Source organism: Coffea arabica, chromosome 11c, assembly GCF_036785885.1.
Source record: "Coffea arabica cultivar ET-39 chromosome 11c, Coffea Arabica ET-39 HiFi, whole genome shotgun sequence".
Classification (NCBI taxonomy): domain Eukaryota; kingdom Viridiplantae; phylum Streptophyta; class Magnoliopsida; order Gentianales; family Rubiaceae; genus Coffea; species Coffea arabica.
The window spans coordinates 33,793,403-33,863,436 of record NC_092330.1 but is presented as its reverse complement, the minus strand read 5'-3'; the positions used below and the strand labels follow the sequence as shown (position 1 = coordinate 33,863,436).

Genomic DNA, 70,034 nt, shown 5'->3' with positions numbered 1-70,034 from the left:
TTCATATTATGGTGTATTAAACAACTAATAATTTTTGTTATAAGTACATCCCAACGAATTAAAGTATTTCCAAAAAGGATGAAATTCCAAACTATAATAGAGCTATCAGAAAAAAGGTTATTCACTGTTAATACATCTTATCTTCAAAAAAAAAAAAATTTTGCCTAAGTTTTCGTCTTATCATGATATATCGAATTAATGATTGTGTACACCTTGGAGTTTATATAACAAGAATTGAAGTTTATATAAGTAGCAGTGTAACTTCTCTTGCGTATGTCCGCAGAAGCAATTAAAATGTAAAAACAAGAGGCCGACCACAAAGTTATGCAACCCATATGATAAGATGGATTGCTTGTTTTTCTTGATCTCTTGCTTTCTTGACTGGGAAGTTCTTGGGGCTTTGAATGGATGCGAGGGAAGAAAATTTCTGTCGATACAGTGCTGGATTCTTGCATAATAAATATTATGCTATTGGCAAAATACGAAAAAGTGTCCTCAATCTAGTCAGTGATTTGACTCAACTTTTTCTTTTTAAATTTTTTATTTTTTTATAATAGAGAAAATGTGAGATTTAAGAAACAGATAGAGTGAAAGCGGGAATGAAGACAATTTAACCTTGTTGTCAAATGATAATGGCGATCATACATAATAATGCAAGCAGTGAGATTACAATGTAGAGAACTTGTTCAATCTGTGTCGAAATCAGTAATTTTATATCAACAAATTACCTTCTATTTTCTTTTTGGTTTTCATTGTGGTGTATATGTTTCTTTTTTTTTTTTTTTCCTGAGTTATTGCTTCTAGATCTCTCATCTCCAAAATCAGTTTGAAGTTCAATTCTAGGGTTTTGCTTCAGTGAGGCATTGTGTTCGTTGGCTCACAATCGACGCGTCAATTGAAGATAAATCAGAACGTACTCAAAATTCATTCCGACCATTTCCAATTAAAACATTCAATTCTCACGTTGTTGTAGTTGTTCAATGCTCGGGTTGTTCAATGGTTATCCCTATTATATCTACAACCATTATAATCACAATTTATTTTCTCCGCTTGGTTAAGTAATGTCATGAATATTTTTGTAAACTAAAACTTAATTGATGAATTTAGTTCTAAGGGAAATAGTATCAAAGCGTGGTTTGAGCAATTAAAGATTTGCATGGATTAAGTATTTCGCTTGTTACAATTTAACTAGATTATAACTACTAAGCCGACTTTCTTATTAATTGGTTCTCAAAGGATTTCATGAGTAAGAACTCAAGAGAATACCAAAGATCAACTTTCTTTATAAAAGAAGAGGAAGCTAAAGATCAAGAATGAATTACACCAAAAATGAATGAATCCAATGATCACTTACTATCTCCTCTCAATTATAGAGGTCACTGATCGACCTTCACTGGCAGAACACTGAGCAGCAATTAAATGGAAGAACTTGGTTGTAGAGTGCAGAACGAAAACAGAAAATAATCACAAAGAAAAACCAGAAAAAAGTTGCATATGTTTGTAATCAGTAATCACCAGGGAAGCTTAATTTCTTCGCAGCAGTAAACTACTATTTCTGCATTCTGCAAAAGATATAATAGGAATAAAAACAAAAAATGTAAAGGTAGTCAAACAAAAAATGGCCAAAAACTGAGAGGAAGATGAGATAACGACGAGGTTAATTAAGAGGAAAGCTTTGTTTAGTCAATACTAGGAATATTTAATATTTTTACAGCACACAGCATTATTAGTGTCATCATAGGAGGCATAAAAGCCACGGAAGCAAAACTTACAGCAAATTTATTCTTTTATGTATCACAGAATAATAGCAAACTCTTGAATATATGGTACTAGTTTAGTTTGGAGAACCAGGAGCTGCTTGCTTATTATTCTTCAAGATTGGTTCTCCAAAGCTAACGTGATCTGGGTTCAAGATAATTGCTGAATTTAATCGGTGCAGCAACGGTACATGAAGAAACTCTCCATGGGACGGCCGCATTCAGCACAAGACACCTTCTCAGGAATGTGCCCACTACTTTCGGGCAATATCAGGCGGTTGCAGTGATGAGGTGTATGGAGCTCACGAAGTTTCTCGTCCAGAGCAATCACAAAGCCGTCGGGGTAAACAACTTTGTCCTTCCACTCGTTAAACTTGCTCAGGCACTGGTAAACTTCTTTGTCTATTCCTTTAGCCATCTCATGCCAGCCTCTGGCAATGAGAGCCCATCCCTCGCCATCTTTGTCATAGCAAATTATTTTCCCAACATGCTGTATTAAATCACTCTTCACGAACATGCCGTGTTGACCCCAGGACTTAAGCATGATCTCCAGCCTCATCCAGAAAATTTGGATCTTAATCAGGTCAGGCAAAATGTGGCTTAGGTTTTCAGCCTGGATGATGGAATTGTTTTTCCTCACGCTTTCCTTCGGGTTTTTTCCCCCCACATAGAGCATCTCCAGAGGGATACGTGCAGTATTTGCAACAGACCGCATAATAGTTGTTAATCTCCTGATCCCTTCAATGTCCGCTCCACCATACAAGCATATGTATCTGTTTTGATCAGCCTGTGTAACATGAAATATGTTCAATACTATTATATATACTTGGTACCAAGAAGCAATGTAAAACCACTCGGCAGAATTTCAAGTTTGGCTTATTTTACTATTTCTTGACCCAAATTAGCGAGTTTATTGGTGTCCGAGATGAGAAAGATGTCAATACCCAAAGTAAGAGGTTTTGATGAATGGAGTCGGCTAACAATTCTATCAAGGTTGCTTCCGTCCATAGTTCTTTTTCTCTTTCTTCAGTGAAAGGGAAAGCTAAATTACCCCAAACCCACATCATGTCCCGAGCATTGTGACCTGGTAAGATTCCCCGTGGATGCAAGACCAGAAGTTGTGGTGTCTTGTCAAAGCTCTTGACGTCCTTGATGAATCTGATGAAAGCAGGCTCAAGCATGATAGGGTGAACCGAGTACCATGGCATTGAGTTTTGGACAAGCTCAAACTGCTCATCAGTTGCATTTGAGAATGTGTCAACAACTGGAAGCCAAACAACCTCGTACTGTTTATCTAGCTTAGTTGGCTGTTGCCTTGATTCGGTGTAAAACTGATGGAGGATAGAGGGCTCTTCTTGGGGTATGTGAAGTTCTGAAATAAGCAGCAAAACATGTTTCTTTCTCAATATGTCAATGCTAGCCTGTCATCATCCAAAAGATAGAAAGACGTCACATACATGATACTATGATAGACAACATGCAAAAGGAGGGAAGATGAGTTCTGGTGAAGAGCAGTGACAAACTCTTTTCTTGTTAGTTCCATCATACAGGGGCAGCTGGTCCTCCTTGACATTTATCACAGCACTAAGAATCTTCGTGTTGTCAGTGTTGGGTGTCTTAAACAGTTCAACAAGTGCATTATATGCATCATCCTGTCTCTTGTCCTCTGTAACATGGGAAGACCCGTTCATTAATTGCTGAACTAGTTTACACAATTCTGATTTACCTATTTTATGATAGTATGTGTACCACATAGTATTCTGAACAGTTCAATATGCAGGTAATTTACCTATTTTCTGCTTTATACTATTCATTTGCTCTTTCAGGTCCTCTTTAATTTTGGCAAGCTTATGAGCCACACCATTCAAGTCCCACGCCTCCGCAGCTGAGTCGACATACCTGTTAAAAAAAAATTACAAGTAAGCAATCACAATGTTATAACAGATGCAGCGGAAATGGAAGAACAAACAAGAACAGACAAGAACAACTTGGGGAAAATCAGATTGTATTAGGGTTGTAATCAGAATAGTTTTACAGACTAAAATAAGGTGTATATATATACAACCAAACGGACTGGACCCAGAAATAGGCCCAAAACAAGACCCGAAATAAAACAGACACGGTAACTAATATATACCGTAAGCGAGACCTCCGTACAGGTCAGCGGGAGTTGAAGATCTAATTCAAGGCATCTCAACACACAATAATAAGTTTGCAAATGTTGGTCTAACTGCTTAGTCATGCTTCATTGCATTAATGAAAATAGCAAATAGCTAGGCAAGCATAAATTTCTAGGGAGTACTGCTGAAAACATTGTAAGAAATAGTGCAGAAGGTATCTTCTTGTTGTACATGCCAGCACGTTCAGCTACTAGGACATTTTCTATCATCAGACCAAATAGTCAGAGAAACCAAGAATATAGCTTGGCCAGAAGGGAAAACTGGAAACATACTCAGGTCCAAGGGCAGTAAGGTTCAGTATAAAAGAACAAGCAGCAATGCTACGAACAGTCCAGTAAACTGCTGTGGGGACATGAGCAGTAAGAAACACCCATTCATTTGATTGACCAATGTCCTCTATGGGCAGCTCCTTGAGGTTAATAATACAAGAAGTCACATTCAGCATTGCCTTACTGAGGTTACTAACTGCCTCAAACTTTCGCTTCAAGGCTTCAGTATGCTCGATTATTTCTGGGAGTTCCCTAATAACTGCAAGTGACTTGGCTAGTGGATTCGTAGTGCGAAGCTGAGCAACCAGCCAGAACTTACCATAACTCACAGCAAAAGCAGCAAGAGCTATTGCCACCTTGTCCTCCCACGCATATCTTGATAGTGACCGGCAGAGTGCTATAGCAACAAAATGTTCATCTCCTCCCGAACTGCAGTTGCAGATTATCTGCCATACATTACGTTTACAACATTGAGTAACAATGTCAGTAAAGTACAAATGCACAATATATTTTTTTAGTCTGAGATCTGTTTATGCAATGTCCTCTTTTTGTGTGCGCGCGTGTTAGTGAAATATCATTTTCTATTTCGAACATGGTTGAATTCGCCGAAATTGTGTCTAGTGCTTCGTGAAAGTCCTATGTCCACTGGAGCTCTGATATGTGCATATACAGAACGCATACCTCATTAATTGTTTTGTTGATAGCATATGTTAATTCTGGCATGTCAGTGTAACCGCTGCGAATAGCAGTATCCTCCCATGTATCAGCATAATCTTGATCTTGTGCCCCCTAAAATGCACAACAGAGATACAATTTCATGTCAGAACAGGTGATAGACTGAACAACACATTCATGGACAAGGACATATATATACACTCCATTATGTACATATCGTGAAACGAGGACAATAAATAAGTAACAATAACATACACCACCAAGAAATGTAGCACGTTTCATGATATCCTCAACGATGGGGACGAGAGGTTTTACATCAAAATCACGGCCATCTGGTACATGTGTATCTAGAACTTCCTTCACCCTGTCCATCTCCATTGCTTTATTGGTTGCTTGAGACAGTGGATGGCCCCTGGTTATGGGTACAATTTCACTCGTTGGGCGGGGCACAGCTCTTTCAACTGCTGAATTGGGTGCAGTTGCTGGCCCCTTGTAGTTGGCAAAGTTTTACTAGCTATTGCGGGAAGCTGTTGAGGTCTTTGATGAGAGATGTGGTGGCGCAAAGATTGGCTTGGGGGCCTTATTTATCATGTTCTAATGGAATAAAGGTAGAATGGCTCAACCCAAAAAATAAAATAAAATGAAAGGAATAAAGCCAAAGGTTGAATGAATCATGTTCCTTGCTTTGAATATGGTTTTATCCAGTGAAGTTTGTGAGAGGTTGGAAATTTCAAGTGATCTGCAGGTAAGCTTGTTAGGCTTGCAAATCTCACTGAAGTGAGATGTAGCCAAAACTTTCGGTTAGGGGGGCGAGAAATCAAGTGCATGGCAATATAAGAAAAATGAAGTAGAGAAAGTATGATAAATTTAAATTATAAATTCAAAATATTATAACTAGCATTCTAATGCTTTAGACAAAATCGTCAAAAGTCATAAACAATTTCATATGTATTTTTAGGATGACAACTTGACTTTTTTATGTTGAATATATTTTTCTTTTGTAATCTACTTATATTTCAAGTGATATTTTAATTTAAAGTTAGGAAATTAAATATTCATAATTAAATTGGCATCTTATCTTAGCTCGGCAAGTAGGTGTTAGTATATTATAGGAAAGTTATAAAGCGAAGGAGTGTTAACTGATAATTACTTTTTGGGGGGCAAATAGGCGGAATTTTACTCAGTTTTTTCAATAGATAAATCAAAAGTCAGTTAAATATGTGTATTTGATCTGAATCTGTTTGGATTATGTATATGGTCTAAATAAGTTAGCAAACTATTATCAATTTCTGACTGATTAATGACATTTATGCCAAAAATTTCTAGTTATTATTTTTATTTTCCTTTGCTCCTTTTCCCAGCTTGGCATGAGCAGAGGTGAATGTAGGGCATTCCTGTTTAAGAATCGTAGGTAGTTCCAACGTGAGAAATGACAACGAATTAGTTAAACCGTATGACTTTACTCCTTTAGCAATGGGGGGTGCTTTTCCTTTTCTTTACTTGATACTTGGTTTAATTATAACACAAGAAGCCAAAAAGGAAGACCAGGAAAAACAAGAAAGCACATCAATAGAATAGAGCTTGGCTTTAAGTTTCTGTAATTCTGTCACTGTAAAGCTTGCTCACTCTGACACAGAATCTTAATTTGTCTGATAATTTGTAGTAATACGAGAATGACCCTTTTGCTGTAATAAGTTCTATAACTAAGTTAAAAGAGATAGATAGACAATGTAATTTGTTGTCAACAATAACAGTTATAACCTGGTTGGTTGCTAAATGTAGATTCTATCATGTTAGCCAAAGGCAGGTAAGAATTTTGAATGCAAATCGTAACGTTAATTGATAGAAGTTATCCTATCTAATCTGCTAATTCTTTTGGCAAAAAGAGGAAGTGTAAGAGGATCCATAATTTGCTAAAAGGCCTATAAGTCGATTGATTCCCTCCTCTATCAGCAGGCTTGAATGTGAACCATGCTTCTCCAATCTTTTATATGATGCGTTGAACTTTTGTACCAAGAGTCCTTGGAGTATTGCTCACGTGATTCCTAAGTCATAACGACACACAGGGCTTTAGAATCGAGTGACAAGCGCAATTCAACGTCCTCCATGAAAAGTGTCAAATAATATGGAAGTTACATGATCGTTCTCTTACAATATTCTTAAATTGATTTGAAGTACAACTACATCTAACTCGTCAGAGATTGTTAACCATCCTGGCTTGATTGCACAAGGACTTATAATCGCCGTGCAGAAGCAACTGATCAGGAAATAGACGATGCAAGAAGTTAATCGAAAAGTTCTTGGACTTGAACTTGCCATTGGCTTTGAGAAAGAAAATGTATGAACTAGGTTGATGATTCCTTAAACAAAGTAAATTTACATAAATGATTGAATGAAATTCAACAAAGCTCCTCATTCTAATTACTGGAAATGAGATGGAAGTTGGTGCCCACTTTTAAGCCTTAGAAAGCTAGAAGAGAATCTTTAAAGGGATAATTGGGGAGGTTTCTGTCAATTGCACTCACCTCCCCTAAGGTTTGAAAAATAGCACTAATCTCTCTTGAACTTAAGATTTTGATAGCAAGTTCAGCCCATACTAGAGAAAGTGCCATTAAAAAAGTCTTTTAAGAAGTGAGATAATTTTGTTCCGTTTGTACCCTTTTTGCCTCTTGTGATGTTGTATTAGTAAAAGAATGAAAAACATTAAGAGATAGAAATAATTAGTCAAACTTAGAGGATATATGTGCAAAGAGAACAAGATCAGTAGTAAAATCTACAAAAAGCAACAAACATATGTTCAGAAATCTGAGATTTAAAACATATAAAGAGACTGTTGATCAAGTAAAAAAAAAAATTCACCTTTGATCAGTACAAGAAAGTTTCTTATTGTTATACATTATAGTATACCGATCTCACACTATTTATCATATTTCGTACACAACTATGTTCTCTCATGATCGACACAACAATTTCATCATTCTATAACTAACACTACAACTTTGTGTATTAAGTTGAAATGATAAAGAATTTCTTACATATCATCTTCTGATTGCCACATATTTTTAACAAAAAAAATCCTCAGATTTTGCCTTGATTTCTGCTTTCTTTCTCCTTTTATTTCATGAATGCATATTATGAAATAAGTTCAACCAAAACCACTGAAACTTATTCTTTTATGAAGCCTTGTCTGGAGGTTTATTTTTCCTACATTTTTCTTGCTTTTGCTGCTTTTCTATGTAGAAAATATATGATTTTCATTGTCCTCTCAAGTATTGTCAATCACAAAATGACACCATATTAGAGCATCAATTGGCGCCATTTTGTAAGTGCACTTACAGTGCCTAATAAAGCAAAAAATAACCGTTAATCTTGTTTAATTAACTATTTTAGACTTGTTTATTGCCCTAATTTTTTTGCCCCAAATTTGTTTACTAATAACCTTAAACTCTTAGAGTATAGAAGTAAATTATCCTATTTTATGTCAACTATAGGTCCCCAATTCATGTTAGGGGAGGTTAGTGCTATTTTCCAAACCTTAGGGGAAATGAGTGCAACAGTTAGAAACCTCAACGGAGGTTTCTGCAATTATCCCTTCTTTAAATTGTCATTTTTCTATTTTTGAGAGTTGTGTCTTTCTTTGCCTTCTGCCCCAGCATTAATTGTTGAGAATCTCTTGAAGTGGTATCTACCAGCTGATTGTAACTGCTTCTTGTTGATTCTCCTATGTTCTACTAATTGTTACTTTTCCACTTGTCAAAAACCCTACACCAATTTGTTCATTAACCTTTAGAAAGTATCTTCAGAGATCCTCTAATCGGTGGACTTCGTTCAGCATGTCAACCATCTTTTGAGAGATGAACACTTGGTGATTGAGATGATTTTTCCTTCTAACATGCATTCCAAATCAGACACTTTGACAATGTCCCACTGACTCTGCCATTTCTATTCATCCCAATTTTTGCAGATGGCAAACTAAACTGAATTCATTGCTGAGCATGCCGTTGTTGAAAGAAAAATAACCAAGTTGATTGAAAACTAAAAAGAGCTGCGGATTGAAAACGTAAGAGAACTGATTGAAAGTGCACCCACATCTAACTCATCAAAGATTGCTGCATATCCTGCCTTGAACGAGTCAAGGACTTAAAATTATTGTACAGAAGTAACTGATAAACAAATGGATGATAGTTGATTGAAAGGTTCTTGGAATTGAACTTGTCATTGAATTTGAGAAAAATAAAATAAACTAGGCTGATGATTGCTTAAGCAAAGTAGATTTACACTAACGATTGAATAAAATTCAACAGAACTCTTAATTCTAATTGAGGCCTAATTCTAATTCCTAGAAAAGCTAGAGAGATATTCTTCAAATTTTCATTTTCTGTTTTTGAGAGTTTTGTCTTTTCTTTGCCTTCCGCATTAGTTGAGAATCTCTTCAAATAGTATCTGCCAGCTGATTGTAACAGCTTCTAGATGTTGATTCTCCTATTATCTACCACCTTCTAGGTATCACCACTCCGCTAGATCAACTACTGCTTCATCAGGTCAACCACTAGTTATTAGAAAATTGGATTAATTTCTTTTAGACAGGCTTTTTATTTTGTGTGAAAATAACTAGTTTTCTAATTAATTTCAGTTACTTGAAATTTCCTATTTTGTTTAGGATTTAGAATTTATTTCCTATTCTATATAAGTATAGGAATTAGCATTGGTTTCCTGTTATTATTTGATTTTTGACCAAATAATATTTTCTATAAATAGGTGGGTTAGCATATTACAAAAAGACATACATAAAGGTATGCAAGAGGCGACATGTAACCTTATACATAGGTAGTGAGAGAGGGTTCTTGGGAGATGAAAGATGGTATACAAGAGTTGGGTTTGAATTCAAGTTATATTTTTGTATAGAATTTTCCTCTCATAATAAAGAACGAATTTCTCTTCGTAGACATATGCTTATGGCTTGGTTCTCATTAAATTGTTGTATATTTGATATCTTAATAGTTATTTGTTTTGCGCTTGGATCCTAACAAACTGGTATCAGAGCGGGTTCATGGTAAAATCCTAATTGACTATTGAGATCAAGTAGGTTGGTGACTATTACCAATTGAACAATTTAAAGGGTTATAACTTTGTTTCAATAATTTGGTAAGAAGCATTGATGGTGAGAGATGGAAAACTGGAAAGTATAAAGATACTTGACGGTGAATCCATGCAGGTGATTCAAGAGTCAAGGAAAAGATGGAGTTCAATATTGATTTTGGACATGAATCGGTGGCGACTTTTTCACAACTCCAACTGTTGATATTTCATCCTGGATAGTTTTTAGATTCGGATTATATTCTTTAGGTGGTGTGACATCTGTTCTAAAGAAATAAAGAGATCTAATTTCTAAGTGCCTGAAGACTTGACAGTTACAAGTTTTTTTGTTTTAGGTCGAGTCTCGAAAACCACACATGGCAAAACAGTCTTGAGAATGGGAAGAGATATGGTAACTCTACCATGGCTAGAAATAAAGCTCACAAAAGGAGATCCCAAATTGCGAGTGGTGGTGAGAAGAAATTCTGGAAAGAGAGATGGTGGATTGAGACATCTTTTCACGAGTTAACAAGAGGTTAAACTCGGAGTAACTATACATGTCCATTTGCCAATTGAACTAATTGGATATCAGAACTGTTTTGATTCGGATGTGTAATTCGACACCATATTTTTTTGTAGTTGAAGGCAAATAATTGCTAAAAGAAATATTTGTCAAGGTGAAAATTTGTTACGAAATTGGTTTAATTTCTTTTAGGCAGGTTTTTTATTTTTTGTGAAAGTAACTAGTTTTCTAATTGGTTTTAATTACTTGAAATAGTAGTCAAGAAATTCCCTATTTTGTTTAGAATTTAAAAGTTATTTTCTATTCTGTACAAGTTTAGAAATTAACATTGGTTTCCTGCTATTATTTGATTTTGTCCAAACAAAATGTTTTCTATAAATAAATGGGTTAGCATACTACAAAAAAGCACTTATAATGGCACACAAGATGCGATATGTAACCTTATACATGGGTGGTGAGAGAGGGTTCTTGAGCTAAGGTATGCCATCACTTGCTATCAAGTTGATGTTTATACGGGATCATGCGTCTCCTATCTTACTGGAGAAAAGACTGAGCCAGGAAAAACATATTGCAATGAGGTGAGGAGCTTAATAGGGGCCGTGAAGACACCAGCAGACAGAAGTGATGCATGCAGGTGCGTTAAAGATACAGGAAATCACTTCCCTCATCACAAGGATGGTATCCAGTTGGTGTTGACGCAATCTTCTGGACTATCTCTGGCTCATTTATTATTTCAGCTCTTGGATTAGCCTGATTCACTTGAAATGACACTCTTGGTGTCTCAAAGGCTGGATTCACATAGGTCCTGAGGCCTTCATCTCAGGCGTCTGCACCTCATTAGCCCTGACCACTAGCTACCCTTTGTCTTTGGACTTCTGGGATGGTTGAAAACGCAGAGGTGAGAGGCAAAAGAATGGTGAAAGATGACTTCCATTCTTTAATTGAATGAATGAAAAATCAAGCAACGAAATATACAGATAATAAGCTATAACAAGTGAGGTGGCACAATATGGTTAGCCGTCAGTGTAAACAGGTTTCTACCGATAGTGTATAAAAGATTTACTCCTTGAGGATAAAAATACTTCTTTTGTTCTGCACTGCATTTCATAACTTTTACTAAAGAAGGCTACTATTCTGCTGCATTTAGTTCTTCTGTTCAAGAAACTCACCAGAGCTGACCAAACAGCAAATTGATTTTAACGTTTGGCTATGCTTTCAAGGTTGATTCGTTTAGCTTACAGGGCTTCCAGAGCTCAAAACGCAACATGAGCTTTTGGACAAGTCAGTTAATTATTTCTACTTATCTATATAACGAAACATACATCTGATAATCTTGACAACTACAGTTGCAACAAACTTCGCTACAAATTGTTTCGCCATAGTGCAAGGGGAAACAACGGAATTTATTATCGAAGCATGACCAGGTGGTAGTATGTAATTTCCTTTCTAACAGTAGTGCCATTGTGCCAAAAAGGAGGTTCAGGAGCTCATGTTCAAAAACATTTCCAAACAGCCAAGGAATTGTCAGATTGTATGGAATGCGACAATCGATTTACATGTAATGTTTGCAGAACAGGCATTGCAACTATACTCCACTTTCTTCCTACTCATTTTTCTGCCTAATCCATCCCAAACAAAAAAATATGTTGTAAATGAACCCCAAATTTCAGAAGATAATAGGGGACTTGCAGTTTCCAATTGGTGGGGCTGTCTTTTGCTTATCAGCAATGAATAGCTTCAGCAACTAGCCAGAAACATTAGCATTGCTGTTGGTACAAGTTATGGTGTCGGATACTTTGAACTAGCTTAAAAGATAAAGATTCCAGACCTGAAACATCAAATTAGCTAGTGAAACAATGCTTGGCTCTAGAGTCTGGATATCGAAATTCTCTATTTATTTATGTTAATTTTCCCAAAACAACACAGCTCATCTTTCTTCTGATGCTTGTTCTTACAAAGGAATAAAATATGTCCAGTACAGAACATTTATCGATCTATTTTTCAGAATTCGCAACATCAATTTAATGTGATATCAACTCAGTATTAGACTTCTGCATCCAACTCCAGCACAAGGTCATGGGGACCTAAAACAGAGGCCAGGGTGACACCTTTTCGTTGTGGGATTTGGCTAATTTTTTCCAACTCTTCCCCAGACAATGACCAATCAAAGATTTGGAGGTTCTGCTTCATTCTTTCCTTGTTGTAACTCTTTGTCACCAAACTCACCCCTTGTTCATACACCCACCTTAGTGCAACCTGCATTGCGTTTTTCCAACATATATTACAATTGGGATCACCAATATATAAAACAAGGACTCCATAGATCAAATCTAAATCATGCTATGTTCTAGAGGCGCAAATAATTAAGGTCAAAAGCTTGGGGAAACAAAAAACAGAGAGGAGTTGCCTAAGCATATGCAAAGACAATTGAACAGACTCAAAAAAAATGCAATTGAACTTATTGAAAGTTTGACTACTTCAATAGAAGAGACTAACTCGGTCAAGCAAGCAGCCAAAAACTCAATGCCCTTTTGTCCTAACAACTTTTGAGCTGGTTCTTTTCCAATTTTGAAGAATTTTGACCCTGTAAAACCAATATGATCTACCTACCTAACTTACATCTCTTTTTTTTTCCCCAAAAAAGGATCAACCTAACATCAAGAACAAATAAGAAAAGAAGGTAACAGGAAACCACGTAATTCAAAACAAAGTACATTAGACAGTCACATGCTTAATTTGGACGCCTGTTTAAATGCTTTTAATTGTTTATTTGGAAAATGAGGGTTAATCTACTGTTAAAATTTCTGGGAATTGGCTCTTTTTCGTTTCTGGTTTTTCTTTTATAAACCTGTTGGGAGTTGGGACACAGGTGCTGAACATTGGCAAAAGTCATAGTTCATTTATTGTTGATAATGGCAAAGAACCCATGAAAATGTTAAAGAAAAGAAAAGAAAGTAAAAGACCTGAGCAACCGTTTTCCCTCTAGACTTGGCTATCTCAGCTAGCACATCAGAGTCCATAACTCTGTTATCTCCCCATTTGGTGTTGTTGGCCCCCAAAGGAGAATAAGCAGTGATTTCGAAACCCTTTGCCTTGCAGAACTCCCTTAGCTCCTTTTGCTGCCAAGTTGGATTCAGTTCCACCTTTGATCACACAAGATACAGACCATCAGATCAACCCCACCATATACAAGAACAAAGGAATTAAAAAATAGAATTCAATTTCAAGAATTTTCATAAATCAGACTCACTTGATTAACTGCAGGAGGAATTGTAGCAACTGCGAGTACTTCCTCAAGTTTCTTGCAAGAGAAATTACTCACACCTATGCCCTTTGTTAGGCCAAGTTTTACGCATTCCTCCATGCCTTCCCATACCCCCTTCACATCCAGAGGCTTTATTGCATCTTTTTCGACCGGCATTGAACGGACCCTTCCAGTCAATCTCACAGGCCAATGTATCAGATACATGTCAATATAATCCAACTGAAGATTCCTGGAGAACACATACCAAAAAGAAAAAAAAAATCAAAAGGGGCAATAATTAGTCCAATCATCTTAACAGGACAACAAAAAAACCATTGCCAGCAGGGTTCGGCTGAGCTATTAAGGCTCGGATTTCGGCTCGGATTTCGACTCAGAATCAAGATTCGAATCTTGAAATGGGGTAACCTCCCTTTTTCATAAACTTCTTTTTATCATCAAAAAGATGATAAAATGATGAAAGCAGCGTATAAAAAAGGAAAAATAAGTTTGATGTTACTTACTGAAGGCTCATTTTACAGGCAGGAACAATCTGGTCACGTTCAGCAAAGCTGCTCCATAGTTTAGTGGTGATAAAAAGTTCATCCCTGGACATGATCAGGCCAAGTGTCAAAGCTTCAACTATTGCCTCACCAAGAGGCTTCTCAGAACCATAAGCAAACGCCGTGTCAAAGTGGCGGTAGCCAGCTTTAATGGCTTCGATGATCGCTGTTTTTGTAGTTTCCAGGTCCGCCGGAGGGAACGAGCAAGTTCCCATGCCAATAACTGGCATGGGTTTCTCACAACTGCTCAATGTTACCCCTGGTAATTTGGCCATATGTTCTTCTGTCTGTAACTTTCTCCAAATCCAATTTGTTGGTAGTTGAGAGTGTTTTGAGTACCGTTATATATATGAGTGTGTTGGGGGTCTTTTAACTAAAATTCTTTTCAGTGCTTTTTGTAGATTTGATTTGATTTTTGATGTTATATTTTGGCAGGATTCAGTCAAGTGAGAGACACTATGAGTGCCTGTTCCACTTTGCTGCTGGAGTTGAATATTGAGTGGTCAACTTGTTACCGCATTATTTAGTACTCAATTTTCTACGGGGAAGTCAATTTGGACCGTCTAGACGGCAATACAATATTGACCATCACAATTGGCATGGTTATTTGATAAAAGGATTCAAGGATGCCCCAAAAAAGAAACAAAAAAAAATTATCTCAGTCCACTGATCAAATTGAAGATGTTATATTACCTAGTGGATTTATAGTTTCAGAATTTGTAAAGGGAATTTTCTAATTTTTCCTTGTCCAAATTTCTATTTTAGGTAGACTCAACACTTGTGGGCTATATATACCATCGGTATATAAAAAATTAATTCATATACATATTTATATATATATATATATATATATATATATATATATATATAGTTTTAGAATTTGTACAGGGAATCGTGTAATTTTTCCTTATCAAAAACTATTTTAGGTAGATTCAACACTTATGGACTATATATACTGTCAGTGTATAAAAAATTAATTCATATATATATATTTTCAAAATTTGTATAGGGAATTTTGTAATTTTCCCTCAAACTTTATTTTAGGTAGACTCAATACTTATGGGTTATATATAGCATAAAAAGTTAATCCATAAATATATATATACATAGGAAATTCAAAATGGCCCTATATTTTCTTGTTAAGTCATGAAGATGTTAGGCCATGTTCCAATTGTATTATTCATTTAGGAGAGGGTCTTGTTTAGTTCCCTAAGTGGACTCATTGGTTGTAATTTTTTTTTTTTTTGAGAGAGAAAGACTCAAGTTACTTGGCCGTAGTAATTTTTGTGGGATGACAATCCCACAATTTTAAGCATAAAAGGATTTTGAAAATAAACTTGTCACTATGTATATAAGTAAAGTTGTATGTGGTTATAATTAATTTAATTTCAGTTTCTTAACTTTTTTGTTAAATACTCAAGTTTTCGGCACATTAAAAGTTAAAACTCTAATGATTCCTCCAACTTTAGAATTCAAGCTTGCCAATTATTTCCTCTTCATTTATTCAGCCAAGGAAAATAGTAAAACGAATCATAGATTAAGGCATAGCCCAATTCAACACTTAAATTTAATGGATTCAGATTTTAACATATTTATACCGTTTCATAACCAAAAATTGAATATTTGAATTAATTAAGTGACACTAAATTTCTTAGGCAAAACTTACTTCCAAAATTAAGTGATAAGTTACTCACGTATCACTAAATGTGATAAACACTCAAATATATTATATTTAATACTTTACAATTCAATAACTTAATGGATTTAGACTTCAAATTTCATATTTTAGATTTCAATTTGATCAAACACACCTAAATTAAAAGAGCAAATAATTGGATTCATATAGAATAAAACGAAATTTCTAAACAGAAGCTATATAAACTCTGTCCAGGTGGTGTAGGAATGTAGCCAAAAACCTTTTTTTTTTTTTTTTTTTTATCCTCTCACTCAAATAGTGTCAGCACAGAATTCGAACCTGAACTAAGCCTGATTGGGACAAAAAAACGCATTGGAATTCATGAAGGTTGCAGATTTAGCTGTTCCACATTTGAATGGAAGCACAATCTGCATGTCCCTAAAAACGTGCTTTTGCAAGAAAGATGATGGCGAAACAGAAATGTTCAAGTTTGTGTTTCATGTTGCCTTGATTCATTGAATTCCCCAAATCCAGTTGCCTGACCAAAGTAATATTAATCAATTTAGTGGGCATTAGGTGTATTATTAATGTATGTATTTTCTTTTGGGCTCTTCTAGTTTATGCCTTAATCATGTAAAAGTGGGTTCGATTTTTTATAATTGATAACCAATTTAATTTTTAACCATAATTTTCGAAATTTGTACCGGGTCCTTCTCTATTTTTGGTGAAATTATTTTGTGCTCTAAATATGAAAAGAAATTCTTTTAATTCCATGTTGCATGGTAAAAAAGAGATTTTATAACCACTTTTTTTCTTTTTATTCCATGTTTTTTTTTTCCGGATAGAAAGAAACACACACACACTTAATTAGACTAAGCACGAGAGTTAACGGATAAACCGGCCCGATAAACAAGCAGTCGAAGGGAGACCCACAGAGCAATCCGATCTAGCCAATTGGTGATAGGACGGGCACCCCATGGACTTTAAACCTAGGATGAAGACCCTACGATCTTCCGATGTGGGATGGAAGCCCAACCCTCCGTGCACACCCTCACCAAATATGGATTGTTTTTTTTCCGGATAGAAAGAAACTTTTTATTCCATGTTGTAATGGCAAAAAAGGGTTTTCCTCACAAGTAGACCTAGCAATTGGGCGGGTTGGGCGGTTTTGGGCGGATTGATATTGGATTTTTATTTAAATGGGTTATACCCAATCCGCCCAACTTTAAATTGGGTTACTTTTGGGTTGGGTCATTTTGGGTTATCTCAAACCCATGACCCAAATATGACCCAATATATTAATTAATAAATTTTGATACATAAATTCTCTTAAATATATTTTTACATACAAAAAATTTTTAAAAGCAACAAGAAGAATACCTAATCACGAAAACATTCGAACAACCATGTTCATATGGCACATATTTAGAATTATCCATACAGGTTGTAGCTTCCAAATTAAAGCAATGAACGAAAAAGAAAAAATCTGTTGAACTGAGAACTGAAGCTGCCTAAATACTCAATATTTCAATCCTGGATTTTTGGAGATTAGAGAGAAGTACTCCTCGAGGCTTAGGAGCTCAAGATCACCAAACGTAAAAGGCTAAAAGTACATACGAAAATTACCCAAAAAGACATAGAATACGTACAAAATTGTTTGTAGGATAAAAGCAATTTGTCTAAGATCTAAATTTGCTAAAGCAAAGTTTTCACAACACTGACAATCTATCCAGGAGTTACTCCAATAGACAACATACAGGTGAATCCATTTACTACCCCTAACATACAGGTGCGAAGCTGGTGGTGGTGGAGGTTTATTTGTTTTTTAAGTTGGGTAATGGGTACCCAACTTAATTACCCAAACCCGTCCAAAATATGTATGGGTTTTTATTACTCAATCCAAAATTAACCCAACACCCAATTTACCCAACCCAACCCAATAAAGTTCACATTTAGGAGCTATTAATTGAAATAGATTACATATAAATATTGCTGAATCATTCCAAGTTTAGATATTCATTAATTTTTATGTGCTGAACAGGACCCAAAACAAATGAAGTAGAAAAGCAAAAAATAGAACAGACGCAAAGTCAAAGAAAATTGTGTAAAAAGGTTAAAGAAAGTCTCATATAAGAATTATAGATAGCAAGTGAATATACCTTCTATAGGAAACGATCCCTCTAAACCCAAATAACGGAGAGACAGCCTTTTAAGTTCAGTAATTGCAGTTATACATGGAATTATACTGTTGTTGAAGTTGTTATCATCGAGGTACAAAGATTCGAGATTTTGCAACTTAGCCCAATTCCTGCAGCCTGCAAAAGCACGAGTCAGATTCTAATAAACGGACTGAATACCAAAGAAACCCCTTTGGCTAATCCAATATACACATTTCCTCGTAATTTGAAAACATACAATTTAACCACAACTGGGTTTTGGATTATAGTGAAACTGTTAGTTTCCAAAGGGAGCTGATCTATTCCTTCTACCAAAAGAGGTTTTCGATATTTGACTCTAAATAAAATGATGTAAGATTTAAAATTTTTCTCACTTTTATACTTTCCACGTCGGCAAAGATATAAATGTTTGCTTTTCACAGTCTCCTCTAATCGGGACCCGAAAGAAGCCGCCATGGCTCGAACCTTAGTGGTCTTCCCAACTTTTCTGGGGCCATAAAAGTCGATTCTTGATTTGCTGCTGAGCTGGTGGTGAAGAAAGCGCAAGAATTGGGGATGTGAAAATGCGGGAGATTGTGAGGTTGAGAAGAAAAAGTGAGAAAGCTGAAGCCTCCTCGAGGAGGAGTAGTAATCAGATGAGACGCGCCAGCCATTGAAGCGACTGAAGCCCTCTGCTGGTGTTCTTCTTCTCCTCGTTCTTGATGCACTTTTCTGCTCGTAATTATTTCGCCAGTTTCACGGTCAGGTTCACTTTTAGTTTCCAAGCCATATCCCACATCGTCTTCCTCTAAGAAGGACTAGATTTATTAATTAATTACTAAAGTCACGTGGGCTTGTAACCAAACGGGCCATTGAAGTGACTGAATAGAGGAGGCGAGGGTTCTAGGGGCACTTGGGCCCTTTAGCCCGTTACTCCACGCTCCCAAACCCGCAGCTTACTATGAACTGGGTCAGCACCTGCTACACTGAATCCCAGTCTTGGAATGGGCCGAGTGTAAACCTTCAATGATTGGATGTGCAGGCTTCTACTAAACTATCACTTTGCATTCTCCCAAAGCACTAAAGAGAGAGCATCTATTAGTCCAAAACTTATTTGTTTGTATCATAATTATATATATCTTTGAACATATTTTTTATTTTTTTTATCTCACATGTATTACAACACAAAAAATATTAAAGGAATTATTTCAAACAATATTCTAAAAAATCTACCTTCCACCCCTTATCTTCAGTTCAATAAAGATTTGAAACCTTATAAATAGTAATATCAAATGTATAGCCCAAAAAAAAAAAAAAAATCACTTCATCTAAGAAAAAATGTGCAAAACCACTAAGGTTCGAGCCATGACGGGTTCTTTCGGTCCGATTAGAGACTGTGAAAACGACTCTCACCGAAAACCAGTTGTGGTTTAACTTTGAAAACAAAAACGAAATTGAAAACAAATTTGTAACCGGTCACCCATTGAATAGAAAACTATTTGATAAATAAATAAGACACACTATCAAAAAACTTGGTTGCTAATTGACTAAAAGAAAATGATGGTAAGAAGCGAGAGTAATTCAAATTCAAAAAATAAAAAGTATACTTTGTAATGCAATATCTTAGTCTCTTCTCTTGATCCATTCACTTTTTTCCACATAAATTGCCTGTTTTTTTCTTAGAGACATCAATTTACTCGTGTATACATTCCTTAATTATTGCTCCTAATCCATCACGATAGGTTGATGTTTTATGACTGTATGATCTATTTTTTTAATTGCTATTTTTTCTTGACTTCTTTCAATTTATGATATATTAATTCTTGTTGTTTTGAAGGGGTGCAAATGACTAACTCACAGCTAAAATTTAATGCAAAATAGTTTCCTGCTTTATTAAACTATAGTCAGTTTTGAGTCTTCTACAATTATAATACATGAGAAATTAAAAGAAATAAGGCTGAGAAAAAAAGATGAAGAAATATGAAAAACTTGCCTCAAACTGCGGACAAGAACACCAAAAGTAAGGCTAGAACGAAAAAGGAAAAGATGATGAAGGAAGCTGAATTACTTGCCTGTGTAATCAAGGTTCTAAATGGCCAATCATTCGATATAAGCTTAGCAAAATCAAAACATATACAAGATTAAATTTTATATTTTACTCTGGAAAATTAGTAAATTACAAAGTACAAAGAAGGAAAAGATTCAACATGGTGTATGTGGTTTAGGCCAAGATTCAATTATTGTTGGGGAAAATTAAAGGATTTTCTTGCGGTGATGAAGAATGGGATGATTGGTTGAGAGGTGATTCAAAGAATGAATTAACGATGAAAAAAGTTTAAGAACTAAACCCTTGGTATTCTATGGTTGACCAACTTTGACTAATACAAAGAACTAAACCCTTTAATCACTCGTCGAGCCAAACCATTCATTGTTCACACTAACATCTCAAAACTCAAAAAGTTTGCCTCCTTGTGTTGTTGGAAAAATTTATATAACAACATAATGTAAAAAGTAGGTTTTGATGCAAATAATCCAGGAAATTATGCAAAAAGTATGTTGCTGTCGGGTAAAATAATTTTCCTCCAAGATTAACAAAGTCAATCTAATCATTAGGAGCATAAAGATCCCTCCAATTGGATTGGATTGGTACGAACTAAGATGTATGAATTTTCATTTTCTTGTAGCTTTGCAATCAATATGGGATTCTCAAGCAATACATCACTAACTACACTTACTATATCTAACATTTGTACCACGTCAAGTTTAAATATATCAACCTTCAAAAAAATCTTCTTAAATATTGTGCGATAACTCTTTCATGAGATGGTGAGAATATCAATATAGTAGATACCAAGAACAAGAAACTTCAAATTATACAATATAAACGACTACAACACTAAAGAAAACCAACGATTTGAGAAAAAGATATTACCTGTCACTTCACTATTGAAGTCATTACCACTCAGGTCTAGAGCTCGCAGGTCCTTCAGAGGTATGAAAGTGCTAATGTTTACATACCAATCGGTCCAATCCTCATAGATATTCTCTGGCAAATAACTAAGGTGGAGTTCAACAATTCTCCCAGTAATATTACTACACTTGACCCGTTCCCAGGTGCAGCAATCATCATTTGCTCCATCACCTTCTTTTCCAGTCCACGAAGAAAGGATAAGATGAGCATTTGTAGTCACATTTAAGGAAGCTTTGAAGTCCAAGAGAGCATGTTTTTCTTCTGAAAAGCAACCTGAGCAAAGTTGCCTTCCATTGAGTATTATTGATACAGCAAGAGCCCATGAGGCAATCAGAATGGAATGACCGCGCATGATTTCAGTATGGAGAATTAGTGATGGAAAGTGTTGTACTGAAAATGGAAGGCAGGATAATTTATAATCCTGTATTCCTTCTAGTTGCGTATCCTCAACGAGTCAACTCAGGTTTAAGTCTTTAAAGTTGCATGCTCCAAAAAAAAAAAAGTCTTTAAAGTTGCAAAAAAAGCCTGGTCAGTGGAACTTAATTTGGCCCGCTTTAGTGGAGTAGACATTGACATTTTTTTTTAATCGTAACGATAGTATTTGTATAATCTATTTTAGCCTAATTTAGGGGAAAGGAAGCCTAACCAACGGGAACCCACAAGCCTCTCTCAATTGTCATCGATAGAAAAAATTTTTAAAAGAATAGTCCAGTGAGTCTGACTTAAATGTTCAAATCGGTGGCTGTAATAGCTCGAACTTAAAGTATGTTTCAAGACTGGTCCATGGCACGAAAACAAATAAATTATCAAATACCAAATTTGATAATTTTAATGATTAAAAAAAATTAGAACATTCTGTTTAATGATTAAAAATATTCAGTCGAATTTCAGTACACTTAAAGGAAATATGACTACTCGTATTGGTCAGGCAAATGTTTTGGCTAGCTAAACTGAATGAGGCGATTACTGGTAAGTGCACCTGTGTTTTCTTGGTGGCTGCTTCCTAGTATTTGACTCATTGTTTTCATCTATCAAGTTAATGTGCATGATTTTGATTCATTAAGGGATTCTTCTATTATATTTTATTGACTAGAATTTTATGCTGAAATTTCAGCAGGAATGAAATGTGATGCCTTTGTTGTCCTTTGAAATTAGCATGCAAATGACGCAAAAATGTGACGCGAGATGGATTTTGGGATAAAAGAAAGTTTATTTTGAATGGAAGACACTCCAATTGTATCGTTGCGAAAATAGGAGATTAATAAAAAACACGTAATTGTTCCAATTGAAAAATTAACATAAGCAAAATGACCGAGAATAATCCATTACTTTCTCACGGACTAAACTTAGAAGAGATATTGGAGACATAGAATTATCCACCCCTTGTGATAAAATATGACATTTCGTCGATTTTTCTTTAGAGTCACAATCAGTGATGTAGCAAATGCTATGTCCCACAGAAATATTACATAATTCACTAGTTTTTACCAAAAAAAAAGAAAAACATTTTGTTTGGATAGAGTGTTATTTGAAATAATTACTGTAGTACTTTTTGTGATGTGATGTGTGTGAAATAAAAAGATGATTCGAAATATAAAAAAGTGAGTTGAAAAATATATTTATGATGCAAGCGAAATATTATTTGAAATAACATAGTATCTAAATAAACCTAAAACTGGTTGAATAAGTCTTATTTGGCTTAAAAAAAGTCTTATTTGACTAATTCATCGTTTGGGGGTCTTACAAGTTACAACTTGACCAATGATACTCCCATGTTCATGGTTGGAAATGTGCCAACAAAATCCAGAATTAGCTATAGAGGTTTTTCCACATTCATGAAAGCAACGCCACGGATTAACTCATTTATTATCATGGTCCTTATATTGCGTTATTATTTTGAGTGCATTTATAGTTGTTGCTGTTTTTCGTGTTTTTTTTTTATAAGAAATTTCTATTTTGGTCAATTTTTTTTTTATTTGTCAACATGATAAATTCTATATTATAATTACTCCTACTCTACACGATGGGGAGAGCGACCTAAAGAGGTCGAGGAGAACCCGGTGAATCACAATGGTCCAGACGGGTGCCTACGCACTGGATGACTAAATATTTTTAGATAAGTGTGGATATTAGAATGCAGGCTAAAAGATTTGATCCTTTGATCGATACCCAAGTACAGCTTTAAAGCTCTATTTCAGTCAATTTGGGCTGTGGAAATTGAAATGAAGTGCAAAGTCATCAAAATTGGAATGCAGACTATGGGGACCAGGAATTAAAAGAAAGATGGTAGCATAGTAGCGTACCTTACACTTTACTTTGGAAGAAATTGTGACTCCAAGTCCAGAGTATGAAGGATATTACTTTGGAAGAAATTACTTTGGCCTTAAATCCTGCAAGTGTGAAGGATATTTTTTGTCCTACTACTTGTTCAATATATTACTCAGAGTGTTATATTCTAAGGTGCTGATTAAAAGATTAAAGGTGGTATATATGCAGTGGGGGCATAAATGTTTGCTAATCTCCATTCTCCAAGACAGGGAGAAGATTCAACCTGTATATATGCAAAGTGCTTTTGTTTGCTAATCTCTTTTCCTATCTGCCCATTTTAGAACCAGGATTTTGGTTGCACCGGTAATTTCTTTTTTTTTTTGGTACAATTTTTGGTGCATAGAGAAGCAGCTATAGAGGTTTCTACATCATATTTATTCAAAGTCCTTATGTTGCATCAATAATTTCGAGTGAATTTATTGTTGTTTGATAAGAAATTTCTTGTTGAGTCAATCTGGCCTACAAAAAATGACTCCTTGATTTAGTGCTAGACCGTCCAAATTGTAGTGCAAAATACGAGGGAAATACAAATGAACTGGACAAAGATGTTTGCCTTCCTTCCCCTTTACTTTGGAAGAGTGAATTAAGTATTTTTGCGGTTTCCTGTTTTTGATAAGAAATTTCTTGTGGAGTAAATCTGGCCTGCAGAGGATGACTCCTTAATTTAGCACTAATTTAGTGCCAAGAAAAGAGGGAACACAATCATTAATTCGATAAATCATGATGAGACGAAAACTTAGGCAGATTTTTTTTTTTTTGTTTTAAAGATGAGATATATTTAACTGTGAATAACCTTTTTTCTGATAGCTCTATTATTGTTTGGAATTTCTTCCTTTTTGGAAATACTTTAATCCGTTGGTATGTACTTATAACAAAAAAATATTAGTTGTTTAATACACCGTAATATGAAAATTCCAATTTCTGAGTTTATATTTGGGATATTGTTGCTCAAAGACAATTTGGGATTCTCCAAGACCATTGGATTCAGTTTCGATTTGTGTAGAAGGAATGAGATGCTGGTGAAAAAGGGTCTAATTTTTGGTTTTTTTTTCAAGTTTTTGGCTATCCAATTTTTATTGTTGTTTGATTCTGGATGATTGAAGAAAGCTCCTGATCTTTATATATAACATGAATGCCTGGATGTGATCGCCTATTTGAACTGGGGATGAATAATAAAGCATTGTCTATTGTAAGTTGTTTTAATGCTAAAAAAAAAGTGGATACTAGAGTATAGTGTTAATCAATTCGAGTTTCGTGACAGTTAAAAGACAATTGTAAGTTGGCTGAGAGGAGGCTTGAAATAGGAAGAAAGCTAAGAGAACTGCTTGTTTCCATCGTTGTCATTAGACGCTATTTTCTGTCTGGACGCTGCCTTGCCTAGTTGATGTTTCAAAGCATCAGTGAAATGGCTTCTTCGAGACAACTGTTTTTCATAGCTATATGTAATGAAATCTTGGTCAGAATGGATTGATGGATATGTTGTGCAAACATGCATATAAGACTGCACACGAGTCTGAGCTAATCACAAGCAGTTGGACGAGTCAAAACTCGATTTGAATTTGATTAGCATTGAATTCGAGTTGAGTTCGAACTGATTAAGTCGAATTTGAACTCGAATTTAAACTCAAAGATATTTAGTTCGTTAGCTCATGAGTCTGTTCAATTTTATATATTGATATTCATTTTAATAGTAAAATTATATAAAATTTCCTAATATTACTCTTTGTGAAGAAAATTTATTATTTTATTCATTTATTTTAAAATAAAATAATTATTTTTTTTTTTTCAAGCTCAAATTTATGTTCGACTAAACTCAAATTTGAGTCGAGTTCAAACTCGAAGTTTAAATTGAGAGCTCGTCGAGCTCGAGTTTAATAAAATTAAATCGAAACTCTACTCGATTCAATTATATCAAAATTCGATTTAACTCAACTCGTTTGATTCCCTAATTTCAAATCTTCTTACATTAAAAAAAATATTCACTCATTGACTTACCTGCAGAAGGTAAGGCTCCAGTCCAATGTAATATCTTGCCCCAAAATGAATTCTTATTGGCTGTAATTAGAAATCAAGATCAGAGCCCAAGAGAAATACAGCTCCGTTTCAGCAAACCCTCAAGGCCCATTAAGGCCTCGAGATAACGACCAAATTAAGCTTCGTAGCTTCCCAGGAGATAAAGCCCAGTCCATCTTTTACGGGTCACTCTGGACGTTACAACACAGTCTTGATAGTTGAGTCATATTTTTACATTAACAGTTTGGTGCCGTTTAAGGAAACGATTAGTTTATCATCTTCTAAGATATTCATCAAGATTTTAGTCAATAAGACCATCAAAGTGAAACAAGTTGATGGTTGGATCCTAGATTCCAGTAAAACAGTCATGCTAAGGGAGTAGATCTAAGGATCTCTACATTCAAGCTGTAGATGGAGGAAGAAGTAAGAAAATTAAAAGAACCTCCACTAGAAGGAGGGAGAGAGAGAGAGCTAAGAATGAAGTTTGGAACGCAAATTGCAAGGAAACAAATGAATTGAAGAAAGATGATAGCGCATGCATTTTACCTTACACTTTGCTTAATTTGGAAGCTACTCTCACTCAAGTCAAGACTCGCCGGTCCTTCAAAGTTGAAAAACTGCTAATATCAAAAGGATTAATCTTATATACACCATCAGTGTATACACTATCATCGTTAAATACATGACATATGTTCAAAATTTAAATTTAAAATCTAAATTTTATGCATGTATAATATATTCAATCATAATAATATAGATACTATCAGTGTATATAAGACTTACTGATATCAAAATACCAGCTTTGACGATTCTGGGTTCATCATAATCAAGTATCAGATTAAAGTTGGAACTCAACAACTCTGGACTCTCCCTGTAATATCACTACGCTCACCCGTTCCCATGCGCAACAGCCACTGTTTTCTCTCCAGTCCATGAAGGATGGCGAAGATGAGCATTTAGCGTCTTTAAGGAAGCTTTGATGTCTAAAAGAGTAGGTCATGAACAAATGTTACATATGTTGTTGGGCTTGACCAACCATTAAGTCAAATGTCTTTGGACTCAAGATTGGCTTAAGTATTTAATTTTGTTGCTTGAGCTCGAGTCAAGCATTAGACCAGTTTATTAAGTCGGGAAAATAATGATTCATTCCAATATGGAAATCACCCAATTTGTTCGGAGAGCTTTTTGCCAAAATAATCTTCTTCTCACCAAAAAAAAAAAAAAATGGTGGGTGACTTTCCATTGAAGATTATTTCAAGCTTTGAAACCTTTTATTTTGAAGACATGCTATTGTGACTTCGTCGATTACTCATTGTGTATAAATGAATAATTTGACACTATCGACCATGAAGTTATGAATCTCTAAGGATTTTTAAAAGCAATTAAATTTTATGTTGGACGTTTTATACACTTAGAGACTTTAAGCAATGAAGGCACAAAAAAAAACTTTTAAAAAAAAGAAAGTGTGATTAAATAATTGGAAATATTACAAGAATTCCAATGAAAAAAAACGAAGGAAATCAATACATTGAATAGGTAAAAAGCACAAACTAATAGTATGATCATTTCAAACAATTAGGATGTAAACATACTAAATTTAGCAAATTGATCAACGGATTCATGTAGCAAAATTCAATACCATATAAATGTTTAAATATCATAACCGGTTAATGGCCAAGAGAATCATTTTCTCATCTACCTTTCATCATGCACATTGTTGTGAAATTATATGTGAACAATTACTTTCAAAATACTCCAAATGCCATAAGAAATTTGTAATCACTATAACATTAAAAAAAAAAAAGAGAGAATAGCATTTATTTACCTTTGAGGTTGCATGTACAAGTACTTCCAATTTCTTTTGGAAGTTAGTATTAGGTCATAATATTGTCTGTCAGACCATTAAGATGACATTCAACAATTTTTGGAGTGGAGAGGACCGCACAAGTCAATTCACATTTAAAGTTGCAAATCAGCAAGTCAAGTTTAGATTTATGCTCTGTTTGATAATCCAATTCAATACTTAAATTTAATGGATTTAAATCTTAATATATTTAGACCGTTTGATAATTCAAAATTGAACATCTAAATTAATTAAATTGCACTAAATTTTCTAGACAAAACTTGTTCCCAAAATTAAATAATAAGTCAGTTATTTATCACTGAATGTAATATGTACTCAAATGTATTAGATTTAATATTTAACAATTTAATAAGTTAATTGATTCAAATTTCAAATTTCAAACTTCACTTTTATCAAACGCACCCATAATCAAGTCAACCTCGACTTAAATTTTTAACTCCAACTTAAACTGAAAATCAATTGAGCACCTATGGTTCGACTCATGTTCTCTAATTGATCTCGACTGTATACTTTTTTATTGAGTTCAATGAGCTTTCAAGTGAAATAACTTTGGCCCAAACTCGGTTCCAGCCTTTTATCAAGTTGCTCAAAGCTTGAGCTGAGCTAAGCCACTGCCAATATCAGGCTCAGTTTGGAAGAAAAATTTTTATCAAAAAATGGAAAGTGTCCAACTTGTCGAAACAAAATTTCTTAATACATCAACCAGTCTCACTTAAAAGCTCAAACTCAAGGACTTAATGTGTTAGTTTCAAGACTAGAAATAATGATTTTCTTCAGGGCAATTTATGGGAAGCCTATTAGTAAGTCAAATTAAAAAAAAATTATTTCAAGATTCGGGTGGTTCATTTTCGTCAGGCTATATTATGGGTTGAATTTCAGTATAATTCTAGAAAAAAAAATGGTATGGTCATGAGGCAGCAAAGAAAGATTGAGTGTTTAACCGAGGCGGATGTTCTGGCCAGGCGACTTCGGTGCTGAATGAGGTGGTCATTGCTGAGTAAACTTTTTCCTTTGGGTAGCTCCTTAGCAGTATTTGATTGATTATATTCATCTATCAACTTAACCAATGTGATTTTACTTCTTTCTTGGTTTCATTAAGAGTTTTGCTTGCATGATTTCTAGTGGACATGTTCCTAGAATTTTCTGCCATTTCTTTTGGGCACCAACTGAGTTGTGATGCCATTTTGAGCCCCTAAATTAGAATGGGTACACAAAACCAATGATGGAGCCAAGGGCGGCAGAGGGGGGCCATGGCCCCCCCTAAGTTTTGAAAATTTTAATTCATAATATGTAAATATATCTATAAGACAAAGTTGATCCCCCTAATTTTTTACAATTTTAGTTTATATTATGAGAGTTTATATATATATATATATATATATATCTGTGTGTGTATATGAATTAGCCAACTTTGATTTAATTTTTTCTTCAAAAAAAGTTATTTATTTTTTTATTGTGCTAATTATTTAACATTCAAAAAATTAAACATATAATTTGATAATTCATAGTAAATTGGCCCAATTTGATATATTACAATAAAAGACTCAATTCATAATTATCAATGAGCTAAAACAAAAATAATTACTTTATTGGCCCATATACAAATATACAACTTAGCCTAATTGATAAAAAAATTTAAAATTAGTGATCTATACTCTTATTGACCCATATACAAATATACAAATAATTACTTGAAGCTTTTGTGAAGATAAGAAATTGAGTGATCTATCCTGTTGTCGACAGATTGATTATATTTGTTCTCACTCTTCCTATATCAACTGCAACTATAGAACGGACATTTTCAATTATAAATATAATCAAAACAAAGATCCAAAACAAGATAAAAGATAATTTCTTGAATGATTATCTAACAATGTATATAAAAAAAGGAAGTTGTTCAAAAATTTAGTATTGATTCAATTATAAATGAATTTAGTTCTATGAAAGAACGTAAAGCTCAGTTTACTTTTAAAAAAAGAGGTTGAAATTCAAGGTATGCTAACAAAACTTTTATCTTTTATTAATTGAAAATAGTTATATTCATATTGCATAGTTATATTTTTGTTTTTACACAAGTGACATATTGGAGCATTTTCTCATAATGTACAATTTGGGTAGTTTGTGATCTTATAAGATATTTAATCAAAGATTATTTCTTATCCTAATTTTTGTTATGACTATGCTGCATATTTATGAAATAGACATACCTTTATAATTAAAATTAATATTTGATGTATTAAGATGTCATATATTTAAATAGATGAAAATTATTTTGAATATAACATATCCCCCCAAAGGAAAAAATCCTGGCTCCGTTCTATAGTCTATAGAATGAACATTTTCAATTATGAAGATAATCAAAACAAAACTCCAAAACAAGATAAAAGATAATTTCTTGAATGATTGCCTAACAATGTACATAAAAAAAGGAAGTTGTTCAAAAATTTAACATTGATTCAGTTATACATGAATTTAGTTCTATAAAAGAACGTAAATCTCAATTTATTTTTAATAAAAGAGGATGAAATTTCAAGGTATGCTAACATAACTTTTATCTTTTTTTAATTGAAAATAGTTATATTTATATTGCATAGTTATATATTTGTTTTTCCACAAGTGACATATTGGAGCATCTTCTCATAATGTGCAACTTAGGTGGTTTGTGATATTATAAGATATTTAATCAAAGGTTATTTCTTGTCTTAATTTTAGTTATGACTATGTTACATATTTATGAAATAGACATACCTTTATAATTAAAATTAATATTTGATATTTTAAGATATCATATATTTAAATAAATGAAAATTATTTTAAACATAACATATTAAGGTAATTTTGTGCGAAAAAATTTTGGTCCCCCTAAGGAAAAAATCCTGGCTCCGTCACTGCACAAAACCAAAACGCAACCTGAGATGGGTTTTGGGACTGAAAAGAATATGAGGGTATAAATTGTATCCTTTTCAAGGTGTGAGATTGAAAAAGGATGAGATGTGAGAAACTACTTTAAGAATTTTCTTCATTTGAAAAATTAATAGAAGTAAAATGGTGCGGTGATTTTTAAATATCCATTTCTTTCTCATGGACTACCAGACTTAGAAGAGATACGGCAGACAGAGAATAGCCCATCACTTATGATAAAACACATAATCATGTGTTTTTATAGTAGTCATAGTCATGGACTTATATTCTTATACTATATAAGAATAGTTATGATGAAAGGGGGGTTCTTTGAAAATGTGGAATGTTGTAAAGTTTTTTTTTTCAAACTTTTGGTACAACTGAGGGCAACATGTGTTTAGGTATATTTACCAAAATGCCTTCACTTTGGTACATTTAAAACTTTGATTTATGGAGACATTTGGATACTTTTGAAACATGAAATTATTTTGCAAACATTTTTGCATGGAGTACAACTCATATAAGCTTATGTGTTGGTATAATTACTGAAATGGTGTTTTAGATATGTTTAATTGAAGTGTAGTTTTTGTTGTATAATTAACACAAAGACATATTAACACATTGTGCGATTAACACGTTGCTATAACTAGCCATTGAAGGATATTTCTTTGTCTAAAATAATTTATGTTTGCTTTTGGGCGATTTTCAACTGACGTTTGTAAGGGTCTTTTGGGAATGGTAAAATTGTAAAAGTATTGATAAAACAAAATGTACAAATGTGTGCTGCAATTAGAATGTACTATTATTAGTTTTATCATATTTGATGACTATTTCTTTCGATAATGTACTATTATTTGTCTAATAAAAATTCTCTCTAACTATAGGCATCAAACACCCGCACAATGCACAAGCACCCCCAAGTGTATAGAATTATAGTAAAGTTTAATGGTTGAATAAGTCTTACTTGACTAACTAATCTCTCTCGCAATTGCCCATAATTGCACCAACGCTTGTGATGTCAACCCACTATATTATAGGGATAATTTTTCTTTGCATTGTCTATGTATAATATTTTTTTTATACTAACAAATTTAGATCATATCAAATAATATGAATTTAAGTAACACTTTTTGTGATGTGATGGGAACTGTCCCTCTTGTAGGTGGGTTTTTTTCTCTCTCAAAGTGGGGAGCCTTTTTCACCTTTAGTAGGTGTTACTAGGTTTTTTCAAAGTTTCAAATTTCCCGTACTTTTTTTCAAAAAAAAAAAAAAAAAACCAAAAGCAGAAAACAAAACAAATTTCAGATCCTCTGCCTGATTTTCGATGGTGAATTCAATGGAGTAATAATGCGGTATCATGATGATGTTATCTTCCTGGTTTGGAGTCCACTGTGTGAAATCTGGTTGGAGTCCCGATCGTTGGCGGTAGAAGTTATTGAGCTAAGCTTCGATCGTCTTTCGTTCTAAGTTTTGGTTCTTCTTTTTCAGTTGTCGTCGTTTCTCTGTTTTGTGCTTATTGTTTTTCTTTTCAGTCGCAGTGGTTTTTGTGTTTTCTCTGAGTTTTTTTTTTTACAATCTTAGCCCAGGCTCTTTCATCTGTTACAGATCTGTGTGTGGTTCCATTTTCCGTTCATATATTCTAGTTTATTGGTTTCGTTTTGTCTTTTTCATTTGGTTTAGCTTCGATCCTGAATTTTTCTGTCATAGTGTTTCTGGTTTCTGTTTTTTGGACAGGCTACTGGTGTTTGAATTTCTTTGTGTCTGTGGTGACTGGGGAATAGCTTTGGTTTGATCAAAATGACTGAGGAACTAGAAGAAGTGCTGAGGAAATTTGTTCTGACTGAAGCTGAGGTTGACGGTGTTGAATTGGATGGATCGGATGTGGTTCATGGAGTGGCTGAATGTAAGTTGAGTATTATTGGTAAAGTGATAGGGGAGAAATATGCAAATATTTCAGGTATTAAGAGTTTTGCGAATAATATGTGGCCTTTTGCGAGGAAGTTAAAAGTAGTGGAGATTGGGGTAAATCTGTTTCAGTTTATCTTCATTAATAGACAGGACATGGAGCGAGTGATGCGGGGAAGACCGTGGATATATGATAATTTGCCTTTAGTGGTGCTACCATGGGAAGAGGGATTAGAACGTAGGGATGAAGCCTTTAATAAGACTTGGATTTGGATCCAGTTATGGAATTTACCTATCCACTGGATTACGAAGGAAATTGGAAGGAAGATTGGAGGGGTCTTTAGCTCTGTTAAGGAAGTTATAATTCCAAATGGAGGTGGTAAGGAGGGGAAACATTTAAAAATCCTGGTGGAGATGGATTTATCAAGGCCTCTTCTGAGGGGTACTACAGTGAAGTGGGAGGGAAGTGCGAGATGGATTGAATTTAGATATGAGAAATGTCCTGAGTTTTGCTATTGCTGTGGGATAATGGGGCATAGTGAGAGAAATTGCAGTTTGAAGGTTGTTAATAGTGGTAAGGAAGCTCAGTATGGTGCTTGGTTAAAGGCCAGTACTGCAAGAAATCCAAACAAAAGACAGGATGTTCCATGTACTCCGGAAGGGGATGGGGGTGAGGATGTTTCTCTAAACAGGGGGTGGGGAGAAAAGGAAAAGGACCAATTCCTACTTCCTTGGAAGTTGGTAGAGGTTAGTGTAGATACATCTGTTCAGGAGATTGCGAAGGAGGAGGTTCAGGACAGGAAAAAAGGGACTTTTATGGAAGGTGCTAAGAGGGAGACTCCTCTGAATGTTGTTTGTAATAAGGAGGGGAATGATCTGGGGGGAAGCAGCAATGTTAATCTAGAATCAAGCATAGGAATTACAGGTAAGATACAGAATGAGTGTCAGAGGAAGGTTGTGAATGACAAAGGTTTGGATGACTCTATGTGGATTGATGGATCAATTATAGACAACAAGGTGTGTGAGAGTAAGGGGAAGGGGTCAGTTCCTGAAGATAAAAAACTGGATCAAACTACTTGCTTAGGGAGGGGAGCTGGTAAGAACAAGGGAAATAAAGGATGGAAGAGACTAGTTCGTGAGGTGGGCAATCGAGCAATTCTGAGAAACAAAAATGAGGTAATGGAAGTGGATAATGAGGGGGGCAAAAGAAAGTTATGTGGGGCAATGGGTAAAGAGAATGAATGCAACAAAAAATATAAGATAGAAGATACTGGAGTAGGGATGGAATTATCTACTGAGGTGGTGGAGTCCTACCTTAATGGGGCTCCCAAAGGCCAATGAGAGCTCTGGTGTGGAACTGTCGAGGTGTTGGGAGCCCCTTGACAGTTCCCCAGCTTAAGGAGAGTGTCAAACTCCACTCCCCAGAGTTGATTTTCTTGTCTGAAACAAAAAACAGGAAGGATGTTATGAATAAAGTACGACTACAGTTAAGGTATGATAGGTTGTTTGTGGTTGATCCAATTGGGAGGGCTGGTGGACTAGCAGTTTTGTGGAGGAATGAGTTGCAAATCTGTAAGGTATTATATACTGATTTTACTATTGAATTGCTAATAGAAAGGACTGGGGCTAGGGATAGATGGTGGCTGATATGTGTTTATGCTAGTAGTGAGGACCAGATTAGGGAAAAGCAGTGGAAGGTTATAGAGGGTAGGAAAAGCTTATGGGGCCAGAATTGGGTATTGGCGGGGGATATGAATGACATTTTATCTAATGATGAGAAATGGGGGGGCTGTAGAAGGCCAGAAAGGAGTTTTCATACGTTCAGGGATTTTGTAAACAAAAATCAGCTTATTGACATTGGCTTTGAAGGAATTCCATGGACTTGGTCAAACAATTGGGAAGAGGGGAAGGAAATAAAGGAAAGATTGGACAGAGTACTATGTAGTAGACAATGGAGAAGGGAATTTGAGAAGGCCAAATGTTTACATATCCAGAATGAGGCCTCTGATCATGCTATGATGCTTTTAGATACTGATTCATGTGGGAGGAAGTGGAAAAGAAGGTTCTTTTTTGATAGAAACTGGTTAAAACATAAAGAGGTAGGTGAACTCATTAGTAGAGAATGGGGAAGGCAACAAGATGGTTCTAGATGTTTCAAGTTACACCAAAAGATAAAGAGCTGTAGGTTTGCTCTTTTGAACTGAAACAGGCAGAGGAACAATAATGCTAAGAATGAAATAAGGGAGTTGAGGCAGAAACTTGCAGAGGTTCAGAGTGATGGGCATGCAAATAGGATTGGAAAGGTCAGGGAGCTCAAGAAGAGATTGGAAGAGGCTTATAAGAGAGAGGAGGTGTTTTGGGGGCAGAAAGCAAGAATTAAATGGTTGCAGGAGGGGGATAAAAATACGAAATTTTTTCATGCAAGTGTTGCAGAAAGAAGGAGAAGGAACAATATTTCATGCTTAAAAAAGGGTGATGGTACTTGGTGTGATTCAGAGCAAGAAGTTGCAACTGAGATTCAGGGGTTTTTTCAGGAGTTGTTCACTTCCAGTAATCCTCAGCAGATTGAATCAACACTGAGGGATATTCCTCTAGTTATCACAGACCAAATGAATGAAATGCTGGTTAGACCTGTATCAGAATTGGAAGTCAGAAATGCTGTTTTTTCCCCACAACCAAACAAAGCACCAGGGCCTGATGGTATGACTTCTGCTTTCTTTCAACATTATTGGAATGTGATTAAAGCTGACTTGCTCAATGCTATTTCTAGCTTTTTTCACTCTGGCCAGTTATTAAAGGCTATTAATGAAACTATCATCACTCTTATTCCTAAGGTCGATTCCCCAGTTCTGGTGTCTCAGTTTAGACCAATCAGTCTGTGTAATGTTGTCTATAGGATTATATCTAAAATTCTGGTCCTCAGATTAAAACCTGTTCTCAATTGTTGTATCAGCCAAAACCAATCTGCTTTTGTCCCAGGAAGACAAATCATTGATAATGTTGTTATTGCTCATGAATTTATTCATTGCTTAAATAACAGAAGGTTTGGTACAAATACTTTTATGGCTTTGAAGCTTGATATGTCCAAAGCTTATGATAGAGTTGAGTGGCTTTTTGTGCTTAAAATAATGGAAAAGATGGGTTTCTGTAAAAAATGGAGGGACTGGATTTTTAAGTGTATGTCATCTGTAGTATACTCTTTTAACTTGAATGGGGAAAAAAGGGGGATAGTAATACCTACAAGGGGGATTAGGCAGGGAGATCCTCTATCTCCATATATTTTCTTGCTTGTCTCTGAGGGATTATCCAGGTTACTCAGCAGTGCTATGGTCAGGCAGGAAATTTCTGGTCTTAAGATTGCCAAGCATAGCCCAGCACTGTCTCATCTCTTTTTTGCAGATGATACGTTGATTTTCTGTAAAGCTAACAAAGAGGAAGCTGCAAAGGTGATGAAGCTGTTGGAGCTGTATGGGAAGGCTTCTGGACAAATTATAAATGCTGAAAAGTCTTCTGTCTTTTTTAGTAAGAACACAAAGGAAGGGGAAAAGGCAGAAATTTTGGATACTTTGGGAGGCATGAGGGAAGCTAAGCAGAGCAAATATCTGGGCCTACCACTGGTTATAGGAAGACCAAAAAAACAAGTGTTCAGCTACATTAAGGAAAGGGTCATTAGAAGATTGGGGGGATGGAAGGAAAGGTTGTTGAGCAATGCAGGTAAGGAAGTTCTTTTAAAATCTGTGATTTTAGCTTTACCAGCTTATGCCATGAATTGTTGCAAATTGCCAAAAGGTTTATGTGTGGACTTTTGTAAAGAAATGGCAAAATTTTGGTGGGGGGTTAGGGATGATATTAGGAAAATTCATTGGATGGAGTGGGGGAAGTTATCTGAGGTTAAAGGGAGGGGGGTTTGGGTTTTAGAGATTTGTAGCAATTCAATACAGCAATGCTTGCAAAGCAATTATGGAGGATTTTGACAAGGCCAAATCTGTTAGTCAGTAGGATTGTTAGGGGGAAGTATGTTAGAGGATCCTCCTTTTGGGAAGTGAATATCAATGCTGGGGATTCTTGGGTTTGGAAAAGCTTTCTCAGTGCTAGGGAGTTGCTGGAAGAAGGGGTGAGGTTGAGAGTTGGGGATGGCAAGCAGATTGATATTTGGGAGGATAAGTGGCTGTTAGATCAGGAGTATGGGAAAATCAGATCATGTAAACCTCAACCGTGTCATATACAAAGAGTGCATGAGTTGATATCTGATGGGAATTGGAATGTGGATATGATTAGAGAAGTTTTTGAGAAGGAGGATTGTCAAAGAATACTTGATATTCCAATTAGTAAGTGTGGTGGTAAGGACAGGCTAGTATGGAGTTTTTCTAATTCAGGGGAGTACACTGTGAAGACTGGCTATGCAGTGGCTAAAGACTTGCAGTGGAAAAAAAAGGGGGTGTGCCAGCAACAGGGGAGTAGTAGTAGGAATGAATTTAAGTCAGGGGTGTGGAAATTGCTATGGGGTTTGAACGTTAAACATAAGCTGAAACACTTTGTGTGGAAATGCCTGCAGCGAATTTTGCCAGTAAATGAAACAGTTAGGAGAAGGACTGGACAAGGAGATGATAGGTGTTGTTGCTGTGGAGAAAGGACAGAAACTCTTGAGCATATGTTCTTTTTCTGTAAGCATGCGGAACTGATTTGGAAGTTTGCTCCAATTAATTGGGAGGGGTTGAATGAATACAGATATAGTTTTTGGCATTGGTGGGGTAGTCTGATGGAAGCACAGGTTAGAAAGGAGGGAAGGGAACACATTGAGCTGACCATTAATGTGCTTTGGCAGATTTGGAAGTCCAGGAATTTGATTCAATTTAATAGGGAAGGGAGATGTCCAGGCTTGACAAGTAATAAGGCTGTTCAGGAATGGTTAGAATTCCAGAATGTTTCCATAGTAAAGATGGAGGATGACGAAAAGGGTAGGGGAATTGAAAGAGGACCTGTGAAATGGGAGCCACCTCCAGAAAATGTTATATGTTTAAATACTGATGCAGCTATCAAACAAATTGGTGCAAAGGCCAGTTGGGGAGTTGTGGCTAGATGCATGGAAGGGAAGTTAAGAGGAGCTTGGGCTGGGTGTGAAGACAGGAGGGGCATTCCAATTGTTGAGGAGGCAAGAGCTGTTCGGCATGCGCTTGTCTTGGCCAAGCAGAATGGGTGGAGAAACATTATTATTCAAACTGATTGCAAGAGAATTGTGGATCAGATTAGAGACGGAAAGTTGAATGACCATTTAGCAGGTGCTGTCCTTTTTGATATTATGGCACTCAGCAAGGACTTTAGTTCTTGCCTGTTTTCGTTTGTCAAAAGAGAAGGGAATAATGTTTCCCATCAATTGGCAAAGTTTGCCTTAAAATTAGTTTCTGAGATTGCTTGGAAGGAGTCTTTTCCAAGTTGGCTGAGTAGTATAGCCAAAATGGATGTAGGGGCCTTTGCTCCAAACCTTGGTTCTTCTGTTTTCAAGTAATGCAATTGTTATCGTTTGGAAAAAAAAATAATATGAATTTAAAATTAAAATTCAAATCATGCACATGTAATATTCATCCAAAACTGTTAATATAAAAATATCACTACACTGTTTGTATATAAAAAGTTAATCCATATTAAAGTGTATATATATATATATATATATATGCAAAATCAATCAAAGTGATTGAACGTTGCCGGAGTCTGGTTGGGACGTTGACTTGGGTCTAACCACCAATGACTGAAGGATATTTTATTTCTCATTTCAAAATCAGAATTTTGTGCTCATCCACGCCATTCTTCTTTCCCGTTTGTCTTTTCTGTTACACGGAGTATCTACTACATAATAAGAACTAGGGGTGGACGCAGATTTGATTTGAGTTAACCCATTTTATCAAGTTAGAAATAGTTTGAACTGCTCTAATTTTCATATTGATACAATTTTTTTTTGTAAAAAAAATAATTAGTGAAATATTTCCAAATTTTACAAGTTAATTAAACTAATAAATCAAGAAATAAAAAATTATTTCCTTGCTGTGCCACATTTTTATTAATCATCTAGTGATTAAGGTTGAAATCCCAAAATATAAAGGTTTTGAGTTTTAATCCCCCTCTCCTCTCCCTACGCTGCTAGAAAAAGGAAAACAAAAAGTTGAGCGACTGTACAATTTGGCTATTTGTATTGCAAAATCGCAACTTGATCATTCATTTGCTTTTGACCAATTAAAAATTATCCAAAGCCGCTCTAATCTTCATCTTCATGCATTAATTGGGCAAAAAAATTATGGCTATTCAGAAAAGAAATAGTAATTGTGCAAATAAAGAAAATTAAACCGCAAATATGAGAAAAAAAAAACTCTAGTGCAAAATATATTGGACATCAGAATTTCACTTCATATAGTTCCTCTTTCAATACTTGCAAATACATTGGACCTTTTTCCAAATTCCAGAATCCCAATAGAGTAACTAGGACCAATTCATCTCCTTCTCATGTTCCAATTGAACACTTTCCATGTTTGCTTTTTCTCAAAGGAATGAGACCTGTAATACTCGTAGAATCTAGATAGGATCCAATAATCAATATAAAAAGACCATGCTCTTCTATAATAAGGGCTAACACAAAGAATTACCACAAATGAAATCACCATCACCATATATGAAGCAAAAAAGCTCCAAGCAAATGCTGCCACGTCAATTGCACCATCAACTTCGATGTCTTGATCACCAACATTTTCAGGGTGTGGAGCAAAGGGGTTACAACTTCTCTTGAGCAATGGTCCACAGAGACCTGGATTTCCTCTATAATTGCTGTCGTCAAAGGTTGCAAACTCCCCTGTATCAGGTACCCTGCCAGACAAGTTATTGAATGACACATTGAACTTCGACATGAAGTTCAAGGATGTTAACTCTGAAGGTATTTCACCACTGAAATTGTTGTAAGAAAGATCCAAGCTCTCTATTTGGTTCAACATGGAAAGTCTTGAGGGAATAGATCCTTGCAAGTAGTTGTGGGATAAATTTAATGCCCGGATATGTCTGAGATCACCAAATTCAGGAGGAATCGCTCCAATCAATTGGTTACATGACAGATCAAGTCCAGACATGAAATTCAATATATTCCCTGCATAGTGTTCGCTTCTACTTTTTGTTGTGAATATCACTTTTTCTTGCTCGGAAAAAGTTATAAAATACTCACTCGAGTATATCTCGCTGGCCAAAAAAGGAAGGTTTATGGCGTATTCAGTACCTAAAGGCTGGTCATAGGCAAAAAATGCATCTGTGGAGAACTGCCCTCTGCCAAAAGAAATGTTGTTGAAGCATGTAGGCAGTGGCCCAGAAAACTTATTCTGAGAAAGATCCATAATTGTCACATTCTGCAGCTGACATAAGTGCAAAGGAATATGACCAAGCAATTCATTTCCCCCCAATAGAAGAACCCTGAGCTCTTTAAGTTTACCAATATAGCGTGGTATACCGCCAGACAGCTTGTTGTAACCCAAATCGAGTGTCATCAAATTGAAGCTCCCAGACAGCATGTTTGAGATGGGCCCTGAGATCATGTTGTGATGCAGGTGGATGAACTTCAATGACGTAAGCTCGGAGCAGGCTGGTAAAGGTCCGATCAACTGATTTTTGGAGAGGTCTAAAAATTCAAGATTTGAAAGTTTGCATATAGCATCTGGTAAGCTACCTTCTAGCAAGTTGGCTGACATGTCAAGAGCCTTCAAATATGAAAAATTTCCAATCCAACTTGGAATTTTGCCTTGAAAAGAATTGTTTGAAATATCCAGCCAAGATAAACTTGGAGAACGAGATAATCCATGTGAAATGCTCCCAATAAAATGGTTATTATCCAAGTGAAGGGAGTCTAGGCTTGTTAAGTTCGTGGACCCAGAAGGAAAATTGCCATGCAAATTATTATAAGACAATACCAATATTCTAAGAGCTAAACATCCAGTTCCAATTTGACCTGGCACCTCCCCTGAAAACTTGTTGTGGGACAAATCAATTGATATTGCCCTTGTCAAGTTTCCCAATGACTGGGGAATATTGGCTTCAAATGAATTTCCTGACAAATTCAAGTACCACAGAGATGGGAAAGATAAACCGATATTTCGAGGAACCTTACCACTGACGTCATTGTTTGAGATGTCTAATTGACTTAGATTTATTTCCAGAGAATCATCTACAAGAAACGGACCCGTAAAAGAGTTATCCTTTAGAACAAGAACTTCAAAGTTTGTATTATTTTGCAGAAGCCAAGTAGGAATCTGGCCGACTAACTTATTGGAAGAAAGATCAAGAGCTTGCATTTCTTTCTGATAGAGCAGGAAACTTGGGATTTTTCGAGTCTGATTATTCAAGTTGCAGCCAGATAAATAGAGAGCCTTTAGCTGAAATGGTGGGGGCAGAGCAAGATCCTCAGTGTCGACATGTGAATCATTGTTCAAAGGTCCAAGTTCGAACCCCTGAAGCTTTGAATGGTTGCCCAAAGAATTGAAAGAAAAAGAACCTCCAAAAAGGTTGCCAGAGAGAGATAGATACTCAAGGTGTACGAGAGAAGTAATGAGAGCTACAGGGATGTTTCCGCTGAGAATATTGTTGGAGAGATCAAGAACTCGAAGAGACGTCAAGTTTCTGAAGCACATAGGAACAGGCCCGTAAAAATTATTGTCACTCAGGTGAAGTTCATCGAGATTCTTCAAACTGCAAATTCCTGTCCAAAAAACAAGTTCATTGTAAGCTTTTCATACAGTAATAGTTGATGCTAGGTATGACTTGTCAATATATAGCCAATTCAGAAACCATGAAATCATATGTTACACGCAAAAAAATTGAAATGTTGGTTTCCAAATTTCATCCGTTCTAGCTCAACATTTGAAAAGTAAATAGCAACTTCATGCAAGCAACTGAGCCTTTCACAGCCTATCTTATTACCTTGAAGGACGGAGGAATCATCAATACCAATATCCTTCAAAGATAAGGCTTTGAGAGAAGTTAAAGCCTCAATGTCGAAGAGTTTGTTAAAATTTGTATATTCAAGATTGAGTACCTTCAAGTTCTCCAGCTTCAATTCTGCAGTTCAAAACTTTATGTTAGTATTATAGTTTTGGATATATAAAAATTACATAACTATTGTTGCATCTCCATCCCCTATTCTATAAGAATTTGTATATTTCAAACAAGGTAAATTATGCCACAGGTCAACGAAATTTTCAAAGTCTTATTTAATCCACTATACTATTTTTTCACGTCAATGATGCATTGAACAGCTAAAAAGGATCAAATTGGGCTATTCTATCCATTTGCTCGATTAAAATAGACGAAATTCATTGCATGTGAGCTGCACACTCTGCAGGGGCAGCTTTGTCATTTGGTAGTAAAAAGTTGTATGGTAGACAAAGAGGACGTTTGATAAAACTAAAAACTAAAACCTGAAAACTAAAACTTAATTGAAACCTAAATTACTAAATTTCATAAAGTGAAATATGTTTGATAACCAGCTAAATTCGAGCGCTAAATTAAAATATTTTATTTTGTTTTTAATTATATAGTTGAATAGTAATATTACGTTTTACTTTTGTATTATATTAACTTTTTAAATATCAATTTTTTATACTAATAATCTGCATGCTAATAGGAAAAGTAAATGTTTTTTGTATGTGCATATGAGAAACAATTTGCAAAATTTAGTGTGAAAATGTCTATCTTCAAGAGAAGTAAAATATATATTTTGTGTGTTTGATGGAGAGATTATGTTTAAAAGTGTTTGTTATACAAGAAAATACGTGTAGGAGAGGGAGAGAGAATACGTGTGCATTTGACAGAGAGAGAGAGTGTGTGTAGATGTGTGTGAAAGTGTGTGAGGGTATGAGAGCGTGTATGAGAGAAAGAGAGAGTATATGTGTGTGATGGGAGAGAAAGAATGAGGGAGAGTATCCTATATATATATAAAAAGGAGTTGTTGTGTGGCTTTTGGATAATTTTCATCTAACCAGTTTGAGGGGTATGTCAGGCAATTCAGTACCAGTGTACCAGTTATTAAGGTTAGGGTACTAGCATTCTAAGCGTATTGGTATGTACATTCCCCAGCCTACCCTTAGTGCCTTGATGCTTCCACTACCTGTGCTTAGTTGTCTCAACCGCCTACTATAGTTGACACTTGAATGTCGACGGATGACGCGCTCAAGACAGTGAGGGAAGAATGACAGCAGAGCTGAACTCTGTTCTTTGGGCTTTACTCTTCCTACAGCTATGGTGGTTACGCCGGTCGAAATACCTACTACACTACCACTCAGCCGTCTGCAGCCTAAATAATTTTATTGAAAACGGACCCCCCTCCGGGAAGCCTGACTAACCTCGGAGTGAACCAAACTTCCAAGTGCCCGATGGTGTTTCTATCATCATTTACAGAGCTGGAGCTGGAGCTGGAACCTAGCCCGAGCGTAGCAACCACGATTATGCTCATTTTATGTATTACAGTACCATTGATTCCGGACACTCGCCCACTTCTGGCAGCCGGGCTGGCTAGGTATTTAGCATGATTTTGAGGGGTACAGTTCATGCTTGTTCGATTTTGCAATCGGTTATCCTCAGACATGAAGAAAGGCCAATTCAGTGCTGCACTAAGCGTGTTCTATTATGGTCTTGAAACCATTGACCCCATTGGAATTTCTGAGAATAATGATTGGAAATTGAAATACCTTCAAGGTTCATGTCATGGAGAATTTTTTAAAGCCCCCATTTCAGAGCCAGACCATTTCATAGCCCAAAAGTTCCTTTTCTCAGTCATTGATGGCTCACCTGAAGGAAGGCAAAGGGTGATGTTTACACCGCGGAGGTATTTGGTGTTTGTTTAAAAGAATAATTACTTCTGGTTCCACTAATTCAAGCATTATTACAGTTTTTGCTGTGGAAGTTTCTTTCCCTGCGAACAGCCATAGAAGAGAAATATTCATGTTGCTTTAATACAAGATTTGAAAACAGTGTTGAAGTTAGTATATTAGAGATTTCGTTACATTGAGCTGAAAGTTTTTGTGGCGATGAATTGTGTCATTTTGTTGCATCAGTATATGATGCAAAAAAACCTGCCAGTTCTTTCAAATTATTGATGCTACATTACCATATAGCTGTTCTTATCGAATTTTAAATTGAAGGGGCTGTTGATCGAATTTTAAATTGATGGGGCTGTTAAGTAGGATAGACTGTGCATAGCTTGCTTCTTTTTTTAAAAAAAAAAAATTAATGTCGTACATTGCATGAACTATTAAATAGGATTAAATGTGCATAGTTTTTATCTTTTTTCGTTTCCATCCCATTATCTTTTTAAGATTTTCCTTGCCCACAACGCTTATATGAAGCCAAGCTGTACAACATTTTTCAGGGTGGAAGTATCCCATTGGAACTTCTGAGAATTATAATTGGCAATAATAAACAAGCATGAACAATGCCATTTAGTTTGCACCAAACTAGATCTAACTGTAGTCTGAGATGAAACTACCCACTTATGTAGAACGGCTATGGTGGTGTTTAGCATTTTTGGTCTTCAAATCATATACGGCCTATTTGCACTTCATGTTATGTTCCTGAAAACATTGACCCCATTGGAACTTCTGAGAATTATGATTGGAAATTAAAAGCATCTTTCAAGGTCATTAATAACCTTTTTAAAATTGTTCAGGGCCATGGTCATTAATAACTTCAATGTTCCTGGAAAATTTATAACAAGAAAATGTCCTCCAGACCATCTGAAAGCCCAAAAGTTCCTTTTCTGAGTCGTTGCCACATTGATAGCCCACCTGAAGGCAAGCAAAGGGTGATGCTTATATTGCCCATGTGTAGCTTTTTCCAGCTATTATTTCAGCTTTATTCTTCAAAGAAACCGTTGCCATTCATTTCTCATTGCTACAAACCATCATTGAGAAGAACAATAACTCAAACCTTTATTGTGCAAGTGTAACTGCTGTCTTTTTGGCTTCTGAATTTTCATGTGATGAATTAGGACATTACAGTGAGCAATTATTGCTTCTTTACTACAATACTAATGTGTGGGAGATGCGGGACTTATTGGAATGCATGCCTGAACAAAAACTTAAAGCCTTTTGCTCTTCCAAAGCATTTGTTGATCAGTTTTTTCCCAAACCTGCAATAATACAACCTGTTAACACATATAACAGTTGCATGCCTTGTTTAAACTCTATATTACCAAGGTGGTCCCCAAAGAGGTAAGGTCCCTTCCACAGTGTTTTTTAGGTAGATCCTCTCTGTGCCTATATCGGATTTCTGAATGAAACCACCACAACCTTTTATAGTTTACAAGCTCTAATCATGTTTGTAACTGGTTTCTTGCATTTCCATGTTTTGCAGTAACTTAGGTACAATTGTGAGGCAAAGGATTTGGCCAGCTCCCGCTTTCTGATCAAGGTACTTTCCAAACCACTTATTCTAATTAATGAATGTATATCGGTGTGCACATGTTGCTATACTAGAATTGCCATTGTTTTTGAATAACACAATCCATGTCTTTAATATCCTCATCTTCACTCATGTCTAATGCCCTTAAATTTGCCCTCCCTTCTCTTTGGTGTGTTAATGGCTATGTCAAAATGCATATGCTACGTATAATTTAGGCTTAGCCAGTAGCCTTATATTATCATTCACACCATATCTCTAGGCTTATATACCACCCAAATTGAAGTAGTTATAGTAAGAACTTGAATATTTAGTCCATTTTATAATAGCCTCAAGCATGGATCAATCAAAAACTACTGATAAACTTAAGTGTAAGAGAGAAGCTCGAAATCAAAAAGCAAGAGAAAGGTATGCTGCCTTATCAGTGGAAGAGAAAGAAAAAGTTCGACAGAAGCAACGAGATGCTTATAATAAACGCAAAGCACAGAAACATGGCAAACCTATCCCTTCCACTGAACCTACATCAATGCAGAATGGTGAGTTGTTGTTATTACATAGGAATACAGTTGGTGCAAAGTTACGTTAGTGTGCAGACAAACACCAAGAAACTCTCATACTGGATTTTAACTACTGTTACATTCTGAAAAAGTTATTAACCATGGAGTACTGCAATCTGTAGCGATTGGTACAGACATACCACATAGTGAACAAGTCAAAATACGTGAAGGAAAAGATGCCATACAAGCATCGAAGGAGCATGCCACTGCATTTTCCACCTATGAAAAAGGTTGAGATATCTGTCAAAACTTAAATGCAAGTAATAGATAATATGGATTCATGTCTAGAGTGTATATAATAGGAAAATGTTACTTTTACATATAGGCTCCACATCTAAACTGTGCTGCCAAAGAACTTCAACTGATGCAGCAACAACAAAAAAACCAGGTTTACTTATGAGTTCATTTGCCTTTTAATATAGCAGTGACATAAATAGGCATATTGCAATAACAGCAGTTAATCTCTTTTATAGATAGAGACCCAATATGCAATAGATGCTATGAATTTCTGCAAGCTGCTATTGAAGATGCATCAGGTGACATTCAAGGACTAGAAACGTTGAGCTACTCAATAAACTAGAAACTTTACAATAAGCTCCTAACTTAGAATACCATCATTGTGTTGTTGGTGTACAGGGTATACAACCTTAGGTTCTGATAATCAAAATATGCGTTGTCCTGTGAGCAAAAGTTGCAAAGAGAACACAGGTTATTAGCTATGGCAATTGTAGTTTCAGCTTGTACTATCATTTATTTGCCATTGAATCTAAATATGTGCACTTTATAGCTAAAGGTCAGCTGAAAGAAAGTAACACCAAGGACAGAAGGAGCCGTGTCACTCAGAAACCTATGAAACCTAGAACGGAAGGCCTACAAACCTTAAGATGTATACCTGATGAAGCCGATACTCTTAGATCTCAACCAGATTGTCAGTACTACGGTGCAAAGAAATTTTACTCTGAGACAACAAACTTCTGTTGTTCTGATGGCCAAGTAGTGCTGCATGAAAATAAATTACCAGATGTACTGATTGAATTGTTTACTGGTAAAACTGAAGAAGCACTATGCTTCAGAACATATGTTAGAACATATAATAGTCTTTTTGCATTTACTTCATTTGGAGTACACTATGATAAGTCTCTGTGTAAAAGAACAAATGGTATATACACATTCAAGATACATGGGCAGACTTATCATTACATAAATCAACTAATACCACATGGAGGATCAGGGATGTACTTGCAATTGTATTTCCATGACACAGAGCATGAATTACAGAATCGAATGGCCTTTTCAGCAAAGCTTACAGAGAGTATAGTTCTGAAAATTATGGAGGTCATGAAATCAAACCCTTATGCTTGTTTTTTTCGAAGCCTTCGAAATGTACCAGACCTGGATTCTTACCAAATTTTGCTGAAGTCTCATTGTGATATGGACCAAAGAGTTCATAATAAACCAACCGTATCTCAAATAGCTGCCTTATGGGTAGAAGGTGACCATGATCAGCACTCTTACGCAAGACATATTCAAGTCCATACAAAGGATGGAAATAGCCATCGAGTGCAGTACTATTATGGGTGTTATGACCCATTACAATACCCTTTATTGTTCCCATTTGGCGAACCTGGATGGCATGCAGGAATAAGGAGGTCTGAAACAAGCAATCCTAAGAAGAGAAAAAGGGGTTTCAAACACAAAGAGCAAACTATCAAGCTGACAAGTTTTAAATCAGCGGAAGAGATGATCGAGAATGAGGAACAACGTGAGTACCAATCTATTAAGCTACTTCTGAATGCATTTATGCTGCCGTTTTATATCTGCTTTCACTGATTATACTAATTATATTAACAGCAATTTTGTTTTTGTCACCAGTTCTAGCTCAGAACAAGAACCATAAAGAACATGTTTCTATGAGAGAATATTACTCATACAAGTTACAGATCAGAGCAAATAACACCCCTGGAATTCTGAATACTGGAAGAGAGTTGCAGCAGTATGTAGTCGACATGTATGCAAAGATAGAAACTCAAAGGCTCGATTTTTTTAGGATGAAGCAAAAGTTAGTTCGGACAGAACAACTGCAAGGTATAATGGACTCCATTACATCTGGACAATCTCAAGGTGCTAGAGTTGGGAAACGAGTGATTTTACCAGCTTCATTTATAGGAGGCCCCCGCGACATGAAGAGACGATACGTTGATGCAATGGCATTAGTTCAGCACTTTGGGAAACCTGACTTGTTCATCACCATGACTTGCAATCCATCATGGCCTGAGATGAAACAAAACATGCTTGAAACTGATGAATATCAAAACAGGGTGGATTTATCAGCAAGGATCTTCCATGCAAAATTAGAACTATTAAAAGAAGAGATGTTCAAAAAAGAGATATTTGGCCAGGTAGCTGCATATACGTATGTTGTAGAATTCCAAAAGCGTGGCCTACCGCATGCCCATTTCTTGATAATCTTGAAGCCTGCATCAAAATTTTACTCAACAGATTCATATGATCAGATTGTTTCTGCTGAATTGCCAGATCCGAATGAAAACTACCATTTGTTCAAGATGGTTCGAAAACACATGATTCACGGACCATGTGGAGATAAGAAACCTGACAACGTTTGCATGCAAGGGAGAACAATTAAAAGATGCAAGAACAAGTATCCAAAGGACTGGGCAGAGAAGACGACGCATGGGGAGAATTCATATCCAACATATAGAAGGAGAAATAATGGCAGAAAAGTTTTGGTTCGGGGACATGAACTCGATAACAGATGGGTAGTCCCGTATAACCCATATCTTCTGGCTAAATTTAACTGCCATATCAATGTTGAGATATGCTCAACAATTAAGGTGGTTAAATATATATATAAGTACATATATAAAGGGCATGACAAAATCCATTTTATGGTGAACCCAGAGAATAGTACAGCTGCCATTGATGAAATTAAGGCATATCAATCTGCTCATTGGGTCTCCCCAATAGAAGCTATATGGCGAATTTTCCGCTTTGCATTATTTGAAATGCAACCTTCAGTCATTCATCTACAGCTACATCTGGAAAATTACCAATCATTGACATTCGAGGATGATGCTGATCTTCGAGATTTGATGAATAATTCACATGCTAAAAGAAGCATGCTTACTGAATTCTTCAAGATGAATGCGATCGACAAAACAGCTCAGAATTTGAAGTGCACTTATCAGCAATTCCCCGAATATTTTGTGTGGTATCCTGGTAGTCGAACATGGGGAATCAGAAAACAAAGACAAGTCATTGGCAGAATTGTAAGTGCAAATCCAAGTGAAGGTGAAAGATACTTCCTAAGAGTACTATTATTGAACGTGAAAGGTCCAACATCATTCGATGACCTTAAAACTGTTAATGGTGTACATGTTGACACTTTTAGAGAAGCTGCAATACTCAGAGGCTATCTTGAATCAAATAATGCTCAAGAACAATGCTTAGAGGAAGCTGCACTTTATCATATGCCTTACAGCCTCAGACGACTGTTCTCAACTCTATTAGTGTATTTCCCACCTTCTGACAGCAAAAGCTTGTGGCTGAAATTTAAAGACTCCATGGGCGAAGATTACAAAAGAACAACCACACTCTCAACAAGCCAAATAGAGTTGCTTGTTCTGCATGAAATCAGCAAGTTTCTCAATTCAATGGGCAAAAACATAAATATGTATCAGTTGGTGCCCAAATTCTTGAGGTTCGATGACGTGGACAAAGAGAGCAGAGATATCTTAAGTGAGAAGAACATTGTCATATCAGATTCAGATCTTGCTGCAATATCCAGATTGAATACAGAACAGAAATCAGCATTTAACAAGATCATTGAAGCAGTCTTCATTAAGCAGAGTGGTTGTTTTTTCCTTGATGGACCTGGAGGTACGGGAAAAACATTCTTATATAGAGCACTGCTAGCTGAAGTGCGATCAAAAGGATATACAGCATTGGCGACAGCGTCTTGTGGAGTTGCCGCTTCAATACTACCTGGAGGCAGAACAGCCCATTCGCGCTTCAAAATACCGATTGATCTAAATCCAGCTAATATGTGCAAGGTAAGTAAACAAAGCTCACTAGCTCAGCTCCTGCGTCAAGCAAAGTTGATTATCTGGGATGAAGCTCCTATGACTCATAAAATTGCAATAGAAGGGGTTGACAAACTATTGCGTGATTTGATGGACTGTGATAAATTGTTTGGCAATAAAGTTATAGTTTTTGGGGGAGATTTCAGACAAGTTCTACCCGTTGTGCACAAAGGTTCAAATGCAGATTCCTTTGAAGCAAGTTTGATAAGATCTTACATCTGGCCCAACCTTGAAAAACTTCAGCTCAAACAGAATATGCGGGCTCTCTCTGATCCTGATTTCACAGAATACCTTCTACGAATCGGCAACGGAACAGAAATGACAATAAATACTGACAATGTTCGAATTCCAGATCCATTATTGATTCATTATACCACTGAAGAAGAGTCATTAAATCGATTGATAACAACTGTGTTCCCAAATTTCAGCCAGTTTGCTGAGAAGGATGCTACTGTTATCAACAGAGCTATTTTGACAACAAAGAATGAGTTCGTGGATGAAATCAATGAAACACTGATGCAACAATTCCCTGGCAATGCATTAGAATATATTAGTAGAGATAAGTGCTTGGACTTCTCTCAGCAAGGAGCAATGGAAGATTTCATCAACAGTTTAACACCAAATGGTCTGCCTCCTCACCGTTTAGCATTGAAACCAAATTGCCCTATCATCTTGCTTAGAAACATCGACCCTCCGGAAGGTTTATGCAATGGGACTCGACTAATTTGCAAGTCTTTGTCATCCAACATAATTCATGCTGTTATAAGCTCGGGTGAACATCAAGGAAAAGAGGTGTTTCTACACAGAATATGTTTCAGAATCGAAAATGATCCCAACAGCCCTGTTTCATTTGAAAGACTACAATTTCCTATTCGGTTGTCCTTTGCTATGACTATCAACAAAGCTCAAGGACAAACGCTTGACTTTGTCGGCATTTACTTACGAGAGCCAGTCTTTTCTCATGGCCAGCTCTACGTAGCATTGTCACGAGCTAAAAGTAGCAGCTCCATCAAAATTTTGATTCGGCCCCCTCTATTTGCAACTGACTTAGACTATCTGACAGCAAATATTGTCTACTCAGAAGTCTTACATCTTGCTTACACTTAACTGCATGCATCAGTTATATCTCATTTCTCACCTATATGTTACCTCTATTTCCTGATCAATTATTGCGTCTTATAACTCCTGCTTAATTCTGTTCACGTATGGTTTTCCCTATATTTTGCTTACCTATGGGTGGTGATTATTTGTGGAATCTAAACAGATAGACAGAAACTTACTACCTCTGAGTGACATCAAAAAGGATATGGAGGATTGGACAGCTTTGGTCCAAATTGTGGACAAACAAAAGCCCCAAACATCCAGAAATGGCCTCAAGTACCAAAAATTAGTCCTCCTTGACGACCAGGTGACACCCTCTACCTACATCTCCTAGCAATTTATTCTATCTAAAGTCAATACACTTATGCCAATCACAACTGACTGCTGCCAGGCACACAAAGTTGAAGCACTCATTTATGGCCCTGATATTGAGTTCTTCAAAAACCACTTCGCTGTGTACCAAAGATACTTCATATCAAATGCAAATGTTCAAGAGGTCCAGCAGCCATATCACTCTCAAAAGCGGCAAAACTTCTGGACAATTGCCAACTCAACTGTGGTTGAGCGACTAGAAGAGCAAGAACCACAAACCATCCCTGATATATACACCTTCGCGAACTTCACGGATATGTATCAGCATGTCGACTCCAACACTAAAATAGGTAAATTTGACTGGCCTCTCTTTTGGAAGAAGCTTTCTAAAGCTTTTCAATATTAACACACTGTCTACTAATTCCAATCCAGATTTTACTTGTATATTTACATACAACTTGCTGTTACAGTGTATTTTACTGTGCATATTTACATTTCCTATACCAGACATTATTGCAGTTGTAATACATGCTTATCCAAGAAACATCAGAGCCACAACAACCACAAGAGACATAGTTGTGATTGACCAGAGGTACGCAAACATTTATTTCCATATGCACTTGACCAATATAAAACTATACATGACATGGCTTTTAATAATTGTAGTGCCAAACCAATACTATTGACCTTATGGGGTGATCATGAAACTGAAGAAGGACAAACAATCGCAGAAATGATCCACACACAGCCAATCATAGCAGCACTTCGAGTTAAAGTTACATCTTACCGTAGTAAGAAACAAACACTATCACACTTAATATTCCATCATCCTCTTATATAACATAACAGCACTAATAATAGCGCGCACAACGTGACAGTCTTCAATCTATCAACAAAGTTCAATAGCTGCATACTTATCAACCCTCCAATACCTCAGACTGCTGAACTCAACACATGGTAAGTACCAATGCTTACTACCTATTAACTTCCTTAATTCCCTCTTTATTGCCTCTTACAATTACGAATCTCTAATCACAGGTGCCAACAGAACCAGGATGCAATTTTCCAAATGGTCCATAACAAATCATATGAGGATCGAAATAAGTTGCTCCCTCCTCCAGTTGACAACACTGTTATTACAATACAGACATTGCTGATGACAGATGAGGTAAAACGTACACTCACTTGCCTTTAAAAATTTACATTTATTTTTCATGCTTCACATATAACCCAACTGCTACACCATCATAGAAAAAAGCTTTTTGGGTGAGCGGCATTCCAAAGCTTGTTGACACAAACCAAAGACTTTGGTACACTGCCTGTCCTACATGTAACAAATATCTAAAGTCAAAGCCAAATTGGGCTATTCCGTGCACATCATGCAACAAGCGTATACATGTTGTTACAAGGTATAATACACTGCTAATGAAAATGTACTTCTTCAATCAAATCTACTGCTTTATATAATACCATTGGACAAAACGTCACAGGTGCAGAATGACAGTGGAACTTAGTGATCACACTTCAACAATAACATTGGATATCAATGGTCTGGATGGTGAACAACTATTACCCTTCAGTCTAGCAGAACTTCAACGACAGGAAGCTCAGGTACAATTCTATTACAACATAAAAAAAAGTCACGCCTCATATATTTAATAAAAATGGCATGCTTTCAGCTTTTGCTAATCTGCCCTAAACTTGTGCATAGCGCAATGTCAATCATGAGAGGATACAAGAAGCTATCCAAAACAACAGGATCATCTGCCTGGTGAAGAGGCCACATAACATCTACTACTCAACAGCTCCTGACAAATACACTGCTGTCATTGTTCACGTGAAAAACTTTACCCCAGAAGAGAAGGATGCTATCATGAAATACACCATCAATTACGCACAGACATCGGCTACATGGAAACCCAATCACTGCAACACAGCCGAAAAGGTAGAAGATGTACTCAATGACCAGCCACCGACACTTGATCTCACAATGAAAGCCAACCCTTCACAATCAGCAAATACACCACCAGAAGAAGGCATTACTGTCACTGACATTGAGGACTCCCCAGAAATTGCTAAAACAGCAGCAAAAAAGCGCCGCACCTGAAGAAGTACACATCTACAAAAAACATATAACAAGTGCTCCCTATATAAATGCTACTAGCTCCAATAAAACAGCTGCACTATTGGCTACAGCTGTAACTAAGGCCATGCTGCCTGAGCTATGACTTTCTACTTATGGTCGATTACGCTTTGCCATGCTTCCTATAAGACTATATCATCTTCACTTACAATATTTTATAAGACTATGCTCTCTTTACTTATAACTGATTATGCCTTGCTTATGCTCCTACAACTATTGATCTCCCACACAGGTTACAACTCCCGCGCTGTGCGCGGGTGCCACCCCTAGTTTTTTGTAGTACAAGCACTTAATACATCATTTTTAAGTACTTAATGGAATTACCAAACACCAGCCAAATGAGACTTTAGAAAAATTTGTCACCCAACATTCACTTTTTTGGAAAAAATTCTTTGGTAGGTAGTGAATGGATTTCTAAATTAAAATGAAAAGAAAAATCAAATTACTGATCCTTCTAGAGTCACAAATAGAACTCCCACATCTTATTCATGTTCCATTTTGCAATTGAAAGTTAATTAATCCACCTAAAACGTATGGATAATTCTAATGTTCAGCTAATCTAGAAATTTAGGCAAATTTGTTAATTTTAGGAATCTATTTTCTTATCGGAATTTGGACATAATATACATCAAATTATAGAAATAGGGAAAAGTACACAGATAGTTCTGTCCTATCCTTATAATCTTGAAATAGAAAGAGAAAATAATGGTTATACTCCAAATCATGTGACAGGATCCAAAGAAAATTATTTCGCATCTAGCTTATTCTAGGACTGTAATTTTTTTTTTTGTAAAAAAAAAAAAAACAGTATCCCAGTTCAACTATATACACCTTTATCTCAAATTGGATATGCGTACCTGTAAAGGACGTGGAACCAGAAAATCGATTACTGCTTAAGTCAAGAAACTCCAATTTTTCCAGACGCTTGAATTCTGCAGCAAGAAGATGATCCAATTAGAACTCCTAGAATGGGCAGATTGCGGTCCAACAGCTCTCATGCTAATGGATTCTACAATTTTATCTTTTCTTGTATATCTATGCTTTATAATTTTGGCATATGCAACATCTCTTACAACTACAAAAAAAAAAACATTAACTAATTATCATCTTTCAAACAACTACTCACATGTTAGCTGACAGGCGATTTTTTTGGGCAAATTACACTTTATCCCTCTGTAGTTTAGTTTTTTTTTTTTATATATAATCCTCCTATGGTTTCAAAAGATATACATAACTCCCTAATGATTTGAATTAAAGTGTCAAAATAACAGAATTTGCAATTCATAATGGAGTCACCTGAAATGTCAAAAATACCCCTATATAAAGTTGAAAATTATTTATTAACCACAAGGGGGTTATGTGTATATTTTGAAAACCATAAAAGAGTCATATGATAAAACATTAAACCATAAGGGGGTTATATGGTAAAATATAAAATCATATGGAGTTAGTGCATTATGTAAATTATGTTTATATATTTTTATCATTTCAATCATTTTAATTTTTAAACAAGGGTAATTATGACATTTTTAAGGTTCCGTTACGAATGATCATTTCCATCACTTTGACATTTTAATTCAAATCATGAGGGGGTTATGTATTGCTTTTGAAACCATAGGGGGGTAAAATATAATTTGCCCTTTTTTTTCTTTTCTTAAGTCCATAGGCAATTATTAAATGTAAACTAACTTTGGACATGTAAATTAAGTTACCCTCCCATCCCATACTTGTGAAGGTAAAAGGAAAACAAATAAGATGCTTTGCAATTTGCTCCACATCAATAAAGTTCACATTTAGGAGCTATTAATTGAAATAGATTACAAATAAATAATGCTGAATCATTCCAAGTTTAGATATTCATTAATTTTTATGTGCTGAACAGGACCCAAAACAAATGAAGTAGAAAAGCAAAAATAGAACAGACGCAAAGTCAAAGAAAATTGTGTAAAAAGGTTAAAGAAAGTCTCATATAAGAATTATAGATAGTAATTGAATATACCTTCTATGGGAAACGATCCCTCTAAACCCAAATCACTGAGAGACAGCCTTTTAAGTTCAGTAATTGCAGTTATACATGGAATTATACTGTTGTTGAAGTTGTTATCATCGAGGTACAAAGATTCGAGATTTTGCAACTTAGCCCAATTCCTGCAGCCTGCAAAAGCACGAGTCAGATTCTAATAAACGGACTAAATACCAAAGAAAAAATGTGCAAAACCATGACGGCTTCTTTCGGTCCCGATTAGAGACTGTGAAAACGACTATCACCGAAAACCAGTTGTGGTTTAACTTTGAAAACAAAAACGAAATTGAAAACAAATTTGTAACCGGTCACCCATTGAATAGAAAACTATTTGATAAATAAATAAGACACACTATCAAAAAACGTGGAAGTAAAACTTGGTTGCTAATTGACTAAAAGAAAATGATGGTAAGAAGCATCATTGTAATGCAATATCTTAGTCTCTTCTCTTGATCCATTCACTTTTTTCCACATAAATTGCCTGTTTTTTTCTTAGAGACATCAATTTACTCGTGTATACATTCCTTAAGTATTTCTTGACTTCTTTCAATTTATGATATATTAATTCTTGTTGTTTTGAAGGGGCGCAAATGACTAACTCAGCTAAAATTTAATACAAAATAGTTTCCTGCTTTATTAAACTATCGTCAGTTTTTACGGGATTTTGAGTCTTCTACAATTATAATACATGAGAAATTAAAAGAAATAAGGCTGAGAAAAAAAGATGAAGAAATATGAAAAACTTGCCTCAAGCTGCGGACAAGAATACCAAAAGTAAGGCTTGAACGAAAAAAGAAAAGATGAATTACTGGCCAATCTTTCGATATAAGATTAAATTTTATATTTTAGCAAAATCAAAACATATACAAGATTAAATTTTATATTTTACTCTGGAAAATTAGTAAATTACAAAGTACAAAGAAGGAAAAGATTCAACATGGTGTATGTGGTTTAGGCCAAGATTCAATTATTGTTGGGGAAAACCAACGATTTGAGAAAAAGATGGAAGGATAGTTACCTGTCACTTCACTATTGAAGTAATTACCACTCAGGTCTAGAGCTCGCAGGTCCTTCAGAGGTATGAAAGTGCTAATATTTGCATGCCAATTCTCAGACATATTCTTTCGCAAATCACTAAGGTGGAGTTCAACAATTCTCCCAGTAATATTGCTGCACTTGACCCGTTCCCAGGTGCAGCAATCATCATTTGCTCCATCACCTTCTTTTCCAGTCCACGAAGAAAGGATAAGATGAGCATTTGTAGTCACATTTAAGGAAGCTTTGAAGTCCAAGAGAGCATGTTTTTCTTCTAAAAAGCAACCTGAGCAAAGTTGTCTTCCGTTGAGTATTATTGATACAGCAAGAGCCCATGAGGCAATCAGAATGGAATGACCGCGCATGATTTCAATATGGAGAATTAGTGAAGGAAAGTGTTGTAATGAAAATGGAAGGCAGGATAATTTATAATCGCTTATCAATGTACTGGAACGCAGGTCCGGAGACCGGAGACAAGTCAACTCAGGTGTAAAACAGTGGCGGATTCACACTGGGACACTGGGGGTACGAGCCCCACTCGCCCCTTAAATATCTATGATACTTATAATAATTTGGTGTAATTTCAACTGTGTCTCTTAGAGTTTTGTGTATCTATTGGTTTATAGGCTTCCACTGCCCCCTTAAATTTCTATAATACCTATAAAAATTTGGTGTAATTTCAAGTGTGCCCCCTGGAATTTTGTGTATCTATTAGTTACTTATATTGAGAAAAATATACTTCGTGAAGTTCAAAATAAAAAGCTTGTAAACCGTTATTAAAATATGAAAACTCGCTATGAGCAATTATAAATGGTTTAGTTTGCTTTTGAAATAAAATTATTATTACATTAATAATTTTGAGTTTGTCTTTTGATTTTTTCATGAAATATATGCATCATTTGTACTTGTTGACGAATATTTTTTTCCTTAAAAAACTAAAAAAAGTATTTAACCATTTATATTAAGTTTTTCAAGAATATAACAATGTAATGTTATTATATATCAAATAATGTAACAAGAACAATAACCATACCCAACATATAAGATTACAACCACACAGCCCGTGTCACATATTCAGATGTCCACTAATAGAGCACTCAGATGTTCATAACCTGTTGAAGTTAAGGGATGGCAGCAAAAATTCGACAGGTAAGAGAAACCTATGCCTGTAATCGATATGGGCACTGCCACACATCCTCTTGTGGAGCTGGAAGCTGCAAAATCAGCCACTAAATTATTGTACACCTTTGCTGATCACGACCAAGTTTTTCCAACCTGAAAATTCACCCTCCAGTAAGCAATAATATATTAAGTTCAATAACTAACTCAAAAATTAAGTTCAACAACTTTGTATATTAAACTTTCACCACTCTATTCAAGTGATAAATACCTTATCAGATCAAGGTAAGTGACCATATTAAGTCCTGCCCCTCTCCTGCTTGAAAAAACAAAGCACAAAGTGAACAATAATTAAATACAACAAATAGAAGAACACAAATAATATCCAAAAGTTAGAGAGGTAAGAACACATAACACGAAAATTTCTAAACAACTATAATTTCTGACACAAATGTAAATTAATTTACGTTTTTATATAACCAAAAGTTCTATTGTTGAAAGCGTTCCTAATATTTTGAGAATTGATCATTAGGGGAAAACAAACAAACATGGAATCGAACGTCCTAATTAAGAAGCTACAAACACCCCAATAGATTAAGTGAAAGTTTGCCACCGATTTAGGGCTTTCGACTTTAGTTTTAGGAATATGCACAAGCAAAAAAAAATAGAATGATTGATTTGTCTAATCCCAAATACGAAATACTCAAAATCAATTCATAATGGTATAGAATCAAGATTCATTAGGCATTGTTAACAAAGCATTATTTATTTAGTTTTCCAAGAAAATTACCTTTCACCCTTGAATTGAGAATTTCATTTCCAAATCTTTAATTTTTCTTTTGGAAGTGCAAAAGTTTGAATTCAGAACCTCCTAATTACAGTCCATTTGTCTTACCAGCCAACCCTCCCCCTTATTTCCTAATCTTGTTTAATTATTTTCTAAAAATGAAGCAAAAAATTTCTTTTTGCTTATTACTAAAAACACTCCTTTTAGTTCTTCTTAAGTTCTTAAATTATTTCTATAAATTTCCTTGTCCCCTCCCCGCTTCTTAAACCCCACCATTTTCCTATATATATATATATATATATATATATATATATATATATATATATATATATATGGTTATGTTAGTTTACTCAAACTCGACCAAATATAGTTAGTTGAGCTCAAATCAAACGAACTCATCGAACGTTATAAACTGTAGAGTAAAAAGTAGGGATACTAATTATCTTTTTTTGTTTCTTATCTAATTTAAGTTTACTGCTTTTTTTTTTTTTTGCAATCTCCTGAGACATGTGAAGTAGGCTTTATGTTTTGAGAAATAAATTTATACTTTCTGTTGAGATTATTTGTGCATTACATGAATTAAATTCCGATAATCATGAAAATGAAATTTCTCTTATATCTTTTTTCTGGGTAAAATACCCAAAAACTCTCTATGATTTGATAAATATTCAATTTAACTCCCTCTGATTTGGAAACCTACACTATAGCTCCCTATAGTTTTGACTAAATTGAAAATTGGACAGAAAGTATCAAATTTAATGGTTGTGTATGAAATGTCACTATTGCCCCTACTATACGTGAGATGCTTTCCATTTAATTTTCAATTTAGTCGAAACCGTAGGGAGTCATAGTGTAATTTTTTAAATCAGAGAGAGTTAAATTGAACGTTCAATAAACCATGGGGAGTTCATTTATATAGAGACAATATTGACATTTCACGTATAACCATTAGATTGGATGCTTTCCGTCCAATTTTCAATTTAGTTGAAACTACAGGGACTTATAATATAGATTTTAAATAAGAAGAAGTTAAATTGAACATTTAACAAACTATATTGAGTTTTTTGATATTTTATCCTTTTTTTTGGTCAATCGACAACATCTATATTTACTTTACTCCGACTTCTACTCCAATCAATTTTAAGGGAGATAGCCCAATTAGACTATGGGAATCAATCGAAATTGAATCATCATTGGATCAAATGAAAACACTGTACACTTATATAGATTTGGAGAAGCATAAGGGAAAATGAAATTTCCCTTATGACAGAAAAAGGAAAAAAAGAAGGCAGACCATGAGTTTCGTTCAATAACTGCGTTCAAATAACGGTTTTATTCGATTAGATGGCCGCGGTTTTTTTCGAGAAGGACGTTACCTTTTCAGGGGGTAGTCGGTTGGCGGCATTTGCTGGTAGCAACTTTGCCTGGGCCCCACTTTCCCAACCGCCTTGACTCTTGACTCTTGAAGCCTATCAACCAGGCGTGTATTGCATTTCTAGGGACCCCACAACACAAGACACTTTTGCTTTCCGCAAGTTGGCACAATTTCCATCGCTTCTTTTGCTTTTCAGTGTATGGGAATTTGTCCGTGCAGTTTCCATCATATAGGCTTTTTACTTTAGTGGCGTACACATTGATTTAAAACATCAAATTTTGTAAACCACACTACCAAGGACTCGTTTCCATCGCTTCTTTTGCTTTTCACTGCATGGGAATTGTCCGTGCAGTTTCCATCATATAGGCTTTTTACTTTAGTGGCGTACACATTGATTTAAAACTTTGCTTTCAAACATGGAAATTTTTTAAGAGTAATCTTTTATATATTGACAGTGTATATACTATCATCGTTTGATTCATAACATGTATGTAGAATTTAAATTTTAAATTCAAATTTTGCATAGTTGTCATTTATCTAATACTGATAGTATATACACTGTCGGTGTAGGAAAAATTAATCCATTTTTTAAACCACACTACCAAGGACTTTCAATTTTGATAGAGTGAGAGATAAAGAATTCAAATCTTATTTTTTATTAAGTTGTCATTATATGTGGTTTAATATTTTGAGTGGCCTCCTTCATTTTTTTTACTGACAAAAAAAATCAAAATTTGTAATTATAATGAGTAAAATTAGAAGGTTCTATTTTTGAATTGGAGACGCTCATTTTCTTTTGGGATATTTTGTGCGTTGAATGAATTACGGGTGCAGTTTCAGTACAATTGAAGAAAATGTGGTCAAGCAGCAGTAGAAAAATGTGGAGTGTAGAGCTTGGGCAGATGTTTTGGCTAGTGAAATTGGTGCGGAACGAGCTGATTATTTCCTAACTGCACTTGTATTTGATTCATTATTTTCATCTATCAAGCTAGTGTGTCTGATTTTGCTTTATTAAAGTTTTTCTATTAGGGATTCTTATATTATATTTTATTGACTAGAATTTTATTATTGAGATGTGATGCCTTTTTTATCCCTTGAATTTTTCATCGCAGGCGCATGATGGGAAAAAGTGATGCGAGATAGATTTTGGGATAAAAGAAAGTTTATTTTGAAGTAAGAGACTAAATTGTATCGTCGTGAAAAATTATCTGCACAATTTTTTTTTTCAATTGAAAAATTAACATTAGCCAAATGACTGAGAATAATAAATGACTTTCTGGTGGACTAAGCTTAGAAGAGATATTGGAGACAGAGTATTCAGTTACTAGTTTGGGTGCATACATTATTGTTGTCCTATTTTTCGTTTTTCTAATAAGAAATTGCTAATTTCTGTCAATCATTATTGCCGACAGAAATTCAATGAAGTAAAAAGTCGTCAAAATTGGAGGACAGCTTATGTCCAGAGCTTGCAGCAGGCCCCCTTCAGAGTCAAGAACTCGCAAACATTGAAATGGTTGATCAATGATTGACATGAATACCGCTTTTATCCATCAAGACAGGAATCGTCGAATTCTTTCCATCTCTACTTTGGAAAGGATGGGTTGACTGATTATGATGAAGTTAAGCATGAAGCTTTGCATTTTTTCTAGATGCTATTTTATCATTTTATGCCCAGTTTCTGCAAAGGACATTTGAGGAAATGTGTGCTTATTTAATAGTATGAAATTTGGAACTACTCCTGGCCCGAATTTCTCTACTAACTTCTTTGTCAGAAATTGGGATTTTGTTAGCCTGGAGGTTTTGTAGGCTATGCACTTCATGTTTTGAGTATAAATATGATGTACCATTTTAACTTCAATTAATAAGGTCTTAAATCTTGTAACTATGATGGATATTTTAGACCTATTACTCGTAGCAATATGGTACTTTTCTTTTTTATTTGTTCCAAAATTAATATCACTTACTAAAAGAGGCGATAAAACTTTCGCCCATTTTCATTAATGCCCTTAGATCTAACAACCAGATTCTTATCTTTTACTGGCTCAAAAGTTGACCTATGAAATTCAGAAGTTCCATTTGATGGAATATGCGTCCCACGTTAGAAGTTGCAGGATTCATGCATTACACTTTCTTCGGATCCCTTTATGGTAGGAACGACGCGTTGACCGTTCCTACCATATTCTCTCCAATGTGTCACCGTTTGTGGTGGAAAAGGGTTTTGGAGTTGACGGGTGTCGAACCTGTGCAATAATAATAAATAAAACCTAACTATCACTTAAAATAGTCAATAATCAATTCGAGTACTGGAGCAGGGACTTTAGGTGTGCAATGGGTTACTTGATTCACCCTGTTCCCGAAGAGTTTGCTTAATCCGATATACCTGAATAAATTATTTAACTGAATTCCCTAACTAGTAGACAGTGGTAAGTAGGGTCGTCTCCTCAGGGACTAGTAAGATATTTTGTTTCTTTTCAAATCAAGATTAATGGGGGGTTTTGGTATCAAACGCCAACTAAACAAATTAAATGCAGAAAATAATTAATTAAAAGAAATAACTAAGAGAAACTCTAGCCAAGGGTATACTTCAGAAATGGTTCATGCAACTGATCATTGATTCAAAGGTAATTTCAACATTTATTAATAGATTGGTTATAATTGTCTCGCACACGCTAAACAACCAACCATTCCTTAACTTATCGATAGCTAAGGTACGACCGTTAGCTATTTCTCTAACCCAAAAACAATCCTAGGTACGACCGTAGGATTTAATTTCTAGATTACATTAATAATTAGAAATGCTCAATCCTAACTAACAAACACGCTACGAGGGTTTGTTTAAGCTAGATCGTATGCTCCCCTGACATAAACCCAATTACGCCAGTTGCTACTAAGATAGAGATAACGAACAATTACGGATTCAATTACCTCTATTTAGCAAAATAGTCTATGTGAATAATTAAATATTGCGCATCTATTCAATCACTCACACGAGCTATAGCAATTAAAAGCAGGAAACATATAAATACCAATAAATTAAGGAAGCAATTAAAATAAATTAGATCTCACAGTAATTGTTGAACCAAGTCTTCAGTTGTCCCCTTGACTAGAATTAAGAGGTTAGTCCTCCATTAATGGAGAACAACCATGCGAAAGAGCTAAGGAAAGAAAACTAAAACTATGCTAAAAGCCTAAACTAAAACTATTGATTGATAAGAGTTCTCTGTACGTTTGTCTCCTTTTTAAAGCCAACAATGACTAAAGCTTCTTATCCCTGTGGTCCCCACTGAAATTGAGAATCAAACCAAAAGTGGGGCTCTACCGAATTCCTTGCTTTTAGTTTCCTATTGCCCGTAGGACTCCAATCTCCTAATCAGCAAAGGGAATGCAATCTCTTTGTAGCACCATGTGGGCCCGGTTGTTTGAAATCCCAATTATCTCCAAAAAGTCCCTCATTTTTGTAGTTTTCTGTTCCACTTCCTGAAATTGAGTCCAATACCAAATATAAATAAATATTAATAATTAAAATAATATTTGGCAAGGATAAAGGGGAAAATTAACAATAAAATGACCAACAATTAACACCCTATCAATTCTCCCCACACCTAAATCATGCTTGCCCTCAAGCATAAGAACAGCAATTGAACACCAAAATTTGACAATGGCTATTGCTCTAACTATCATATTGCCAAGATACCCAAAAAAACATATATCAAGCATCACAGTTAAGATCCAAGAAAACCACTCCGGTTAACTTCTCAACCACCAACTCCTCCAATTTAAAGCAAACTAATCTAAGAAAAAGGAATGGTTGCTCACATTTATCAGTAAATGGTCCAGCTATTAACCAAAATCTCGATATTAAGATCACAAACCAGCAAGCTGACTTATTCACGTACTAACACAATCTTTATTTTATTATTTTTTTCTTTTGTTTTGTTTTTGTTTCTTTTCCTTTTTTTTTTTTTGAGTAACAAAAGACTTAGTCTATAGCCCATAGAGTCTTTTGACGCGAACTCCAACATTTGACGGATGGAGGAGCCCGGTTACTCAACTCTAATTGCTACGGGACCACGCACTCATAGCAACTACTACCTTTTGACGCGGAAATCAACACTTTAGGTGAAGATCTTCGGTTACTCAGTAATAACTACTAGCGAAGTACAGTCAACTCTTATTTACAACCATGTAGCACAATAACTAAAAATGACACAAAAATAACAGCAGCCAGCCTCAAATTTCCAAACATGGAGAACTAAAATTAATAATTGGACCAATTCACATGAAAAATGCCAACGATCATTCCCTATGCCTGGAAAAGTTAACCAAAAATTGGAAAAGTTAAGCAATTACCGATATTCACCAGAGAGATATTCATGAACTCAACCACATCAACTTGATACCTTTTTATTAATAAACTTGGCAATAACAGAATTACAACAATCCAGCATCAAACTTGGTATTCATATGAAGACTGACCACTAGAAAGAAAAAAAAAGAAAAGAAAATAAACGAAAAAGGAGATAAATATCAAACTAAAACAAAGGAAAAGCCTATAGAAACTAAAAACAAAAATACTAGCACCCCAACTGATCTCCCCCCCACACCTAAATGACACATTACCCTCAATGTGATAATGTAAAAGCAGAAGGAATGAGAGGGGCGACGGTACTTCCCTGAAGTCATCAAAATAGGGGCAGTTTAGGTGGAAATTGTGGATCAACTCGCATCTGGAGCTGGTGCCGTTCGTGGCTTCACCCTGGACTCTAGATATCACTCTAAGCAACAAGAGACTACAATTGCCAACAAATAATGGAAGTCGGAAATTCAAAGCAATAACAATTTTAAAGCCAATCCAACGAATAAAATGCACAATTCAACCACCCAGAGGACATACATACACCCCAACACTTGTAGCAATGGCAATCAATAAGCACTTGCGGTCCCAATGTAGTCAATTTCAAAATCAATGCAGTCCAAAAGTGCAACAAATGCTCCAAAGATGTAGGACTTGAATTTAAGAGGCAGAGTACACCAAGCAAGTCAATTAGGCACAATCGATCAGCAATAAGCAAAGGAAGGGACATAGTAGCCTTCCAATTCAACAAACAGACGCAGAAGGTACCCCACAATACCAGAGCATAGCTCCCAACAATGCACCAAAACAACAAGCCGAACAAACTAAGAGTGGTGCTAGTTGTCGCGCCCCACTTTTTGAAATGTGGGTGTGGTGTGTGTAGTGTGTGTGAACGTGTGTAAAAGTGAAAACAAAGACCGTGGGATTGTAAAATGCGACGGTTTTGGTCAAGTAAAGTTCAAAAGGGTTTTATGTATGAAAAATGGAGTCGCCACTTGGTATAGAATTAGGGTGTATCAAGTCACCCAAAAATGATTTTTGTTTTTGAATGAAAAAGTAAACAAACCCTTTTTGAAAATCTTTAGGTCTACGTAACCAAAAAAAGGGATCGGGGATCATGTTTGGTAAGGGAGAAGGCAAAGGCGGAGCCTAAGGCACTCCCTTACCCTAGCCAAAGCTAGTTGCGTGACTTAGTCTCACTTTTTCTAATTTTTTTCTACCCAAGGTATGTATCGCATGTTGGATGAACTATATGAATGCACAAACCTAGACCTAAGGGGATATCGGGGTAAAATTTCTCTTCAAAACTTGAGTGGTGCCAATCACATTAGTTGTGATGCCCAATAATGATCTTTTGGAGAGGTCACACATAATCCTAAATGACGTAACAATGAGTGAAATGAATGCATGCCATGTGAAAATGTAAGTTTGTGTGTAATGAAAAAGTAATAAAAATAATAGTGAGTAAGTGAAAGTGTGCAAATGGATTTACAAAGTAAGGTGAGTAAAAATGATAATGTGAAAATAACTTAAAGTGCATGTGTGCAAGTGACATTATAAAGTGTAAGTGGTTGGGTGAAAACGTGCAAAATTAAAGTAGTGTGAAGTGAGAATGTGGAAAAAGGGATAGAATATAAAGTAGAAGTGTATGTGATAGCGAATGAGTAAAATGCATGAATCGTATAGGAATGCATCAAGACGGGAACGGGGACTCCTAATTTTGTGACTTTAATTTTCCCTTGGATTAGAAGGAAAAACTAGCGTGCTAAGGCTATTGAGTAGCCACACTCGCTCGTTTCCCTTATCGAAAGGGGACTCTCAAGTAAATGTACCCTATAACTAGCATGAGGATGCAAAAAGCCTAAAATGAGGGGAAAAGGATTGGAGGAGCATGCCAAATGATAAAAAAAAACTAAGAAAAATGCATGGAATGTAGTGAACATGCAGGTATGCACTAACGAAAAGGAAATCCCTAAGGGTCTAGCGTTGGACTAGCCCTTTCTATGCATTCTTAACGGAATAATGAGCCACAACTAGCATTGGACTAGTGTGGTGACGTACATTCATCCATCACATTCATCTACTACTATAGAAAGCAAGTAGACATGTCAAACACTTATAAACACGTAGCACATGACACTTAGCATGCTCAACTAGATGCAAGAACCTAATAAAGCAAGTAACACATAACATATAGCAAACAACCAAGCTAATGGACCTATTACATTTGCTAGCTAGGCACACGTCTTTAATAGATCTTCATCAAGTACTCTCCAAGCCCTATCTATTACAAGTCAAGAGGTGTACACATACCTCATAAATAAAAATGACTTAATAAAAGCAAAAGTAAATGAAATGAATTAAGGAAAAACAAGGAAAGCAAGTCAAGTAGGCATGCAATTCTCACTTAGCACGTAGGATCACATAGGAGAGACAAAAAAAGGGTAAAACAAATTATACCGCCCCCTTTTGTGGTGCTAATAAGGTGGACAACACTTAACTTGAGCTATAGTCACCAAAGAAAAGGATGATTTGGGCTAAAACCATCAAAACAAAAGATTAATGCATCAATTTAAAGGTAAAATATAAACAAAATCACCAAGTCCCTTCTAATTGCCACTTTAATGAAATCAAACAATGCATAAATTTCCAAGAAAAGTAAGGAAAACCACAAAGGACCTAATTGCAAGCATTAATCAAACATTCGAGTCCAATCGAAACATTTACTAACTTCAAAGGTCCCAAAAATAATAAAAGGCCAAATAACGGTTCAAATTGCAATCACCTTAGGACTTAATTGTAAGAGATTGGAATGTAATTGGCCTTTGTAGCATTGTTGCAAAATCACAGGGACCAAATTGATTAGTTTTCCCAATTTTTCGGGTCATAGTGGCATAAGGGGAAACTTGAGGGGGTTAAGAGGCAATTTTGAAAAGATTTTTCCATGCAAAGCCCATGCAAAAACTTACGGAAGTATTAAACTTCTGCAACTATAACAATGAAACATGCTTCCATTTTTGTTTCAAAGCTTGCTGTAAATTTTTTCTTGCAAGGATATCAACCTCAACACTAATTTTGATCAAAAATCTTTCAACCAAACATTCAAAACTAATCTAAACATCATAACACACAAATTCAGAATTCAAACAGACCCAAATATAGAAGAAAACTGATGCAAAGACACAAGGAAGCTCATGCATTCAGCAGATTCCAGCCACGGCATTTCTTTTCATTTTCATCATGCAAACCAGATTTTTGATTCAAACTCACAGCTTTGATTAGATATTCCTCATTTCAATATCACAACTTTACTGAGTAACAAACTACATGATGATCACAATCAAATGACCAGAAACTTGGAAAGATATAATACGAAAATTCTGGAAAAGAATGCAGAAGAAGAAGAACAAAAACTCTCTTATCATTTCATCAACATAGGCTGAATACCAGAATTTTGGCTTGGGCATGCATGTGGTGTATGAACTGAGCAACAAACCACATCATTACCATCATCCAAGCAGGCAGAAAACTTAGAAAAATCCCATGCAAAACTCTGGGCAAGTATGCAAACATTTGATGTTCAAAAACTGTTGCAACTGAAAGAGAGGTCTGCTGCATTTTCGTTTACAAATGGACTCTAGACAGCTTTGAGTATAGCCATTTCACCTGTCCAACTTTCAATTTAACTAGCAAAGCAAATAAACTCCTCACCCAACAAACCAAACATTGAAGGAAATCATGCAAATTCTGAACAAACTTTCAGACAAACTTTATGTAAATGCTAGGAAACAATTTTGCTGCCACAACCCGAGAGGACTTGTTTCTGGGTTATTCGAATGCAATCCCTTCCATCTAGACATTGCTAACAACTCAACCAACAACAGTTTGGGCCAAAGTAACAAATTCACCAAGCATTCTCTCCACTTTGTGACCCCAAAAACTGAAAATTTCATAGAAGGGAAAAAGGCATGCGAAATCTGGAAATTTCTGCAACTTTCAACCGTGGCATTTTTCCATTTCATCACGCAAATAAGTCCAACGAATACCAAAATTTCGAGCCAAAACGAACGAACAAAACCAGTCTCAATCATCATCTAAACCAAATACTACGTTTTGTTACAGGATTAAAGCAGAAAATTTGAATTGACTAACAGGAAAAAGAAAAAACGCAGCAAGGCTCTTCTGTAATTTCTTTATCCACCAAACCCCAAAGCCCAGGCTTTCGATCCATATTATTAACGCTACCCATATGCAACAGCCTTGTTTAAGATAACGGGACTAGGGACAAAGGCAAGAGGTCACATTCATACGAAAAAACATCAAAACAGCCACAACCAACACATACATGAACCAGTGACGAGCGTACAAGAAAAGATTTCTGTTTGTTATGAAACAGCGATGGTATCATCAAAAAAACAAAGAAAAGCTTCTAGCTTCACCATCAAACATCCCAAGGAAGCGAAAGAAACAGAGAAAGGAAGCAACTTTACAATTAATAAAAGTGAAAGGGAAGATGCAATTCGACCTTAACGCGTTGTACGCTCCCAGCAGGCGAACAGGATGTACAGCTTCGTATGAGCAGGCCCAGGGATCAATGGAAAACCTCAATCTTCCTTCGTCCTTCCTTATGGATCTTCCTTTTTCCAGATTTCTCTCACAGGCTCCCTCCTTGCTGCTTTGTTTCTGGTCTCTTTCTGCCTCGTCACTCAGCCTCTCTTTTTTGCTCTTTCATCAGTCCACAATCGCCACCAGAAATCATCCTCTGACTTTTTCCCTTTGTCTAGTTTTTGTTCGTTGATTTCACTCTTCCCTCTTCCCCTTGCTCTCGGCTCAACTCTCTCAGTTTTCTCTCTTTCTTACCCTAGCCTTTTCTCACAGCCAAAACTTTTTTCCTTTTCAGCCGTCAACCTCACCTTCTCTCTCTCTATCTCTCCTCTCCTCCTGCCGGCTGCCTTTCTTTTTCTATTTATGTGGGAGCCAAACCAACCCTAAACACCCAGCCACTTCTTCTGTATTTGCAGCCAAGGGCTGCCCGAAGCCCTTCCTTGCAAGCTGCAAAAAACGCAGCTTGCAAGTCGTGTATCATTCTTCTCTTTTTTTTTTCTTTTTAAACTTAAATAACAAAATTGAAAATAATAAACATTAAAAACAAAACAATTTAATTAACATTAGAAACAACAAAATGCAAATCCAATTTTCCTTTTTTTTCATTTTCCATTTTCATCGTTTTTCTCTTTTTCCTTTTTTCTTTTTTCTTCAAGAAAACATGGAATTTAAATCAAAACAACTAAAGCATATTTTTTGAATGCTTTTTCTTTTTCCCGAGAAATTCTATGCTAAAGCTTAAAAATAAAATAATAAAATAAAATAAAAACTAAAAAACTAAAAACACTCAAAATTTGGTGTCTACACTAGTGCTAATTAAAATAACAAATTTCAGCAATTGGACACAAATTCAGCCAAGATCTCAACAACTGGTTTCAAATTGACAGCCAATTACCCAATTTAAATTCCAGCAACAACCGAATATCATTTGATCAAATTTCAAGAATTTCAAGCAATCACCGCGACCTGTACCACTGGTGCATATACAAGAAGGGGTGAAATCAAACGGCCAGCAATATAGCAGTAATAACGATAGGCAAAAGATCTCAACCAGTACCACTGGTGAGTCACAGGGAAAAATTAATCAAACGGCCAACACAACATTGAAATCGATGCCAGAAAATATCCCCAAATGAAGCATCAAATAAACGTAATTGCACCCTTATAATGAAACCCAGAAAATGCCCAAATTACTTACTGGCTTCAGCCATCACAAAAACCCACAAAAAATGTGCAAAATCCAGTAATTTAAGGACCAGAGAAATACTAATCGAGGTGGAAATTGGAATACCTCCACCTGCCAATTTTGGGCAGGTGGTGACGCACGGCAAAGAGGTGGTGGCGATGGAGCTGCTGGAGGTTGGCGTGAGCTGAGGCGGAGCTGATGATGGCTGCGGGAGAGAAAGGGAAGTGAGGTGGGTGTGGCGCGTCTGGTGGTCAGCCGCTCGTGGCACACGAGGTCGCACAGCTGGTGGCGGCTGAGGTTGACTGCACGGCGGTGGTCGCGAACAGAGCCGGAGGAGAGCTGGAGTGGTGGTGGTCGCGCGGCGCGGGCTGGACGAGTTGTGCGGAGGAAGGAGGCGGCGTCCTGGTCTGCTGTCACACGCAGACAGCGGTGGAGGGAGCAGGGGAAGCGACGAGCTGGTGGTGGCGGCAGGCGGCGCGCCAGGAAAAGGGGCCGCGTGCGGGCGGCGATGGCGACTGGGCAGTGTGGAGAGGGCTGCGCGCGGAGCTTGGCGAGCTCGTGAGTTGGTGGCTGAGGTGGGAGCGAGCTGGTGCAGGCTGCGGTGCGCTGGTGGTAGCGGCAGGCGGCGCGCGAGGAAACTCCTGGAGCTGGGGCTGCGGCGGAGAAGAAGAAGAAAAGAAACGGAAAGAAAGAAAAGAAAGGAAGAAAGAAAAAGAAGAAAGAAAGAAAGAAAAAGAAAAGACAAAAAGACAAAAAAAATAGTTTTTGGGGTTTTTTTTCAATTTTTTTCAATTTTTTTTCCGAATTTAAATTTTCCAAATTTGAATTTTTGAAGAAAAGGAAAGAAAAAAAAATGCTTTTT

At 35.9% G+C, this 70,034-nt stretch overlaps 8 protein-coding genes across 9 annotated transcripts; 3 read left to right on the top strand and 5 right to left on the bottom strand.

Moving 5' to 3' along the window:
- Positions 1-1,657: 1,657 nt before the first annotated feature.
- LOC113716425 (protein SIEVE ELEMENT OCCLUSION B) lies at positions 1,658-5,417 on the bottom strand. Its single transcript, XM_027240750.2, has 7 exons — positions 5,137-5,417; positions 4,888-4,995; positions 4,210-4,652; positions 3,547-3,656; positions 3,281-3,423; positions 2,702-3,178; positions 1,658-2,544 (listed from the first exon to the last, which is right to left on the bottom strand). The coding sequence occupies exons 1-7, from the start codon at positions 5,257-5,259 to the stop codon at positions 1,927-1,929; spliced, it is 2,022 nt and encodes a 673-aa protein (XP_027096551.2). The 5' UTR covers positions 5,260-5,417; the 3' UTR covers positions 1,658-1,926.
- A 6,937-nt stretch (positions 5,418-12,354) lies between these two features.
- LOC113716557 (D-galacturonate reductase) lies at positions 12,355-15,114 on the bottom strand. The gene is made up of 4 exons (XM_027240942.2): positions 14,246-15,114; positions 13,731-13,974; positions 13,444-13,623; positions 12,355-12,736 (listed from the first exon to the last, which is right to left on the bottom strand). The coding sequence occupies exons 1-4, from the start codon at positions 14,557-14,559 to the stop codon at positions 12,524-12,526; spliced, it is 951 nt and encodes a 316-aa protein (XP_027096743.1). The 5' UTR covers positions 14,560-15,114; the 3' UTR covers positions 12,355-12,523.
- Positions 15,115-17,907: 2,793 nt separating this feature from the next.
- LOC113716488 (putative receptor-like protein 8) lies at positions 17,908-21,444 on the bottom strand. The gene is made up of 2 exons (XM_072071355.1): positions 21,009-21,444; positions 17,908-18,235 (listed from the first exon to the last, which is right to left on the bottom strand). The coding sequence occupies exons 1-2, from the start codon at positions 21,397-21,399 to the stop codon at positions 18,057-18,059; spliced, it is 570 nt and encodes a 189-aa protein (XP_071927456.1). The 5' UTR covers positions 21,400-21,444; the 3' UTR covers positions 17,908-18,056.
- An 11,951-nt stretch (positions 21,445-33,395) lies between these two features.
- On the top strand, positions 33,396-37,564 carry LOC113716074 (uncharacterized). Its single transcript, XM_027240375.1, has 3 exons — positions 33,396-34,120; positions 34,268-35,772; positions 36,000-37,564. The coding sequence occupies exons 1-3, from the start codon at positions 33,396-33,398 to the stop codon at positions 37,562-37,564; spliced, it is 3,795 nt and encodes a 1,264-aa protein (XP_027096176.1).
- A 976-nt stretch (positions 37,565-38,540) lies between these two features.
- On the bottom strand, positions 38,541-42,532 carry LOC113716073 (uncharacterized). Its single transcript, XM_027240374.1, has 4 exons — positions 42,423-42,532; positions 42,188-42,366; positions 41,002-41,139; positions 38,541-40,780 (listed from the first exon to the last, which is right to left on the bottom strand). Exons 1-4 carry the CDS (start codon positions 42,530-42,532, stop codon positions 38,541-38,543), a joined length of 2,667 nt encoding a protein of 888 aa, XP_027096175.1.
- A 2,280-nt stretch (positions 42,533-44,812) lies between these two features.
- On the top strand, positions 44,813-50,239 carry LOC113716072 (uncharacterized). Its single transcript, XM_027240373.2, has 6 exons — positions 44,813-45,011; positions 45,125-45,262; positions 45,506-45,568; positions 45,669-45,740; positions 45,820-46,794; positions 46,884-50,239. The coding sequence occupies exons 1-6, from the start codon at positions 44,813-44,815 to the stop codon at positions 50,237-50,239; spliced, it is 4,803 nt and encodes a 1,600-aa protein (XP_027096174.2).
- A 358-nt stretch (positions 50,240-50,597) lies between these two features.
- LOC113716071 (replication protein A 70 kDa DNA-binding subunit B-like) lies at positions 50,598-52,320 on the top strand. Its single transcript, XM_027240372.1, has 7 exons — positions 50,598-50,895; positions 51,053-51,137; positions 51,452-51,502; positions 51,584-51,713; positions 51,797-51,954; positions 52,036-52,156; positions 52,225-52,320. The coding sequence occupies exons 1-7, from the start codon at positions 50,598-50,600 to the stop codon at positions 52,318-52,320; spliced, it is 939 nt and encodes a 312-aa protein (XP_027096173.1).
- Positions 51,980-56,159, bottom strand: LOC113716454 (putative receptor-like protein 8). Of its 2 annotated transcripts, none has more exons than XM_027240788.2 (4): positions 55,730-56,159; positions 54,688-54,843; positions 53,546-53,620; positions 51,980-52,664 (listed from the first exon to the last, which is right to left on the bottom strand). In XM_027240788.2, exons 1-4 carry the CDS (start codon positions 56,109-56,111, stop codon positions 52,621-52,623), a joined length of 657 nt encoding a protein of 218 aa, XP_027096589.1. In that variant the 5' UTR covers positions 56,112-56,159; the 3' UTR covers positions 51,980-52,620. The 2 variants fall into 2 exon arrangements, with proteins under 2 accessions (XP_027096589.1, XP_027096588.1); XM_027240787.2 differs by having other exon boundaries at positions 51,980-52,548; positions 55,730-56,156.
- Positions 56,160-70,034: the final 13,875 nt, after the last annotated feature.

Bases quoted from the DNA above. Each gene is read 5' to 3' on its own strand.
- LOC113716425 (XM_027240750.2), bottom strand. From the start codon at position 5,259: ATGGAGATGGACAGGGTGAAGGAAGTTCTAGATACACATGTACCAGAT. The intron at 4,996-5,136 runs GTATGTTATTGT...TGTGCATTTTAG, and splicing joins GTGCTACATTTCTTGGTGGT to GGGGCACAAGATCAAGATTA. The intron at 3,657-4,209 runs GTATGTTTCCAG...TTTTTTTAACAG, and splicing joins CTTACTGCCCTTGGACCTGA to GTATGTCGACTCAGCTGCGG.
- LOC113716557 (XM_027240942.2), bottom strand. From the start codon at position 14,559: ATGGCCAAATTACCAGGGGTAACATTGAGCAGTTGTGAGAAACCCATG. The intron at 13,624-13,730 runs GTGAGTCTGATT...GTGTGATCAAAG, and splicing joins TTCCTCCTGCAGTTAATCAA to GTGGAACTGAATCCAACTTG. The intron at 12,737-13,443 runs GTCTTTTACTTT...AACGCAATGCAG, and splicing joins GAGGGAAAACGGTTGCTCAG to GTTGCACTAAGGTGGGTGTA.
- LOC113716488 (XM_072071355.1), bottom strand. From the start codon at position 21,399: ATGCGCGGTCATTCCATTCTGATTGCCTCATGGGCTCTTGCTGTATCA. The intron at 18,236-21,008 runs GTAATATCTTTT...GTGCTTTTGCAG, and splicing joins CTTCAATAGTGAAGTGACAG to GCTGCAGGAATTGGGCTAAG.
- LOC113716074 (XM_027240375.1), top strand. From the start codon at position 33,396: ATGAGAGCTCTGGTGTGGAACTGTCGAGGTGTTGGGAGCCCCTTGACA. The intron at 34,121-34,267 runs GTTCTTTTTTGA...GAACTGAAACAG, and splicing joins GGGAGGAAGTGGAAAAGAAG to GCAGAGGAACAATAATGCTA. The intron at 35,773-35,999 runs GTAAGGAAGTTC...AATTCAATACAG, and splicing joins AAGGTTGTTGAGCAATGCAG to CAATGCTTGCAAAGCAATTA.
- LOC113716073 (XM_027240374.1), bottom strand. From the start codon at position 42,532: ATGAGCATAATCGTGGTTGCTACGCTCGGGCTAGGTTCCAGCTCCAGC. The intron at 42,367-42,422 runs GTTAGTCAGGCT...TTTAGGCTGCAG, and splicing joins GAAGTTTGGTTCACTCCGAG to ACGGCTGAGTGGTAGTGTAG. The intron at 40,781-41,001 runs GTAATAAGATAG...TTTTTTGGACAG, and splicing joins TGATTCCTCCGTCCTTCAAG to GAATTTGCAGTTTGAAGAAT.
- LOC113716072 (XM_027240373.2), top strand. From the start codon at position 44,813: ATGGATCAATCAAAAACTACTGATAAACTTAAGTGTAAGAGAGAAGCT. The intron at 45,569-45,668 runs GTGACATTCAAG...GTTGGTGTACAG, and splicing joins TGCTATTGAAGATGCATCAG to GGTATACAACCTTAGGTTCT. The intron at 45,741-45,819 runs GTTATTAGCTAT...TGCACTTTATAG, and splicing joins AAGTTGCAAAGAGAACACAG to CTAAAGGTCAGCTGAAAGAA.
- LOC113716071 (XM_027240372.1), top strand. From the start codon at position 50,598: ATGCCAATCACAACTGACTGCTGCCAGGCACACAAAGTTGAAGCACTC. The intron at 51,138-51,451 runs GTACGCAAACAT...AAAGTTCAATAG, and splicing joins ATAGTTGTGATTGACCAGAG to CTGCATACTTATCAACCCTC. The intron at 52,157-52,224 runs GTACAATTCTAT...GCATGCTTTCAG, and splicing joins TTCAACGACAGGAAGCTCAG to CTTTTGCTAATCTGCCCTAA.
- LOC113716454 (XM_027240787.2), bottom strand. From the start codon at position 56,111: ATGCGCGGTCATTCCATTCTGATTGCCTCATGGGCTCTTGCTGTATCA. The intron at 54,844-55,729 runs GTAACTATCCTT...GTGCTTTTGCAG, and splicing joins CTTCAATAGTGAAGTGACAG to GCTGCAGGAATTGGGCTAAG. The intron at 53,621-54,687 runs GTATATTCAATT...TTCTTGCTGCAG, and splicing joins GGGATCGTTTCCCATAGAAG to AATTCAAGCGTCTGGAAAAA.